At 45.5% G+C, this 53,459-nt stretch overlaps 2 protein-coding genes across 2 annotated transcripts; one reads left to right on the plus strand and one right to left on the minus strand.

The window, feature by feature from the left end:
• The first annotated feature begins 25,873 nt into the window (after positions 1 to 25,873).
• LOC121839708 (dentin sialophosphoprotein-like) lies at positions 25,874 to 27,968 on the plus strand. Its single transcript, XM_042299961.1, has 6 exons — positions 25,874 to 26,400; positions 26,681 to 26,905; positions 27,052 to 27,096; positions 27,219 to 27,498; positions 27,534 to 27,711; positions 27,782 to 27,968. Exons 1-6 carry the CDS (start codon positions 26,311 to 26,313, stop codon positions 27,966 to 27,968), a joined length of 1,005 nt encoding a protein of 334 aa, XP_042155895.1. The 5' UTR covers positions 25,874 to 26,310.
• A 4,273-nt stretch (positions 27,969 to 32,241) lies between these two features.
• On the minus strand, positions 32,242 to 38,336 carry LOC112239905 (rho-related GTP-binding protein RhoA-A-like). Its single transcript, XM_042299853.1, has 5 exons — positions 38,236 to 38,336; positions 36,963 to 37,118; positions 34,110 to 34,230; positions 32,907 to 33,037; positions 32,242 to 32,732 (listed from the first exon to the last, which is right to left on the minus strand). The coding sequence occupies exons 2-5, from the start codon at positions 37,116 to 37,118 to the stop codon at positions 32,559 to 32,561; spliced, it is 582 nt and encodes a 193-aa protein (XP_042155787.1). The 5' UTR covers positions 38,236 to 38,336; the 3' UTR covers positions 32,242 to 32,558.
• Between the last annotated feature and the right edge of the window lie 15,123 nt (positions 38,337 to 53,459).

The raw sequence follows: 53,459 nt of genomic DNA on the forward strand, positions 1-53,459 counted from the left end.
TGTTTTGTCTTGGGGATGTATTGGGATTGTAGCTTAGTGGGTTATCTAGCAAAGTCTATGGCTGTCTGGAGTGGTTCTCAATCAGAGGCAGATGCTTATCGTTGTCTCTGATTGGGAACCATATTTAGGCAGCCATATTCTTGAGTTTGTCGTGGGTGATTGTCCTTAGTGTATTTGGTCCTGTCTCTGTGTTAGTTTACTCAAGTATAGGCTGTTTCGGTTTTCGTTATTTGTTTTATAGTGTTTGTATTTAGATTCGTTTTACGTTTATTGAATAAACATGGATCGCAATCTACACGCTGCATTTTGGTCCGACTCTCCTTCACCACAAGAGAACCGTAACACTATCTGTAATGATGTCTGAGTGTTCCCCTGGCTATCTGTAAATGATGTCTGGAGTGTTCCCTGGCTATCTGTAATGATGTCTGAGTGTTTCCCCTGGCTATCTGTAAATGATGTCTGAGTGTTCCCCTGGCTATCTGTAAATGATGTCAGAGAGTTGTGTTCCCCTGGCTATCTGTAATGATGTCTGAGTGTTCCCCTGGCTATCTGTAAATGATGTCTGAGTGTTCCCCTGGCTATCTGTAAATGATGTCTGAGTGTTCCCCTGGCTATCTGTAAATGATGTCTGAGTGTTCCCCTGGCTATCTGTAATGATGTCTGAGTGTTCCCTGGCTATCTGTAAATGATGTCTGAGTGTTCCCCTGGCTATCTGTAAATGATGTCTGAGTGTTCCCCTGGCTATCTGTAATGATGTCTGAGTGTTCTCCTGGCTATCTGTAATGATGTCTGAGTGTTGGAGTGTTCCCCTGGCTATCTGTAAATGATGTCTGAGTGTTCCCCTGGCTATCTGTAAATGATTAAAACACTAAAATGGTGCCGTCTGGTTTGCTTAATATAAGAAATTAGAATTTATTTATATTTATACTTTTGATACTTAAGTATATTTCAAACCAAATACGTTTAGACTTTTACTCAAGTAGTTTTTTACTGAGTGACTTTCACTTTTACTTGAGTCATTTTTTATTAAGGTACTTGTACTTTTACTCAAATATAACAATCGGGAACCTTTCCCACCACTGCTATTGGTGGCCTGGAGGTTGTTTTTCAACTCTAGAAGGATCCAAGTGGAATTTCTGCTCGATTTCTGGCGACTGACCGCCGATCTAATGTCCAAAAGTTATTTCCTGGCTGTAGGTAATAATACAGGGAATAATGTAAGAAAAACAAATACATAATATTAAAAATAAATAAATACTATAAAGTTGACTAGGAGCTAGAAAACATGGCTGTCGGCGTCATCTTGTCCAATCATAACCTTCTACCCCTGTGATGCCGGGGGCATCAATAAGTCATGACGTTGTCAGGTATCCCGTCTATAGAAAAGGTACAGTAGAAGTGAAGACAGAAGTTTACTCACCTTCTGTCATAGTCCATACTGGTCCTCTGACTGTCTATTCCTCTCTCTCTCTCTCTCTCTCTCGTCTCCTCTCTCTCCTCCTCCTCCTCTCTAGTCCTTTCTCTCCTCCTCGTCTGTTACAGTCGCAGCATTTCTACACCCTGAAAGCACAACAGTCACAGTTGTATATCTTACTTCTGGTATTGGTAGGTCATCATTCTGCACAACGTAACGCTACAGGCAGTGAAGGCCGGCCTGCTACACTCGGAGAGAGACACCGCCAGTCCGCCGTGGGAACTAAATTACTAAAAGCTTGTTGAATAAAGCATGGATCTAAATATAGACCTCTTAGGACAGCAAGTGATAGTTATCAGACACTGACACACACACACACACACACACAGAGGTACAGTACACACACACACAGAGGTACAGGAGACACACACACACACACACACACACACACACACACACACACACACACACACACACACACACACACACACACACACACACACACACACAGTAGACACACACACACACAGTACACACACACACACACACAGGTACAGTAGACACACACTGAGGTACAGGAGACACACACACACACACACAGAGGTACAGTAAACACACACAGAGGTACAGAAGACACACACACACAGAGAGGACAGGAGACACACACACACACACACACACACACACAGAGGTACAGAAGACACACACACACACAGAGGTACAGTAGACACACACACACACAGGGTACAGTAGACACACACACACACACACAGAGGTACAGTAGACACACACGCAGGTACAGTAGACACACACCGAGGTACAGGAGACACACACACACACAGAGGTACAGTAGACGCACACACAGGTACAGTAGACACACACCGAGGTACAGGAGACACACACACACACAGAGGTACAGTAAACACACACAGAGGTACAGAAGACACACACAAACAGAGGTACAGGAGACACACACACACAGAGGTACAGAAGACACACACACACACACAGAGGTACAGTAGACACACACACACACACAGATGTACAGTAGACACACACACACACAGAGGTACAGTAGACACACACACACACACAGAGGTACAGTAGACACACACACACAGAGGTACAGTAGACACACACACAGAGAGGTACAGTAGACACACACACACACAGAGGTACAGTAGACACACACACACACACACAGAGGTACAGTAGACACACACACACACACACACAGAGGTACAGTAGACACACACACACAGAGGTACAGTAGACACACACACAGAGGTACAGTAGACACACACACACACACACACAGAGGTACAGTAGACACACACACAGAGGTACAGTAGACACACACACACAGAGGTACAGTAGACACACACACAGGTACAGTAGACACACACACAGGTACAGTAGACACACACACACACACACACACACAGAGGTACAGTAGACACACACACACAGAGGTACAGTAGACACACACACAGAGGTACAGTAGACACACACACACACACACACACACACACACACACACACACACACACACACACACACACACACAGAGGTACAGTAGACACACACACAGAGGTACAGTAGACACACACACAGAGGTACAGTAGACACACACACACAGAGGTACAGTAGACACACACACAGGTACAGTAGACACACACGCAGGTAAACGGGCTAAGAGGTACACTAGACAGACACAGAGAGACAGACGATAGCTAGGTTGGCTATCTACCTGCGGCTGGCTGCCAGAACATTGTAAGGCAGTCGGTTGGTTCACTGCAGTGTATAACTTGCTTCTACTTAGGTCTGTAGACAGACTGACAGACACATCTAGTCTACTGTAGCTACAGTATTAGACAGGCTGACAGACACATCTAGTCTACTGTAGCTACAGTATTAGACAGGCTGACAGACACATCTAGTCTACTGTAGCTACAGTATTAGACAGACTGACAGACACATCTAGTCTACTGTAGCTACAGTATTAGACAGGCTGACAGACACATCTAGTCTACTGTAGCTACAGTATTAGACAGGCTGACAGACACATCTAGTCTACTGTAGCTACAGTATTAGACAGGCTGACAGACACATCTAGTCTACTGTAGCTACAGTATTAGACAGGCTGACAGACACATCTAGTCTACTGTAGCTACAGTATTAGACAGGCTGACAGACACATCTAGTCTACTGTAGCTACAGTATTAGACAGACTGACAGACACATCTAGTCTACTGTAGCTACAGTATTAGACAGACTGACAGACACATCTAGTCTACTGTAGCTACAGTATTAGACAGGCTGACAGACACATCTAGTCTACTGTAGCTACAGTATTAGACAGGCTGACAGACACATCTAGTCTACTGTAGCTACAGTATTAGACAGGCTGACAGACACATCTTGTCTGTGTAGCACTATGTCATCTGACAGGCTGACAGACACATCTAGTCTACTGTAGCTACAGTATTAGACAGGCTGATAGACACATCTAGTCTACTGTAGCTACAGTATTGACAGGCTGACAGACACATCTAGTCTACTGTAGCTACAGTATTAGACAGACTGACAGACACATCTAGTCTACTGTAGCTACAGTATTAGACAGGCTGATAGACACATCTAGTCTACTGTAAAATGCTACAGTTTTTTATACAGGCTGACAGACACATTTAGTCTACTGTAGCTACAGTATTAGAAAGGCTGACAGACACATCTATCTACTGTAGCTACAGTATTAGACAGGCTGATAGACAGATCTAGTCTACTGTAGCTACAGTATTAGACAGGCTGACAGACACATCTAGTCTACTGTAACTACAGTATTAGACAGACTGACAGACACATCTAGTCTACTGTAGCTACAGTATTAGACAGGCTGACAGACACATTTAGTCTACTGTAGCTACAGTATTAGACAGGCTGATAGACACATCTAGTCTACTGTAGCTACAGTATTAGACAGGCTGACAGACACATCTTGATTTGTGTGCACTATGTCATCTGATTTGTGTGCACTATGTCATCTGATTTGTGTGCACTATGTCATCTGACTTGTGTGCACTATGTCATCTGACTTGTGTGCACTATGTCATCTGACTTGTGTGCACTATGTCATCTGACTTGTGTGCACTATGTCATCTGACTTGTGTGCACTATGTCATCTGACTTGTGTGCACTGTCATTTGCAACAAGTCAGTTCGTTGGAAACAACTCTGGTGGGAAAATGCATATATTTTCTTTATACACAAATCAATAAATATCATATTTTCTCACAATTCTGTAAAGATGGGTGAGGCTGAAAAACATCTATCTCAAGGCCATCAGACTGTCAAACAGCCATCTCTAGCAGAGAGGCGTCTGCCAACATACAGACTTGAAATCATTGGCCACTGTAATACATGGATCACGAGACACTTTATTAAATAATGTGTACATATCTTGCATTACTAATCCCATATGTATATACTGTATTTTATGCCATCTATTGCATCTTGCCAATGCCGCTCTGTCATTGCTCACCCATATATTGACATGTATACATTCTAGAAGAACAAGCATTTCGCTACACTCGGAATAACATCTGCTAACCATGTGTATGTGACCAATAAAATACAAATTGATTTGATTTAAGGGAATTGCTTTTATAAGAAAATGTTCAGAGTATGTAACATCTAGCACTCTGAATCAGGTGGTTCAATCGCTGGTCCTATAACACTTAGAGTACTGTCCAGTTATATGGTCAATCCCTGGTCCTATCACACTTAGAGTAATGTCCAGTTATATGGTCAATCCCTGGTCCTATCACACTTAGAGTACTGTCCAGTTATATGGTAAGTCCCTGGTCCTATCACACTTAGAGTACTGTCCAGTTATATGGTCAATCCCTGGTCCTATCACACTTAGAGTACTGTCCAGTTATATGGTTAATCCCTGGTCCTATCACACTTAGAGTACTGTCCAGTTATATGGTCAATCCCTGGTCCTATCACACTTAGAGTACTGTCCAGTTATATGGTAAATCCCTGGTCCTATCACACTTAGAGTACTGTCCAGTTATATGGTCAATCCCTGGTCCTATCACACTTAGAGTACTGTCCAGTTATATGGTCAAGTCCCTGGTCCTATCACACTTAGAGTACTGTCCAGTTATATGGTCAATCCCTGGTCCTATCACACTTAGAGTACTGTCCAGTTATATGGTCAATCCCTGGTCCTATCACACTTAGAGTACTGTCCAGTTATATGGTCAATCCCTGGTCCTATCACACTTAGAGTACTGTCCAGTTATATGGTCAATCCCTGGTCCTATCACACTTAGAGTACTGTCCAGTTATATGGTCAATCCCTGGTCCTATCACACTTAGAGTACTGTCCATTTATATGGTCAATCCCTGGTCCTATCACACTTAGAGTACTGTCCAGTTATATGGTCAATCCCTGGTCCTATCACACTTAGAGTACTGTCCAGTTACAGTGGGGAGAACAAGTATTTGACACACTGCTGATTTTGCAGGTTTTCCTACTTACAAAACATGTAGAGGTCTGTCATTTTTATCATAGGTACACTTCAATCATGAGAGACAGAATCTAAAACAAAAATCCAGAATCACATTGTATGATTTTTAAGTAATTAATTTGCATTTTATTGCATGACATAAGTATTTGATCACCTACCAATCAGTAAGAATTCCTGCTCTCACAGACCTGTTAATTTTTCTTTAAGAAGCCCTCCTGTTCTCCACTCATTACCTGTATTAACTGCACCTGTTTGAATTTGTTACCTGTATAAAAGGCACCTGTCCACACACTCAATCAAACAGACTCCAACCTCTCCACAATGGCCAAGACCAGAGAGCTGTGTAAGGACATCAGGGATACAATTGTAGACCTGCACAAGGCTGGGATGGGCTACAGGACAATAGGCAAGCAGCTTGGTGAGAAGGCAACAACTGTTGGCGCAATTATTAGAAAATGGAAGAAGTTCAAGATGACGGTCAATCACCCTCGGTCTGGGGCTCCATGCAAGATCTCACCTCGTGGGGCATCAATGATCATGAGGAAGGTGAGGGATTAGCCCAGAACTACACGGCAGGACCTGGTCAATGACCTGAAGAGAGCTGGGACCACAGTCTCAAAGAAAACCATTAGTAACACACTACGCCGTCATGGATTAAAATCCTGCAGCGCGCGCAAGGTCCCCCTGCTCAAGCCAGCGCATGTCCAGGCCCGTCTGAAGTTTTCCAATGACCATTTGGATGATCCAGAGGAGGAATGGGAGAAGGTCATGTGGTCTGATGAGACAAAAATAGAGCTTTTTGGTCTAAACTCCACTCGCCATGTTTGGAGGAAGAAGAAGGATGAGTACAACCCCAAGAACACCATCCCAACCATGAAGCATGGAGGTGGAAACATCATTCTTTGGGGATGGACGACTGCTCCGTATTGAGGGGAGGATGGATGGGGCCATGTATCACGAGATCTTGGCCAACAACCTCCTTCCCTCAGTAAGAGCATTGAAGATGGGTCGTGGCTGGGTCTTCCAGCATGACAATGACCCGAAACACATAACCAGGGCAACTAAGGAGTGGCTCCTTAAGAAGCATCTCAAGGTCCTGGAGTGGCCTAGCCAGTCTCAAGACCTGAACCCAATAGAAAGTCTTTGGAGGGAGCTGAAAGTCCGTATTGCCCAGCGACAGCCCCGAAACCTGAAGGATCTGGTGAAGGTCTGTATGGAGGAGTGGGCCAAAATCCCTGCTGCAGTGTGTGCAAACCTGGTCAAGAACTACAGGAAACGTATGATCTCTGTAATTGTAAACAAATGTTTCTGTACCAAATATTAAGTTCTGCTTTTCTGATGTATCAAATACTTATGTCATGCAATAAATTGCATTTTTAATTACTTAAAAATCATACAATGTGACTTTCTCTCACAGTTGAAGTGTACCTATGATGAAAATTACAGACCTCTACATGCTTTGTAAGTAGGAAAACCTGCGAAATCGGCAGTGTATCAAATACTTGTTCTCCCCACTGTATATGGTCATCTGCAGCAAAGGAATATATAAAAAACCTCCAAATGGGTCAAAACAGGGCTGGTAGATTATCTCTTCTCTGCTCAAAACAGGGCTGGTAGATTATCTCTTCTCTGCTCAAAACAGGGCTGGTAGATTATCTCTTCTCAAAACAGGGCTGGTAGATTATCTCTTCTCTTCTCAAAACAGGGCTGGTAGATTATCTCTTCTCAAAACAGGGCTGGTAGATTATCTCTTCTCTTCTCAAAACAGGGCTGGTAGATTATCTCTTCTCTGCTCAAAACAGGGCTGGTAGATTATATCTTCTCTGCTCAAAACAGGGCTGGTAGATTATCTCTTCTCTTCTCAAAACAGGGCTGGTAGATTATCTCTTCTCTGCTCAAAACAGGGCTGGTAGATTATCTCTTCTCAAAACAGGGCTGGTAGATTATCTCTTCTCTTCTCAAAACAGGGCTGGTAGATTATCTCTTCTCTGCTCAAAACAGGGCTGGTAGATTATATCTGCTCTAAACAGGGCTGGTAGATTATCTCTTCTCTTCTCAAAACAGGGCTGGTAGATTATCTCTTCTCTGCTCAAAACAGGGCTGGTAGATTATCTCTTCTCTGCTCAAAACAGGGCTGGTAGATTATCTCTTCTCTTCTCAAAACAGGGCTGGTAGATTATCTCTTCTCTTCTCAAAACAGGGCTGGTAGATTATCTCTTCTCTGCTCAAAACAGGGCTGGTAGATTATCTCTGCTCTAAACAGGGCTGGTAGATTATCTCTTCTCTTCTCAAAACAGGGCTGGTAGATTATCTCTTCTCAAAACAGGGCTGGTAGATTATCTCTTCTCTTCTCAAACAGGGCTGGTAGATTATCTCTGCTCTAAACAGGGCTGGTAGATTATCTCTGCTCTAAACAGGGCTGGTAGATTATCTCTGCTCTAAACAGGGCTGGTAGATTATCTCTGCTCTAAACAGGGCTGGTAGATTATCTCTGCTCTATCCGTATGAATCTGATCCAAATGCATCAGGATCTCTCATGGCTTCACGTTGAAAACAAATTACTATCCAGTCTTATGATTTTCTTTAGGAATGTTAAATTCCAACAACAAAAAACAGTATTTTTCAGGCCAGTTAGTCCATATTTGGTATTTCATTAGGATCCCCATTAGCTGTTGTAAAAGCAGCAGCTACTCTTCCTGGGGTCCACACAACACATGAATCATGACATAACACAAAACATGAATAAACAAGAACAACTCAAAGACAGAACTAGATACATTTTTAAAATGGCACACTTGGCCTACATATCAATACATACAGACACATTATCTAGGTCACATGAGGGAGAGGCGTTGTGCCGTGAGGTGTTGCTTTATCTGTTTTTTGAAACCAGGTTTGCTGTTTATTTGAACAATATGAGATGGAAGGAAGTTCCATGCAATAAGGGCTCTATATAATACTGTACGCTTTCTTGAATTTGTTCTGGATTTGGGGACTGTGAAAAGACCCCTGGTGGCATGTCTGGTGGGGTAAGTGTGTGTGTCAGAGCTGTGTGTAAGTTGACTGTGCAAACAATTTTGAGCCAAGAGAGACTGGCAGCATAGTAATAATATCAGCCCTCTGATTACAATGAAGAGAAAGAGGTGTCACTCTGATCTGGGCCAGCTGCAGCTTAACTAGGTGTTTCCTTGCAGCACTGGATCACACGACTGGACAATAATCAAGATTAGACAAAACTAGAGCCTGCAGGACTTGCTTTTTGGAGTGTGGTGTCAAAAAAGCAGAGCATCTCTTTATTACAGCTAGACCTCTCCCCATTTTTACAACCATTGAATCTATATGTTTTGACCATGACAGTTTACAATCTAAGGTAACACCAAGTAATTTAGTCTCCTCAACTTGTTCAACAGCCACACCATTCATTACCAGATTCAGGGGAACTTAAGGAATACAACGCTCTTAGTTTTAGAGATGTTCAGGACCAGTTTATTACTGGCCAGCCATTCCAAAACAGACTGCAACTCTTTGTTAAGGGTTTCAGTGACTTCATTAGTTGTGGTTGCTGATGCGTATATGGTTGAATCATCAGCATACATGGACACACAGGCTTTGTTTAATGCCAGTGGCAGGTCATTGGTAAAAAAAAAAAAGAAGTACAAAAAGTACATACTAGCAACACACATAACCACCAAACCAGACAGGCAAATTCAGGGCAGCTAAGACAACCCAAGCCAATGACAAATCGCCTTAAATACACAGTTTTATATTGAGCCATAGTTGAATGGAACTCTTTACCAATCCACCTTCAAGAAAAAACATCTAATGCGACAGACCATATGACTGGACAGGAAATAGACCATGTGACTGGACAGGAAATAGACCATGTAACTGGACAGGAAATAGAAATAACATCTAATGTGATAGACCATATGACTGGACAGGAAATAGACAGAACATCTAATGTGATAGACCATATGACTGGACAGGAAATAGAAATAACATCTAATGTGATAGACCATATGACTGGACAGGAAATAGAACATATGACTGGACAGGAAATAGAAAAAACATCTAATGAGATAGACCATATGACTAGACAGGAAATAGACCATATGACTGGGCAGGAAATAGACAGAACATCTAATGTGATAGACCATATGACTGGACAGGAAATAGACCATATGACTGGACAGGAAATAGAAATAACATCTAATGTGATAGACCATATGACTGGACAGGAAATAGACCATATGACTGGACAGGAAATAGACAGAACATCTAATGTGATAGACCATATGACTGGACAGGAAATAGACCATATGACTGGACAGGAAATAGACAGAACATCTAATGAGATAGATCATATGACTGGACAGGAAATAGACAGAACATCTAATGTGATAGACCATATGACTGGACAGGAAATAGAAATAACATCTAATGTGATAGACCATATGACTGGACAGGAAATAGACAGAACATCTAATGTGATAGACCATATGACTGGACAGGAAATAGACAGAACATCTAATGTGATAGACCATATGACTGGACAGGAAATAGACCATATGACTGGACAGGAAATAGACAGAACATCTAATGTGATAGACCATATGACTGGACAGGAAATAGACCATATGACTGGACAGGAAATAGAAATAACATCTAATGTGATAGATCATATGACTGGACAGGAAATAGAAATAACATCTAACGTGATAGACCATATGACTGGACAGGAAATAGACAGAACATCTAATGAGATAGATCATATGACTGGACAGGAAATAGACAGAACATCTAATGTGATAGACCATATGACTGGACAGGAAATAGACCATATGACTGGACAGGAAATAGAAATAACATCTAATGCGACAGACTATATGACTGGACAGGAAATAGACCATATGACTGGACAGGAAATAGAAATAACATCTAATGAGATAGACCATATGACTGGACAGGAAATAGACCATATGACTGGACAGGAAATAGAAATAACATCTAATGCGACAGACCATATGACTGGACAGGAAATAGACCATATGACTGGACAGGAAATAGAAAAAACATCTAATGAGATAGACCATATGACTAGACAGGAAATAGAAATAACATCTAATGAGATAGACCATATGACTGGACAGGAAATAGACCATATGACTGGACAGGAAATAGACCATATGACTGGACAGGAAATAGACAGAACATCTAATGTGATAGACCATATGACTGGACAGGAAATAGAAATAACATCTAATGTGATAGACCATATGACTGGACAGGAAATAGACAGAACATCTAATGTGATAGACCATATGACTGGACAGGAAATAGAAAGAACATATAATGAGATAGATCATATGACTGGACAGGAAATAGACAGAACATCTAATGTGATAGACCATATGACTGGACAGGAAATAGACCATATGACTGGACAGGAAATAGAAAGAACATCTAATGTGATAGACCATATGACTGGACAGGAAAAATAGAATAACATCTAATGTGATAGACCATATGACTGGACAGGAAATAGACAGAACATCTAATGTGATAGACCATGTGACTGGACAGGAAATAGACAGAACATCTAATGTGATAGACCATGTGACTGGACAGGAAATAGACAGAACATCTAATGTGATAGACCATATGACTGGACAGGAAATAGACAGAACATCTAATGTGATAGACCATATGACTGGACAGGAAATAGAAAGAACATCTAATGAGATAGATCATATGACTGGACAGGAAATAGACAGAACATCTAATGTGATAGACCATATGACTGGACAGGAAATAGACCATATGACTGGACAGGAAATAGAAAGAACATCTAATGTGATAGACCATATGACTGGACAGGAAATAGAAATAACATCTAATGTGATAGACCATATGACTGGACAGGAAATAGACAGAACATCTAATGTGATAGACCATGTGACTGGACAGGAAATAGACAGAACATCTAATGTGATAGACCATGTGACTGGACAGGAAATAGACAGAACATCTAATGTGATAGACCATGTGACTGGACAGGAAATAGAAAGAACATCTAATGTGATAGACCATATGACTGATATGACTGGACAGGAAATAGAAAGCATCAACTGAATGTTAAGTGTTTCCTGTCAGGTATTTTAATTGTCTGTATTGTCTCCTTGTTGAATGTTTGTGAAGTCTTGACTTGTGGTTGTTTGTAATGTCTGGTTAACTGGTGTGTGACCCCAGAAAATTAGCTAGCCTTACGGTGTTAGCTAATCGGGATCCTAATAAAAAATTACAAAATTACACCGGTAGACAGTGTCCTTCGCTCCCACCTGCCAAACACCTGCCCTCACCGCTGTTAATAACTAGGGATGCACGATATATCGGTGAACATATCGGAATCAGCCGATATTAGCTAAAAATGCCAACATCGGCCCAATGTCTAGTGTAACGCTGATGTTAAAAAAACGATGTCAAAGCTGACGTGTACCTTTATAACATGTATACCTCTATAACGTAGGTACGTGACGTAATGACGCCACGTAAAAGTTTGCGCTTCACGTGAAAAACAGCATTCCTAACCTAGCCCACAATGTCTGCTGTGTGGATCGAGCAGTCAACAAGTCCAGCTGTCATTTGAGAGTAAGAACATTTCAGCGAGACAACTCAAAGGTGAAATACATTAAAGCCAAGATAATGGAATTCATTGCCCTTGACAATCAACTGTTCACTGTCGTGGGTGATGTTGGCTTTCGCCGACTGGTCGAGCACAGGTACACACTACCAAGTGAGCTATTTTTCAGATGTTGCCCTACCGGAGTTACACAGTAATAGCGTCACTGCTATTAGCTTCACGACTGACATTGGGACCAGCGATATCAGCCCCATGAGCATGCTGAGTTGTCAAGGATTCCGCACTGAGGAAAGTCGTATTGCATGCTCATGAATGTGCTGGTTCTCATACCACTGCTGCCATTTCAACGGCATTTGAGAACATGTTTGCAACGTGGAAACATGAACACACTCCCAGCTCCATTTGAACAACTGACTGGAGAAAGAAGCTCATCAACTGCACCTGCAGCAGACGTGACACCCTCTGTCATGGCATTGAAACGCCTGCTCAACAAAACTGCCGACAGGCTGTGAACAAGAGATTTGGTGGTATTCTTTAGTATACTACTGGCCAATGTCCAGTCTCCTGACAACAGGGTAGATGAAATTTGAGCACGGGTTGCCTTCCAGAGATACATCAGAGATTGTAACATTCTCTGTTTCAAGGAAACATGGCTCTCTCTGGATATGTTGTCGGAATCAGTTCAGCCACTGGGCTTCTCCATGCATCGCGCCGACAGAGATAAACATCTCTCTGGGAAGAAGAAGAAGGGTGGGGGTGTATGCTTCATGATTAACGACTCATGGTGTAATCATAACAACATACAGGAACTCAAGTCCTTCTGCTGACCCAATCTAGAATTCCTTACAATCAAGGGCCTGCCATTTTATCTACTAAGAGAATTCTTGTCAGTTACAGTCACAGCTGTATAGATTCCACCTCAAGCAGACACCACGACGGCCATCAAGGAACTTCACTGGACTACATGCAAACTGGAAACTATACATTCTGAGGCTGTCTTTATTGTAGCTGGGGATTTTACCAAAGCAAATTTGAGAACTAGTCTACCTAAATTCTTCCAGCATATTAATTGCACTACACGCATGCACAATACCCTCGACCACTGCTACTCTTCCCGCGCCCTCCTAGGGCAAATCCGACCACGACGCCATCTTGCTCCTTCTGTCTTACAGGCAGAAACTCAAACAGGATGTACCAGTGACGAGTACCATTCAACGCTTTTCCGACCAACCGGAAGCAACGCTTCAAGATTGTTTTGATCACGCCGACTGGAATAATAATAGTGTTCAACGTTCTCCACAGTTTTTTCCCATCATCCTTTACTTCATCAATGTTGTGCTGATAGAATCCCTCCTTCTTTCCTTTGTTGAGCATGGTCACAAGATTTCTTAATTTACAATAACTTTGCTTATCAAACAGAGTACCAGATTTACTTTTTTTTGGCATCATGACATTTCTCAGCTCATCATCAATCCACCGTTTGACCTCACAGTGCATTTTCTTAAAGGGGCGTGTTTATCAGCGAAATAGTTTCATAAACAAACTTAGTGCCATTTCAGGATCATCGTCACTACACACTTCTAACCATTGGCCCATTCTAAATCTCATCCACAAATTAGTCCTGATTGAACCCTCTGTAGGAACTGTGGTAGATTACCTTAGGGCCTTTGGTATTGTAGTGTTCCTAGTGAGTGAGTCCTGATTGAACCCTCTATAGGACCTGTGGTAGATTACCTTAGGGCCAGCCTTTGGTATTGTATTGTTCCTTGTGAGCGAGTCCTGATTGAACCCTCTATAGGACCTGTGGTAGATTACCTTAGGGCCTTTGGTATTGTAGTGTTCCTAGTGAGTGAGTCCTGATTGAACCCTCTGTAGGACCTGTGGTAGATTACCTTAGGGCCTTTGGTATTGTAGTGTTCCTAGTGAGTGAGTCCTGATTGAACCCTCTATAGGACCTGTGGTAGATTACCTTAGGGCCTTTGGTATTTTAGTGTTCCTAGTGAGTGAGTCCTGATTGAACCCTCTATAGGACCTGTGGTAGATTACCTTAGGGCCTTTGGTATTTTAGTGTTCCTAGTGAGTGAGTCCTGATTGAACCCTCTATAGGACCTGTGGTAGATTACCTTAGGGCCTTTGGTATTTTAGTTTTCCTAGTGAGTGAGTCCTGATTGAACCCTCTGTAGGACCTGTGGTAGATTACCTTAGGGCCTTTGGTATTTTAGTTTTCCTAGTGAGTGAGTCCTGATTGAACCCTCTGTAGGACCTGTGGTAGATTACCTTAGGGCCTTTGGTATTTTAGTTTTCCTAGTGAGTGAGTCCTGATTGAATCCTCTGTAGGACCTGTGGTAGATTATTTTAGGGCCATTCTTTGGTAATTTAGTTTTCCTAGTGAGTTCAACCAGGTTATGATTATTGTAACCTAGTGCCTCTGATACAGCTTGTGATCGATGCAAGTTGATGTGTCACGTTCGTTGTATGAATCTGACCAAGGCGCATTGTGGTATCCGTACATTCTTTATTTATAAGAATGAAACACTGAACAAACTAACAAAATTAAACGTGAAGCTATACAAACGAGTGCTGACAGGCAACTACACATAGACAAGAACCCACAACAGAAAGTGGGAAACAGGGCTGCCTAAATATGATCCCCAATCAGAGACAACGATAAACAGCTGCCTCTGATTGGGAACCATATCAGTCCACCATAAACATACAAATACCTAGACCTACAAAACCCTAGACATGCAAAAAACCCTAGACAATACAAAAACTAGCGTATCCACCCAAGTCACACACTGACCTAACCTAAATATAAAGAAAACAGACATATCTCAGGTCAGGGCGTGACATGATGATGTAATACCGGACCTATGAGTAAACATTCTGGTTGGTAATATCATAACATGGGTTAGGTTACAGTCGTGGCCAAAAGTTTTGAGAATGACACAAATATTAATTTCCACAAAGTTTGCTGCTTCAGTGTCTTTAGATATTTTTGTCAGATGTTACTATGGAATACTGAAGTATAATTACAAGCATTTCATAAGTGTCAAAGGCTTGTATTGACAATTACATGAAGTTGATGCAAAGAGTCAATATTTGCAGTGTTGACCCTTCTTTTTCAAGACCTCTGCAATCTGCCCTGGCATGCTGTTAATTAACTTCTGGACCACATCCTGACTGATGGCAGCCCATTCTTGCATAATCAATGCTTGGAGTTTGTCAGAATTTGTGGGTTTTTGTGTGGCCATCCGCCTCTTGAGGATTGACCACAAGTTCCCAATGGGATTAAGGTCTGGCGATTTTCCTGGCCATGGACCCAAAATATCGATGTTTTGTTCCCCGAGCCACTTAGTTATTCCTTTTGCCTTATGGCAAAGTGCTCCATCATGCTGGAAAAGGCATTGTTCATCACCAAACTGTTCCTGGATGGTTGGGAGAAGTTGCTCTCGGGGGATGTGTTGGTACCATTCTTTATTCATGGCTGTGTTCTTTGGCAAAATTGTGAGTGAGCCCACTCCCTTGGCTGAGAAGCAACCCCACACATGAATGGTCTCAGGATGCTTTACTGTTGGCATGACACAGGACTGATGATAGCGCTCACCTCGTCTTCTCCGGATAAGCTTTTTTCCGGATGCCCCAAACAATGGGAAAGGGGATTCATCAGAGAAAATGACTTTACCCCAGTCCTCAGCAGTCCAATCCCTGTACCTTTTGCAGAGTATCAGTCTGTCCCTGATGTTTTTGCTGGAGAGAAGTGGCTTCTTTGCTGCCCTTCTTGACACCAGGCCATCCTCCAAAAGTCTTCACCTCACTGTGTGTGCAGATGCACTCACACCTGCCTGCTGCCATTCCTGAGCAAGCTCTGTACTGGTGGTGCCCCGATCCCGCAGCTGAATCAACTTTAGGAGACGGTCCTGGCGCTTGCTGGGCTTTCTTGAGCGCCCTGAAGCCTTCTTCACAACAACTGAACCGCTCTCCTTGAAGTTCTTGATGATCTGATAAATGGTTGATTTAGATGCAATCTTACTGGCAGCAATATCCTTGCCTGTGAAGCCCTTTTTGTGCAAAGCAATGATGATGGCACGTGTTTCCTTGCAGGTAACCATGGTTGACAGAGGAAGAACAATGATTCCAAGCACCACCCTCCTTTTGAAGCTTCCAGTCTGTTATTCGAACTCAATCAGCATGACAGAGTGATCTCCAGCCTTGTCCTCGTCAACACTCACACCTGTGTTAACGAGAGAATCACTGACATGATGTCAGCTGGTCCTTTTGTGGCAGGGCTGAAATGCAGTGGAAATGTTTTTGGGGGATTCAGTTCATTTGCATGGCAAAGAGGGACTTTGCAATTAACTGCAATTCATCTGATCACTCTTCATAACATTCTGGAGTACATGCAAATTACCATCATACAAACTGAGGCAGCAGACTTTGTGAAAATTAAGATTTGTGTCATTCTCAAATCTTTTGGCCACAACTGTACAGGTTCAAGTATCACACAACAGAAATACGACTGTACATTGGCAACAGAAATATGTTTCTTTCTCATTGGACAGTTGGTGTTAAATCTATATTCATATCTCCCCAAAAAATATATTTCCTTATTTTCATCAGATACCTTTTCCAAAATTTAGCAAATTCCATCAAGATATTTGACATCAGCACTAGGTGGCCTATAGCAGCTGTACCCACAGAGCCTATAGCAGCTGTACCCATAGAGACTATAGCAGCTGTACCCATAGAGACTATAGCAGCTGTACCCATAGAGACTATAGCAGCTGTACCCATAGAGCCTATAGCAGCTGTACCCATAGAGTCTATAGCAGCTGTACCCACAGAGTCTATAGCAGCTGTACCCACAGAGTCTATAGCAGCTGTACCCATAGAGCCTATAGCAGCTGTACCCATAAAGCCTATAGCAGCTGTACCCATAGAGCCTATAGCAGCTGTACCCATAGAGTCTATAGCAGCTGTACCCATAGAGACTATAGCAGCTGTACCCATAGAGACTATAGCAGCTGTACCCACAGAGTCTATAGCAGCTGTACCCATAGAGCCTATTGCAGCTGTACCCACAGAGCCTATAGCAGCTGTACCCATAGAGCCTATAGCAGCTGTACCCATAGAGTCTATAGCAGCTGTACCCATAGAGACTATAGCAGCTGTACCCATAGAGCCTATAGCAGCTGTACCCACAGAGTCTATAGCAGCTGTACCCATAGAGCCTATAGCAGCTGTACCCACAGAGCCTATAGCAGCTGTACCCACAGAGTCTATAGCAGCTGTACCCATAGAGCCTATAGCAGCTGTACCCATAAAGCCTATAGCAGCTGTACCCATAGAGCCTATAGCAGCTGTACCCATAGAGTCTATAGCAGCTGTACCCATAGAGACTATAGCAGCTGTACCCATAGAGACTATAGCAGCTGTACCCATAGAGACTATAGCAGCTGTACCCATAGAGCCTATAGCAGCTGTACCCATAGAGACTATAGCAGCTGTACCCATAGAGACTATAGCAGCTGTACCCATAGAGACTATAGCAGCTGTACCCATAGAGACTATAGCAGCTGTACCCATAGAGCCCATAGCAGCTGTACCCATAGAGCCTATAGCAGCTGTACCCATAGAGCCTATAGCAGCTGTACCCATAGAGCCTATAGCAGCTGTACCCATAGAGAATATAGCAGCTGTACCAACAGAGCCTATAGCAGCTGTACCCATAGAGCCTATAGCAGCTGTACCCATAGAGCCTATAGCAGCTGTACCCATAGAGCCTATAGCAGCTGTACCCATAGGGCCTATAGCAGCTGTACCCATAGAGCCTATAGCAGCTGTACCCATAGAGCCTATAGCAGCTGTACCCATAGAGTCTATAGCAGCTGTACCCATAGAGCCTATAGCAGCTGTACCCATAGAGACTATAGCAGCTGTACCCATAGAGCCTATAGCAGCTGTACCCATAGAGCCTATAGCAGCTGTACCCATAGAGAATATAGCAGCTGTACCAACAGAGCCTATAGCAGCTGTACCCATAGAGCCTATAGCAGCTGTACCCATAGAGCCTATAGCAGCTGTACCCATAGAGCCTATAGCAGCTGTACCCACAGAGCCTATAGCAGCTGTACCCACAGAGTCTATAGCAGCTGTACCCACAGAGCCCATAGCAGCTGTACCCACAGAGTCTATAGCAGCTGTACCCATAGAGCCTATAGCAGCTGTACCCATAGAGCCTATAGCAGCTGTACCCATAGAGACTATAGCAGCTCTACCCATAGAGACTATAGCAGCTGTACCCATAGAGCCTATAGCAGCTGTACCCACAGAGCCCATAGCAGCTGTACCCACAGAGTCTATAGCAGCTGTACCCATAGAGCCTATAGCAGCTGTACCCACAGAGCCTATAGCAGCTGTACCCACAGAGTCTATAGCAGCTGTACCCACAGAGCCCATAGCAGCTGTACCCACAGTCTATAGCAGCTGTACCCACAGAGCCTATAGCAGCTGTACCCATAGAGCCTATAGCAGCTGTACCCATAGGGCCTATAGCAGCTGTACCCATAGAGCCTATAGCAGCTGTACCCATAGAGCCTATAGCAGCTGTACCCATAGAGTCTATAGCAGCTGTACCCATAGAGCCTATAGCAGCTGTACCCACAGAGCCTATAGCAGCTGTACCCACAGAGCCTATAGCAGCTGTACCCACAGAGCCTATAGCAGCTGTACCCATAGAGCCTATAGCAGCTGTACCCATAGAGCCTATAGCAGCTGTACCCATAGAGCCTATAGCAGCTGTACCCATAGAGTCTATAGCAGCTGTACCCATAGAGCCTATAGCAGCTGTACCCATAGAGACTATAGCAGCTGTACCCATAGAGCCTATAGCAGCTGTACCCATAGAGCCTATAGCAGCTGTACCCACAGAGCCCATAGCAGCTGTACCCACAGAGTCTATAGCAGCTGTACCCATAGAGCCTATAGCAGCTGTACCTATAGGGCCTATAGCAGCTGTACCTATAGGGCCTATAGCAGCTGTACCCATAGAGCCTATAGCAGCTGTACCCATAGAGCCTATAGCAGCTGTACCCATAGAGCCTATAGCAGCTGTACCCATAAAGCCTATAGCAGCTGTACCCATAGAGCCTATAGCAGCTGTACCCACAGAGCCTATAGCAGCTGTACCCATAGAGACTATAGCAGCTCTACCCATAGAGTCTATAGCAGCTGTACCCATAGAGCCTATAGCAGCTGTACCCATAGAGCCTATAGCAGCTGTACCCACAGAGTCTATAGCAGCTGTACCCATAGAACCTATAGCAGCTGTACCCATAGAGCCTATAGCAGCTGTACCCACAGAGCCTATAGCAGCTGTACCCACAGAGCCTATAGCAGCTGTACCCATAGAGACTATAGCAGCTGTACCCACAGAGCCTATAGCAGCTGTACCCACAGAGCCTATAGCAGCTGTACCCACAGAGCCTATAGCAGCTGTACCCACAGAGCCTATAGCAGCTGTACCCACAGAGTCTATAGCAGCTGTACCCACAGAGCCTATAGCAGCTGTACCCACAGAGTCTATAGCAGCTGTACCCACAGAGTCTATGGCAGCTGTACCCATAGAGCCTATAGCAGCTGTACCCACAGTCTATAGCAGCTGTACCCACAGAGTCTATAGCAGCTGTACCCATAGAGCCTATAGGAGCTGTACCCACAGAGCCTATAGCAGCTGTACCCACAGAGCCTATAGCAGCTGTACCCACAGAGTCTATAGCAGCTGTACCCATAGAGCCTGTAGCAGCTGTACCCACAGAGTCTATAGCAGCTGTACCCACAGTATCTCTAATCCATTTAACATTAGGTCCTGACGTTGTTAAGCTGGAGTATGATCCTGGATGTAAACTGCAACTCCAACCCCCAGATCTATTTCTGTCCCTCCTGAACATATTGTATCCATGTATAGAGATCTCAGCTTCCTCAATAGAAGAGCCCAAGTGAGTCTCTGATATTGCCAATCATTTAATATTGTTTGACTGCACAAGACAGCTTATTTAATTAATTTTGTTCCTTAAACTATATATATGCCAGTGACAAATTAACAGACCTTTCTTTGGTATATTGTTATATATACAATATGGTATATTGTTTATTGGTCCAAACATGAATCAGCAGCTGGAATCTGAGAGAGAGACACTCAGTTAGTGTGTGTGTGTGTGTGTGTGTGTGTGTGTGTGTGTGTGTGTGTGTGTGTGTGTGTGTGTGTGTGTGTGTGTGTGTGTGTGTGTGTGTGTGTAATTACTTGTCTGTCGCTCCTCCTAACTCCTAGGGAGGGAGGGTGAACAACAGTTTGTCGTACCTCAGATATGCTATGTCGCCTCGTTCTTCTGCAGCATTCATATCTGATAATGTCACCTCGTTCTCTTGCAGCCTTCATATCTGATAATGTCACCTCGTTGTCTTGCAGCCTTCATATCTGATAATGTCACCTCGTTGTCTTGCAGCCTTCATATCTGATCATGTCACCTCGTTCTCTTGCAGCCTTTATATCTGATCATGTCACCTCGTTCTCTTGCAGCCTTCATATCTGATAATGTCACCTCGTTCTCTTGGGGGCGGTCATGCAGGAACCAATGAGGTTGCTGGGGGGCGTTCATGCAGGAACCAATGAGGTTGCTGGGGGCGTTCATGTAGGAACCAATGAGGTTGCTGGGGGGGGGCGTTCATGCAGGAACCAATGAGGTTGCTGGGGGGGCACATGCAGGAACCAATGAGGTTGCTGGGGGGCGTTCATGCAGGAACCAATGAGGTTGCTGGGGGGCGTTCATGCAGGAACCAATGAGGTTGCTGGTGGGGGTGGCATTCATGCAGGAACCAATGAGGGTGCTGGGGGTGGGGGCATTCATACAGGAACCAATGAGGTTGCTGGGGGGTTCATGTAGGAACCAATGAGGTTGCTGGGGGGGGGGTTCATGCAGGAACCAATGAGGTTGCTGGGGGGCGTTCATGCAGGAACCAATGAGGTTGCTGGGGGGTCATGCAGAAACCAATGAGGTTGCTGGGGGTTCATGCAGGAACCAATGAGGTTGCTGGGGGCGGGGCGTTCATGCAGGAACCAATGAGGTTGCTGGGGGGTCATGCAGAAACCAATGAGGTTGCTGGGGGGTTCATGCAGAAACCAATGAGGTTGCTGGGGGCGTTCATGCAGAAACCAATGAGGTTGCTGGGGGGTCATGCAGAAACCAATGAGGTTGCTGGGGGGTTCATGCAGGAACCAATGAGGTTGCTGGGGGGGCGGGGCGTTCATGCAGGAACCAATGAGGTTGCTGGGGGGTCATGCAGGAACCAATGAGGTTGCTGGGGGGCGTTCATGCAGGAACCAATGAGGTTGCTGGGGGGTCATGCAGAAACCAATGAGGTTGCTGGGGGGTTCATGCAGGAACCAATGAGGTTGCTGGGGGCGGGGCGTTCATGCAGGAACCAATGAGGTTGCTGGGGGGCGGGGCGTTCATGCAGGAACCAATGAGGTTGCTGGGGGGTTCATGCAGAAACCAATGAGGTTGCTGGGGGGCGTTCATGCAGAAACCAATGAGGTTGCTGGGGGGGGTCATGCAGAAACCAATGAGGTTGCTGGGGGGTTCATGCAGGAACCAATGAGGTTGCTGGGGGGCGGGGCGTTCATGCAGGAACCAATGAGGTTGCTGGGGGGTCATGCAGAAACCAATGAGGTTGCTGGGGGGCGTTCATGCAGGAACCAATGAGGTTGCTGGGGGGGTCATGCAGAAACCAATGAGGTTGCTGGGGGGTTCATGCAGGAACCAATGAGGTTGCTGGGGGGCGGGGCGTTCATGCAGGAACCAATGAGGTTGCTGGGGGGTCATGCAGAAACCAATGAGGTTGCTGGGGGGTTCATGCAGAAACCAATGAGGTTGCTGGGGGCGTTCATGCAGAAACCAATGAGGTTGCTGGGGGCGTTCATGCAGAAACCAATGAGGTTGCTGGGGGCGTTCATGCAGAAACCAATGAGGTTGCTGGGGGGCGTTCATGCAGAAACCAATGAGGTTGATGGTGGGGGGGGGCATTCCGTGCAGATGCAGGAATGCTCTGAATTGCAAGCTGCAGTTGAACACTATTGACAAAAGGGGGGCGCTAAGGTTTGACATTAGAGATTTGCATTTTTTTTCATGGATTTTGCAAATCTCTAATGTCAAAGCCTACAAAGTTGCCTGCCATTATGTCAGATTGTGACAAGCCAGGTCAAATACATTTTTACCTGACCAAATTATTATATGGCCTGCAAAAAAAAATGTGCAAACGGGTCTTTCTGTTTTTGTCTGTCATAATATTTGACAGCTCCACTGAGAGACGGGCAGTGAATCGACCAGCCGGCACCGATGTAAATAAAGGACGTCATTGTACCCACTGACCCTCGATGACCGACAGTCAGACACACGAAACCAACACAGACTGACAGGGACACCGCGAACTGCCTGCATGCACTGATGCACTGAATAATAATTTGTAATTGCAGATAAATATCCCGGACCGCTTGCAAACATAACACAGAGAATATATCCGAAAGAGTAATATTTAGTTAGTGCCAGCTGATAGTGGTGTTGGTGAAGGTGGTTAGCAAATGTAAACACGATTAGCTTTGGGACCAGCCTCAATGAACAGTTTAGACAGCATATGGACGATTGCAATAAAACCCTCGTTATTGTGCAAATCATAAACATCTTACCTTCCTCACGTTCAAGTTAAGTTTTCTGGTGTAATGTGTTCCCTAGCTACTGAGTGAAGGAGGGTGTGTTAGTTCAGCTCCAAAAATTATATTTGCAAAATGGCTTCATTTTGTGTAGTTGGGCGGTGCATGATAGTTGTTTCGACTATATGATTGGTGTATACAACGCACACACTCTTTCTCCGGGAATATGATTGGACGACAGTTAATCATTAAAGTTAATTTACGCAGGACAGGACATCCAAACGAATGGTTACGTTATTCTTCTTTCTCTGTCGACGAAGGTGGACTACAACACGTTACTATTACACTGTTATTACATGTTTATACACTGTACTTTGTATTAGAATACCAAATATTACATATTACAATGTATGGTATTAACATTCCTACTCGCCAATCCAATCAGTAGGGCTCTGGTGTGAATATACCACGACATGATATTGGACCGGTAACTGCAACCATTCCTCTGTATAGAAACATGCAGACAACACAACTCGCATTCAAGACAGATAAATCAAATTACAAAATCAAGCCTGAATACCCTAAAAATAACTTTATTTTGAAAAGCCTTAAGAAAAAAAAATACTAAGATGTCATATTGTACAAAAATAATAATAACAGATCACCACCCCCAGGTAAAAACAGAGTACAATACTGAAGTTTCTTTTCTCAGGTATAATTTACTTTTAGTAGCAGATCTTAAAATCAAACGTTTTTAGCTATTCAAAAGTAGTAAAAGCAGAGGACAGAACAGTAACGATACAGTATTAAAGGAAACACAATAGTGATCAATATTCCTTCGGCAATTGAGCAAATTTCAGGTCTTTTGAGCACAAACTTGAACATTGTGAAAATTCTGTGCAACTTCTGGCACGCGTTTACTGTGAACACTGAGGCTGTACCTGCTTTAAGTTACAGGTTTACTGTGAACACTGAGGCTGTACCTGCTTTAAGTTACAGGTTTACTGTGAACACTGAGGCTGTACCTGCTTTAAGTTACAGGTTTACTGTGAACACTGAGGCTGTACCTGCTTTAAGTTACAGTTTTACTGTGAACACTGAGGCTGTACCTGCTTTAAGTTACAGGTTTACTGTGAACACTGAGGCTGTACCTGCTTTAAGTTACAGTTTTACTGTGAACACTGAGGCTGTACCTGCTTTAAGTTACAGTTTTACTGTGAACACTGAGGCTGTACCTGCTTTAAGTTACAGTTTTACTGTGAACACTGAGGCTGTACCTGCTTTAAGTTACAGTTTTACTGTGAACACTGAGGCTGTACCCTCTTGAAGTTACAGTTTTACTGTGAACACTGAGGCTGTACCCACTTTAAGTTACAGTTTTAAGTGGTCAAGTAGGCTGCTCTGGATATTTGATCATAATATAGGCCTACCAGAGTAGCCTACCATCAAAAACAATGGAGAAAATGCATCCCATAATATGTTAAGATGGAAATAGCCGTTCTATCGTTCAACCTACAGTAGCAGTCAATGTGTGGTGTTCAATGCAGGCCTACATTCCATGACACTGTTGAAACAAACATGCCGGGATTGACAACCTGTTCATCCACTTGTCCTTTAGACAAGGAGGTGAATGAACATGTTTTTGTGTTGTTTGATGCAAGAAACCGCTTGACAAAATTAAATGCATTATTATTCCCATACCATTATTACAGAGAATCAGACAAATTATTGCTACCTTCCACTTATTTGCTACTTAGCTTATTCAAGCATGTCTCAAAATTCAACACTGCCCCTTTAAGACCGAATATAGGGATACCGCAGCTCTGATTGGTTATGGCGCACCGGTCGGTGTAGAGTATGGGCCTGTTTCGTGCCTGATGTCGTGCCTGTCAATACAATAGATTCCTACTCCAATTCTCTCTGCCTACAAGAAAATCTCTTGCATAGTTTGTTTTCTTTCAGTGTGGTTGCATTGAAAATGGCTAATATTGCGTTGATTCAATCCTAATTCGCACAGTAAAGGGAAACGCTGATAGTGTTAACTAAAAGGGAAAACTAGACAGTTCAATCTCGTACATCTCTGCGCGGGCTGAGGTCCCGGGAAGCCGTGCGCCCACGCAGCTTATAGGGAACATTGATAATAATAACATAATATTTACAGTAACGGAGTAAATAGGAAATGGAAATCAACTTTAATGTCAGGTTTCCCAGACACAGATTAAAGTTAGGCTTAGTTTAGTACTAAAAAAAATCTGCTTAAATGGAAAATCTCCATTGAAATACCGCTTTAGTCCAGGATTAATCTATGTCTTGGGAAATTATCTCTAAATATCAAATCGCTTTTAAATAAACCCACTGTAGACTATTGATTACTTCTACTGTCATCTCTGTAGATCAAGTATCAATCTCTCAAAAGTCCTCTCTCCTCATCTCACTCTCTTCATCACCCCCTCCACACAAAAAAAAGGACTAAAACATGAAAATGAAATCTTCATCTATGTATATTAAAATGCAAAAATATAAAATAGTTTGTAGATCTTTATTTCATTCTGAACAGCTGTTGGGTCTAATGACCACAGAGATCTGAGAACTACAGCTATGTTCTAATGGATTGGCACACTTGAAATAATTCACAATTTCTTCTAAAAAATAAGTTGATATTGAAAAAAAAAAAACTGCGCGTTCATAACTGCGCGTTCATACGTATATTAGTTTGATTAACAACTGCACAGGACCAAGAAAATAAAAGTCACTTCAAAGTCAGAAAATGGCCTGGACTAAAGTATTCCAAATCCATTTGGTTGGAGGCAGGTGATTATCTTTATAAGGTGTAATTTTATCTCCCCAACCAGTCTCAACCAGTCCCAACCAGTCTCAACATGCTTATAGTACTGACAACACAACCAGTCTCAACCAGTCTCAACATGCTTATAGTACTGACAACACAACCAGTCTCAACATGCTTATAGTACTGACAACACAACCAGTCTCAACCAGTCTCTACCAGTCTCAACATGCTTATAGTACTGACAACACAACCAGTCTCTACCAGTCTCAACATGCTTATAGTACTGACAACACAACCAGTCTCAACCAGTCTCAACATGCTTATAGTACTGACAACACAACCAGTCTCAACATGCTTATAGTACTGACAACACAACCAGTCTCAACCAGTCTCTACCAGTCTCAACATGCTTATAGTACTGACAACACAACCAGTCTCTACCAGTCTCAACATGCTTATAGTACTGACAACACAACCAGTCTCAACCAGTCTCAACATGCTTATAGTGCTGACAACACAACCAGTCTCAACCAGTCTCAACATGCTTATAGTACTGACAACACAACCAGTCTCAACCAGTCTCAACCAGTCTCAACATGCTCACAGTACTGACAACACAACCAGTCTCAACCAGTCTCAACATGCTTATAGTGCTGACAACACAACCAGTCTCAACCAGTCTCAACATGCTCACAGTACTGACAACACAACCAGTCTCAACCAGTCTCAACCAGTCTCAACATGCTCACAGTACTGACAACACAACCAGTCTCAACCAGTCTCAACATGCTCACAGTACTGACAACACAACCAGTCTCAACATACAGTACTGACAACACAACCAGTCTCAACATACTCACAGTACTGACAACACAACCAGTCTCAACCAGTCTCAACATACTCACAGTACTGACAACACAACCAGTCTCAACCAGTCTCAACATACTCACAGTACTGACAACACAACCAGTCTCAACATACTCACAGTACTGACAACACAACCAGTCTCAACATACTCACAGTACTGACAACACAACCAGTCTCAACCAGTCTCAACATACTCACAGTACTGACAACACAATCAGTCTCACAGTACTGACAACACAATCAGTCTCACAGTACTGACAACACAACCAGTCTCAACATGCTTATAGTGCTGACAACACAACCAGTCTCAACCAGTCTCAACATGCTCACAGTGCTGACAACACAACCAGTCTCAACCAGTCTCAACATGCTCACAGTACTGACAACACAACCAGTCTCAACCAGTCTCAACATGCTTATAGTACTGACAACACAACCAGTCTCAACCAGTCTCAACATGCTCACAGTACTGACAACACAACCAGTCTCAACCAGTCTCAACATGCTTATAGTACTGACAACACAACCAGTCTCAACCAGTCTCAACATGCTTATAGTACTGACAACACAACCAGTCTCAACATGCTCACAGTACTGACAACACAACCAGTCTCAACCAGTCTCAACATACTCACAGTACTGACAACACAACCAGTCTCAACCAGTCTCAACATGCTTATAGTGCTGACAACACAACCAGTCTCAACAGTACTGACAACACAATCAGTCTCACAGTACTGACAACACAACCAGTCTCAACATGCTTATAGTGCTGACAACACAACCAGTCTCAACCAGTCTCAACATGCTCACAGTGCTGACAACACAACCAGTCTCAACCAGTCTCAACATACTCACAGTACTGACAACACAACCAGTCTCAACCAGTCTCAACATGCTCACAGTACTGACAACACAACCAGTGTCAACAGTACTGACAACACAACCAGTCTCACAGTACTGACAACACAACCAGTCTCAACAGTACTGACAACACAATCAGTCTCACAGTACTGACAACACAACCAGTCTCAACCACTCTCAACAGTACTGACGATAACAACCAGTCTCTACCAGTCTTACAATACATGTATTGGACACATGGAAACTGTATATAGACAAACGCGCACACACACACAAACAAACCTGTCTTACACACAGCTCTAACACACACCTGTCTTACACGCTCACAACACACACCTGTGTTACAAGCTCACACACACACCTGTGTTACACGCTCACACACACACACCTGTCTTACACGCTCACACACCTGTCTTACACGCTCACACACACACACCTGTGTTACAAGCTCACACACACACACCTGTGTTACAAGCTCACACACACACACCTGTGTTACAAGCTCACACACACACACCTGTGTTACAAGCTCACACACACACACCAGTGTTACAAGCTCACACACACACACCTGTGTTACAAGCTCACACACACACCTGTGTTACAAGCTCACACACACACACCTGTGTTTCACCTGTGTTACACGCTCACACACACACCTGTGTTTCACGCTCACACACCTGTGTTACACGCTCACAACACACACACCTGTGTTACACGCTCACACACACACCTGTGTTACACGCTCACACACACACACCTGTGTTACACGCTCACACACACACACCTGTGTTACTCCTTCCACACGCTTCGATTCGGCTGAACCAAACGAGAGTACTCGCATGCTCCCTTAAAAGACCTTCTCTTGAAAAACAAGAAAAAAAAGTAGCGATGGTACTGTTTGTCCAACTTGAGACGCCGTAGCCAATATACACTTCCTCAAAATAATCAGAATTAATCTAAAGATAACTCAAGAAATCTGTCCAAAATGTACGTTTTTGTCAAGGAGATGCTAGTCGAACGGTTTTACACACAGCTATCTCACACACACCTGTCTCACACACACCTGTCTCACACACACCTGTCTCACACACACCTGTCTCACACACAGCTGTCTCACACACACCTGTCTCACACACACCTGTCTCACACACACCTGTCTCACACACAGCTGTCTCACACACAGCTGTCTCACACACACCTGTCTCACACACAGCTGTCTCACACACACCTGTCTCACACACAGCTGTCTCACACACACCTATCTCACACACACCTGTCTCACACACAGCTCTCACACACACCTGTCTCACACAGCTATCTCACACACAGCTATCTCACACGCACCTATCTCACACACACCTGTCTCACACACACCTATCTCACACACAGCTATCTCACACACAGCTCTCACACACACCTGTCTCACACACAGCTATCTCACACACACACCTCTCACACACACCTGTCTCACACACAGCTCTCACACACACAGCTGTCTCACACACAGCTATCTCACACACACCTGTCTCACACACACCTGTCTCACACACACCTGTCTTACACACAGCTATCTCACACACACCTGTCTTACACACAGCTCTCACACACACCTGTCTTACACACAGCTCTCACACACACCTGTCTTACACACAGCTCTCACACACACCTGTCTTACACACAGCTATCTCACACACACCTGTCTTACACACAGCTATCTCACACACACCTGTCTTACACACAGCTCTCACACACACCTGTCTTACACACAGCTATCTCACACACACCTGTCTTACACACAGCTATCTCACAAACACCTGTCTTACACACAGCTCACACACACCTGTCTCTCACACACACCTGTCTCTCACACACACCTGTCTCTCACACACACCTGTCTCACACACACCTGTCTCACACACACCTGCGGACTGTAGGGCCTGAGTTAGAGCATGGACCAGAAGAAGCTCATAAAAATATAATTCTTAATAAAGTAGGGCTGAGGGGGACGCAACTAAAGGGTTAAATAAGATTCTCTCTCTTAGCTTCCTCTATATAGTAACCTGAAGGTAGTGGACAGGACAGCAGCTTCCTCTATATAGTAACCTGAAGGTAGTGGACAGGACAGCAGCTTCCTCTATATAGTATCCTGAAGACAGTGGACAGGACAGCAGCTTCCTCTATATAGTAACCTGAAGGTAGTGGACAGGACAGCAGCTTCCTCTATATAGTAACCTGAAGGTAGTGGACAGGAGAGCAACTTCCTCTATATAGTAACCGGAAGGTAGTGGACAGGACAGGAGCTTCATCTATATAGTAACCTGAAGGTAGTGGACAGGACAGGAGCTTCCTCTATATAGTAACCTGAAGGTAGTGGACAGGACAGGAGCTTCCTCTATATAGTAACCTGAAGGTAGTGGACAGGACTGCAGCTTCCTCTATATAGTAACCTGAAGGCAGTGGACAGGTGAAACTAACAGCTTCCTGTCTATAGTAACCTGAAGGCAGTGGACAGGTGAAACTAACTGCTCCCTGTATATAGTAACCTGAAGGCAGAGGACAGGTGAAACTAACAGCTTCCTGTCTATAGTTACCTGAGGGCAGAGGACAGGTGAAACTAACAGCTTCCTGTCTATAGTTACCTGAAGGCAGAGGACAGGTGAAACTAACAGCTTCCTGTCTATAGTTACCTGAAGGCAGAGGACAGGTGAAACTAACAGCTTCCTGTCTATAGTTACCTGAAGGCAGAGGACAGGTGAAACTAACAGCTTCCTGTCTATAGTTACCTGAAGGCAGAGGACAGGTGAAACTAACAGCTTCCTGTCTATAGTTACCTGAAGGCAGAGGACAGGTGAAACTAACAGCTTCCTGTCTATAGTTACCTGAAGGCAGAGGACAGGTAAAACTAACTCCTTCCTGTCTATAGTTACCTGAAGGCAGAGGACAGGTGAAACTAACAGCTTCCTGTCTATAGTTACCTGAAGGCAGAGGACAGGTGAAACTAACTGCTCCCTGTATATAGTTACCTGAAGGTAGAGGACAGGTGAAACTAACAGCTTCCTGTCTATAGTTACCTGAAGGCAGAGGACAGGTGAAACTTTAAATTAAGGCCAGCTGGGTTGACCAGGAGAGGAAGCCACAGTCGACGCTACTTTCTCAATTCCTCCTCTAGGCCTCATGGCACAGCTCCACATCAAAACAACACTGTCCACAGTATCTTTCCCAGCCCCCTTGGCTCCTTCACCCTAAGGCATTAGTGTAGTTCTGACAGGATTGGATACATGTAAAAACATAGCCACATTTCCACCTCGCCCATCAGGGTTGTATTCATTAATAAACACCGTAACAAAATGTACTGCAGTAGAAGATTGGAGAAAAAAAAAGTGTTTCTTATTGTAAAAGTTCAGGTAGATCCCTCCCGGTTTCAGTCTGTTTTGTTCCGTTCGGTGACTAATGAACATGACCTACTTTCACACAGTAGTTCCATATAGAACCGCTTCTGTATCCTGTGAATATGACGAATAAAGTTTGATTTCCTTTTTGATACCTACGCAATTTTTTCAGATCGAGGGCATTTAACCCTTTCTATCCCCTCACCTCCCCAGTCCCAAATGGAACCCTATATAGTGCACCACATAGGGAATAGGGTGCCGAGATGGGACGTTACCCACAGGCACAGATCTGAGACCAGTTTTAAACCTACCCCTCAAAAGGGGCGTTACCCACAGGCACAGATCTGAGACCAGTTTTAAGCAGACCCCTCAAAAGGGGCGTTACCCACAGGCACAAATCTGAGACCAGTTTTATGCAGACCCCTCAAAAGGGGCACAGATCTGACCCAGACCCCTCAGGCACAGATCTGAGACCAGTTTTAAGCAGACCCCTCAAAAGGGGCGTTACCCACAGGCACAAATCTGAGACCAGTTTTATGCAGACCCCTCAAAAGGGGCGTTACCCACAGGCACAGATCTGAGACCAGTTTTAAGCATACCCCTCAAAAGAGGCGTTACACACAGGCACAGATCTGAGACCACTTTTAAACCTACCCCTCAAAAGGGGCGTTACCCACAGGCACAGATCTGAGACCAGTTTTAAACCTACCCCTCAAAAGGGATGGTGCACCATTTTGGCAATTAAGCCCTTTAACTACTGACCCAGATAAACTCATGGATACAAATGTGTCTCTGAGTGTAGTTTAAAGGAAGTTGAAGTTTTGTGAGCTTTTGATAAACCAGTGTTAGCATAATGACTGGAAGTCTATGGTATCAGTTAGCGGATTGCGCTAACACCAGCATCACCTAGAGATTCAGCCACAGAAATATTTTTTTCTTGAGCGAATGGTAAGGAACATAATTATAAATAATTTGTTGACTGCAAATTGACCGCAAGAAGCCCAGACAAATAAATATACACACTAAAACAATCATACAATTACATATGTCTCTCTATTATGACTGAGAATACTTTGGTACAGATTTACAAAATCAAAATCACTTGGAACTGATTTTCAGGGGTTTTTACAGTCTTTATGTCCAACAATAAAATAACGTAAACTTGTATTTATTTTTTGCTCAGAAAACTTGGGCGAGGGGGTAAATAAAATCGGGGCACCAGTTGGGGAACCCTGTCAGACTTTCAGTCATTGCCAAAATGTGACACTATCCCTTTAAATGATTACAACTATATTTTGGGAGGGTAAAACTGGTCCAAGATCAGTATCCAGGGGCAACTTCTCCCTGGGGCCTATAACAGCATGCAGGCGTTCTTCTTTCCACGTCTCTTGGCCTGTAGCGCCGCCCTGGTGGCCATCTCAAACACCTCCCTGACTCCGTCCTTGGTCTTAGCTGAGCACTCCTGACAGCCGTAGGCACCGATCCGGTTAGCCATGTCTCTGCCCTCCTCCGACTTCACTGGCTCCTAGAGACGAAGAGAGAGAGAAAGAGAAAAAATGATTTTGTTTAGCGAGAGACGGAGAAGAGGTGACCTGTTCATCACACACGTACCGGTTTCATCTTGGAGAGAGAGAGAAGTTAACAGATACACACACACTGTTAGCCATGTCTCCGCTACAGGGAGAAGGGTGTCACATACCTGTTTCATCTTGGCCAGCTCCCTGCGTGTGTGTTCGTCGTTCCTCAGGTCCTTCTTGTTGCCCACGAGGATGATGGGAACATTAGGACAAAAGTGTTTCACCTCCGGAGTCCACTTCTCTGGAATGTTCTCTGGAGGGAGAGATGTTAGTGGGTGTGTCATTAGTCGTATGTACCGGATACACACAGTATACACCAGGGGTAATGAACTCTGACCCTACGAGGTCCGGAGTCTGCTGCTTTTCTGTTCTACCTGATAATTAATTACACCCACCTGGTGTCTCCGGTCTAAATCAGTCCCTGATTAGAGGGGAATCGCCCACCTGGTGTCTCCGCCCACCTGGTGTCTCCGGTGTCTCCGGTCTAATCAGTCCCTGATTAGAGGGGAATCACCCACCTGGTGTCTGGTGTCCGGTCTAAATCAGTCCCTGATTAGAGGGGAATCACCCACCTGGTGTCCCAGGTCTAAATCAGTCCCTGATTAGAGGGGAATCGCCCACCTGGTGTCCCAGGTCTAAATCAGTCCCTGATTAGAGGGGAATCCCCACCTGGTGTCCCAGGTCTAAATCAGTCCCTGATTAGAGGGGAATCCCCACCTGGTTCCCAGGTCTAAATCAGTCCCTGAGAGGGGAATCGCCCACCTGGTGTCTCCCACCTGGTGTCTCCGGTCCCTAAATCAGTCCCTGATTAGAGGGGAATCGCCCACCTGGTGTCTCCGGTCTAAATCAGTCCCTGATTAGAGGGGAATCGCCCACCTGGTGTCTCCGGTCTAAATCAGTCCCTGATTAGAGGGGAATCGCCCACCTGGTGTCTCCGGTCTAAATCAGTCCCTGATTAGAGGGGAATCGCCCACCTGGTGTCCCAGGTCTAAATCAGTCCCTGATTAGAGGGGAATCGCCCACCTGGTGTCCCAGGTCTAAATCAGTCCCTGATTAGAGGGGAATCGGGTGTCCCAATCGCCCACCTGGTGTCCCAGGTCTGGTGTCCCAAATCAGTCCCTGATTAGAGGGGAATCACCCACCTGGTGTCCCAGGTCTAAATCAGTCCCTGATTCGAGGGGAATCGCCCACCTGGTGTCCCAGGTCTAAATCAGTCCCTGATTCGAGGGGAATCGCCCACCTGGTGTCCCAGGTCTAAATCAGTCCCCGATTATAGAGGGGGTATATACAAAACACTTCCTTGCTGTGTGTGTGTTGTATGTTACCTAAACTATCTGGGCTGTCTACAGAGAAGCACATGAGTATAACGTCAGTGTCGGGATAGGAGAGAGGTCTCAGTCTGTCATAGTCCTCCTGTCCTGCTGTGTCCCATAACGCTAACTCCACCTGGGAGAGAGGGAGAAGAGAGAGAGAGAGAGAAGAGGGAGGAGGGAGGAGAGAGAAGAGAGAGGGAGGGAGGAGAGAGAAGAGAGAGGAGAGAAGAGAGAAGAGAGAGGAGAGAAGAGAGAAGAGGAGAAGAGAGAGAGGGAGAGAAGGGAGAGAGAGGGAGAGAGGGAGGAGAGAGAGGGAGAGAGAGAGAGAGAGAGAGAGAGGAGAGAGAGGGAGAGAGAGAGGAGGAGAGAGAGAGGAGAGAGAGAGATAGAGAGAGAGAGAGAGAGAGAGAAGAGAGAGAGAGAGAGAGAGGGAGGAGAGAGAGGGAGGAGAGAGAGAGAGAGAGAAGAGGAGAGAGGGAGAAGGAGGAGAGAGAGAGGAGGGGAGGAGAGGGAGGAGGGAGAGGAGGGAGGAGAGAGGGGGAAGGAGAGAGAGAGGGAAGGAGAGAGAGAGAGGGAGGGAGAGAGAGGGAGGAGAGAGAGGGAGGAGAGAGAGGGAGGAGAGAGAGGAGGGAGGAGAGAGAGGAAGGAGAGAGAGGAAGGAGATAGAGAGAGGAGAGAGAGAGAGGAGAGAGAAGGAGGAGAGAGAAGGAGGAGAGAGAAGGAGGAGAGAGAAGGAGGAGAGAGAAGGAGGAGAGAGAAGGAGGAGGAGAAGGAGGAGGAGAGGAGAGAGAGAGGAGGAGAGAGAAGGAGGAGGAGAGAGAAGAAGGGAGGGGGAGGAGAGAGAGAAGGAGAGAGAGGAAAGGGGAGGAGAGAGAAGAGAGGAGAGAGGTGGAGGAGAGAGAAGAGAGGAGGGAGGAGAGAGAAGAGAGAGGGGAGGAGAGAGAAGAGAGAGGGAGGGGGAGAGAGAGAAGAGAGGAGGAGGGGGAGGAGAGAGAAGAGAGGGGGAGAGAGAGAAGAGAGGGAGGAGAGAGAGAGAGAGAGAGAGGGAAGAGAGGGAGAGAGAGAGGAGGAGAGAGAGAGGAGAGAGGGAGGAGAAAGAGAGGAGAAAGAGGGAGGAGAGAGAGGGAGGAGAAAGAGGGAGGAGAAAGAGGGAGGAGAAGAGGGAGGGAGGAGAGAGAAGAGAGAGGGAGGGAGGAGAGAGAGGGAGGAGAGAGAAGAGAGAGTCATTTGGCACAGTGGTTAAGGAAGTCAATCCAGCTTTCAACTTATTCTTTAAAGTTGTAATAGTAGAACGTACAAGGTGACATTTCTAAATCGGGAATTGCGTCATCAGTTCCTCTTGTCCTGTCAGTCATTGCAGACCTTAGTTAGCTATTTATAACTTTTCAGAAACATCCAGATCAACTATGCCCATGTCAGCTAACGTTTTTTAGCCCATAGATTTTGTAGTAATGTTTGAGTCACTGAAATAACACATGAATAAACATTAAACAGGGCAAAATTAGCTTTAAACCTGAAAAATGTCCCGCCAACAAGAAGGGTGTGAGCAGTGCTTCTGCCCACAGAAATAGACATACTGCATGATGGGATGATTTAGCAGACACTACTACCCAGGGCAGTTTGTGCATTCATCTTCAGATAGCTAGGTGGGACAACCACATATCACAGTCAGGACATTCATCTTCAGATAGCTAGGTGGACCAGTCATAGTCAGTACATTCATCTTCAGATAGCTAGGTGGACCAGTCATAGTCAGTACATTCATCTTCAGATAGCTAGGTGGACCAGTCATAGTCAGTACAGTCATCTTCAGATAGCTAGGTGGACCAGTCATAGTCAGTACATTCATCTTCAGATAGCTAGGTGGACCAGTCATAGTCAGCACAGTCATCTTCAGATAGCTAGGTGAGACAACCACATATCACAGTCAGTACATTCATATGCAGATAGCTAGGTGAGACAACCACATATCACAGTCATAGTCAGGACATTCATCTTCAGATAGCTAGGTGGACCAGTCATAGTCAGTACATTCATCTTCAGATAGCTAGGTGGACCAGTCATAGTCAGTACATTCATCTCCAGGTAGCTAGGTGGACCAGTCATAGTCAGTACATTCATCTTCAGATAGCTAGGTGGACCAGTCATCGTCAGTACATTCATCAGATAGCTAGGTGGACCAGTCATAGTCAGGACATTCATCTTCAGATAGCTAGGTGGACCAGTCATAGTCAGGACATTCATCTTCAGATAGCTAGGTGGACCAGTCATAGTCAGTACATTCATCTCCAGGTAGCTAGGTGGACCAGTCATAGTCAGTACATTCATCTTCAGATAGCTAGGTGGACCAGTCATAGTCAGTACATTCATCTTCAGATAGCTAGGTGAGACAACCACATATCTCAGTCATAGTCAGGACATTCATCTGCAGATAGTTAGGTGAGACAACCACATATCACAGTCAGAACATTCATCTGCAGATAGCTAGGTGGACCAGTCATAGTCAGTACATTCATCTCCAGGTAGCTAGGTGGACCAGTCATAGTCAGGACATTCATCTTCAGATAGCTAGGTGGACCAGTCACAGTCAGGACATTCATCTTCAGATAGCTAGGTGGACCAGTCACAGTCAGGACATTCCTCTTCAGATAGCTAGATGAAACAACCACATATCACAGTCGTAGGAAGTACCTTTTCAGCAAAGGCAGTGCTAGTTGGGAAGTCAAGGGGGTGGAACCATTTTGTCATTATATCCATCACTTTCAGGTGGAAACCAGGTCCAACGGTCTGGTTTGGAATTGGGCCCAAGAGAAAATGAGGACACGGTCAGTTTGGTTTGGAACTAGGACCCTGGCTGAGGCTCACCTGTTTGCCGTCGACCTCGATGTCAGCCACATAGTTCTCGAACACAGTGGGCACATAGACCTCTGGGAACTGGTCTTTACTGAAGACGATCAGCAGGCAGGTCTTCCCACACGCTCCGTCTCCCACTATCACCAGCTTCTTCCTGATTGCAGCCATCTATAGGAGGGGGATCGAGAAAGAGGGGAGAAGGAGATGTGAAACAGGGGAGGTGGAAGAGAGACAGGGGGAGAGATGGAGAGAGGGACGATAGAGATGAACACTCATATTGTACCACTGCATCCATCTTTGTTTCCGTTTAGCCTGCATAGTGATACCCTGATTTTAGCCTACTTCACAAAGGTAGCTCAGGGTTTCTTGTTCCTGGAGTAATTTTGTTTCTAGCCCTTAACTATTACACCTGATACAGATGATGTGTGATTTCATATTGACCTAGATCAATTTTGTTCATGGGCGGATGGTAGCCAAGCGTTTAAGAACATAAAGGCCAGTAACTGAACGTTTGCTGGTTCGAATCATCAAGTCAACCATGTAAAAAAATCTCTATGTGCCCATGAGCAAGGCACTTAAACCATTAGTCGCTCTGGATAACAGCGACTAAAATTACTAAAATGTAAATGTTCATATGAATGAAATACAGTGTTCTTTCATATGACCAAGGAATGATAACTTAAATGTCATAAGGGAAACATATTTTTGAGATAATTACTTTATCTAGCTAGCTAACATTGCCTTGGCCAGCTAATGTTATTAGCTAGCTGGCGTTAGCTAACTAATTAGCTAATAAACTAGACAGCAAATACAAGAGTAACCACGAACAATCAAGTAAACACATTGTTAGTGAGAAATCTTGTGTTTTTGTTTATAATTATTTTAAATAGTTAACGGTTTAGTTTGGTAATTCGCTAGTTACCTAGAAAAAGGCAGTACGTATTGTAAGGATACGCCTGACGCCCAAAACCGGTAATTCATGTCAGAATTTATACACATTTGGTTAAGGGTTTAATTAAAGTTAGGAGTTTGTGGTTGGTTTAAGCGTCAGCTGTGTCCTTATATTCTTTCCCAGTTAGATAGCCAGCTAGCTTATGCGACAACAAGTTAGCTAGCTAATGTTTGGTTGTCAATACTTTGAGCTCCATTTGCGGTTTTAAAAAGTCATGGCTATAGATTTCATAAGTGTTTTAGTTATATATAATCATCAATATTACGGTTGTTACGCAACTGTATTAGATAAAGATAGTTAAAAGAAGGAATAGCTAGATTAAAGTGATGCTACCGTTTGTTAGCTCTGTTTCGGGTTGTCGCCGCTTCTCTTCCGGTCCGAGCTGAAATCCCCGCCCACTTTGGACTGCCACGCACTGGCTGCATATAGAGACCTAGACAGGACTAGATCTAGCTTAAAATTGTCTACAAGTCTCAACAACAAAAATCTTATTGGAAAGAAACAGTGAAAAGATTACATCATACGAACCCACCGGTTTTGTTTTGTTTTGATTTGCACTTTACAAGAAATAGCAAGAAATAGCACAACACAAATAATATCCACAGGAATCAAATAAAGGAAAGCTGTCAAAGAGTAAAAACAAAAAACAAGTGATAAAGAAAATATATAAATATATTTAGAAAAATAGACTAATTTCAGAGGTTGATCCTCCAAGAAAATGGTTGATCCTCCGCAACAGCCTTTTCTAAAATTTTTGAGAGGAATGGAAGATTCGATATAGGCCTATAGTTTTTTATATTTTCTGGGTCAAGGTTTGGCTTTTTCAAGAGAGGCTTTATTACTGCCACTTTTAGTGAGTTTGGTACACATCCGGTGGATAGAGAGCCGTTTATTATGTTCAACATAGGAGGGCCAAGCACAGGAAGCAGCTCTTTCAGTAGTTTAGTTGGAATAGGGTCCAGTATGCAGCTTGAAGGTTTAGAGGCCATGACCTCAGAGCTCCCCAGGTCACCCCTCTCTCCCCAGGTTACCCCACACTCCCCAGGTCACCCCTCTCTCTCCAGGTTACCCCACACTCCCCAGGTCACCCCACACTCCCCAGGTCACCCTACACTCCCCAGGTCACCCCCTCTCCCCAGGTAATCCCCCAGGTCACCCCTCTCCCCAGGTAATCCCCAGGTCACCCCCCTCTCCCCAGGTCACCCTGCGGAGCCGTCTCCCCAGGTCATCCCCCTTTCCCCAGGTCACCCCCTCTCCCCTGATCACCCCCTCTCCCCGGGTCACCCCCAGGTCACCCCCCCCCTCTCCCGGGTCACCCCCAGGTCACCCCCTCTCCCCAGTTCACCCCCTCTCCCCGGGTCACCCCCAGGTCACCCCCCCAGGTCTCCCCAGGGTCACCCCCCTCTCCCCAGGTCACCCCCCCCCTCTCCCCGGGTCACCCCCAGGTCAGCCCCCTCTCCCCAGGTCATCCACCCTCTCCCCAGGTCACCCCCAGGTCACCCCCAGGTCACCCCCTCTCCCCAGGTCATCCACCCTCTCAAGCTCACTTTTTGTTCCGGCACCTCCCGATTTACAAATGAAGCACTGGACTCTTTATATAATACTAAATAATATGTTCTGATTTAGACTGAGCCATTATCCTGCTCCTGTCGAACAGGGGCAGGGGGAAAATACGTTTTCCATATTTAAATAGCAAATGGGGGATGCTTTCCTGTGGTTCCTCTTCATGCCAGCCATGTAGCCTACTCTGGTTGTAAAGCGAAGCACTGTGCTTGATATATGGAAAGCTGATAAATAAATATAGTAAGCCTAGCCTATAGAAAACGGATAAATACATATAGTAAGCCTAGCATGTAGAAAGCTGATAAATATAGTAGACCTAGCCTGTAGAAAGCTGATAAATATAGTAGACCTAGCCTGTAGAAAGCTGATAAATATAGTAGACCTAGCCTGTAGAAAGCTGATAAATATAGTAGACCTAGCCTATAGAAAGCTGACAGGATCCTCCTATTTTTAGTAGAGGCCATCAAAACACTGTTTTCTCAGACAATAGCATAGCATAGCCTATAGAAATGCAGCTCAACAGGAACACTAATTTCATTCCATGCACCAACCAGCTACGAGAAGCTGGCTCTCACTGTGCAATGGGTTCTGCTATTATGCTGAATGCCAGGGCTCTAATGAAGTCTATGGTTTGATTTTTGGTTGCATTTGCATCGATGTCAGAGTGATTGAAAGGGACAATAGATCACTGTGTACCTGCCATTGGCAACTGGCTGTTAGCAAGTAGTTAAGGGCTTGTAAGTAAGCATTTCACTGTAAGGTGTTACAGTTGTATTTGGCACATGTGACAAATAAAATGAGATTTCATTTGGGAGGCTACTAATGACCATCAGCGGCATCAGAGGACAGTTTTGGAGAAGCCTGGAGGGTAGACCAGCAGAAGTACTGTAGTCCTAGTGGAGGGTAGACTACCAGCAGTACTGTAGTGGAGGGTAGACTACCAGCAGTACTGTAGTCCTAGTGGAGGGTAGACTACCATCAGTACTGTAGTCCTAGTGGAGGGTAGACTACCAGCAGTACTGTAGTCCTCGTGGAGGGTAGACTACCAGCAGTACTGTAGTGGAGGGTAGACTACCAGCAGTACTGTAGTGCTAGTGGAGGGTAGACTACCAGCAGTACTGTAGTCCTAGTGGAGGGTAGACTACCAGCAGTACTGTAGTCCTAGTGGAGGGTAGACTACCAGCAGTACTGTAGTGGAGGGTAGACTACCAGCAGTAGTGGAGGGTAGACTACCAGCAGTACTGTAGTCCTAGTGGAGGGTAGACTACCAGCAGTACTGTAGTCCTAGTGGAGGGTAGACTCCCAGCAGTACTGTAGTCCTAGTGGAGGGTAGACTACCAGCAGTACTGTAGTCCTAGTGGAGGGTAGACTACCAGCAGTACTGTAGTCCTAGTGGAGGGTAGACTACCAGCAGTACTGTAGTGGAGGGTAGACTACCAGCAGCGGCATCAGAGGACAGTTTTGGAGAAGCCTCGTTACTGTGACTAAACTGCCACATGTAATTTGACTGAGGTCATGTGTCTCCTGATTGCCGTGTGGCGGCAACATGGTCACCGTGGAGGGTAGACTACCAGCATTACTGTAGTGGAGGGTAGACTACCAGCAGTACTGTAGTGGAGGGTAGACTACCAGCAGTACTGTAGTGCTAGTGGAGGGTAGACTACCAGCATTACTGTAGTGGAGGGTAGACTACCAGCAGTACTGTAGTGGAGGGTAGACTACCAGCAGTACTGTAGTGGAGGGTAGACTACCAGCAATACTGTAGTGGAGGGTAGACTACCAGCAGTAGTGGAGGGTAGACTACCAGCAGTACTGTAGTCCTAGTGGAGGGTAGACTACCAGCAGTACTGTAGTCCTAGTGGAGGGTAGACTCCCAGCAGTACTGTAGTCCTAGTGGAGGGTAGACTACCAGCAGTACTGTAGTCCTAGTGGAGGGTAGACTACCAGCAGTACTGTAGTCCTAGTGGAGGGTAGACTACCAGCAGTACTGTAGTGGAGGGTAGACTACCAGCAGTAGTGGAGGGTAGACTACCAGCAGTACTGTAGTCCTAGTGGAGGGTAGACTACCAGCAGTACTGTAGTCCTAGTGGAGGGTAGACTCCCAGCAGTACTGTAGTCCTAGTGGAGGGTAGACTACCAGCAGTACTGTAGTCCTAGTGGAGGGTAGACTACCAGCAGTACTGTAGTCCTAGTGGTGGGTAGACTACCAGCAGTACTGTAGTCCTAGTGGAGGGTAGACTACCAGCAGTACTGTAGTCCTAATGGAGGGTAGACTACCAGCAATACTGTAGTCCTAGTGGAGGGTAGACTACCAGCAATACTGTAGTGGAGGGTAGACTACCAGCAGTACTGTAGTCCTAGTGGAGGGTAGACTGCCAGCAATACTGTAGTCCTAGTGGAGGGTAGACTACCAGCAGTACTGTAGTGGAGGGTAGACTACCAGCAGCGGCATCAGAGGACAGTTTTGGAGAAGCCTCGTTACTGTGACTAAACTGCCACATGTAATTTGACTGAGGTCATGTGTCTCCTGATTGCCGTGTGGCGGCAACATGGTCACCGTGGAGGGTAGACTACCAGCATTACTGTAGTGGAGGGTAGACTACCAGCAGTACTGTAGTGGAGGGTAGACTACCAGCAGTACTGTAGTGGAGGGTAGACTACCAGCAATACTGTAGTGGAGGGTAGACTACCAGCAGTACTGTAGTGGAGGGTAGACTACCAGCAATACTGTAGTGGAGGGTAGACTACCAGCAGTACTGTAATCACTCTTAGGACACTTATCCAGAAAGACTCACAGCTGTAATCACTCTGAGAGACTTACCCAGAAATACTCACAGCTATAATCGTTGCCAAAGGTGCTTCTACAAGGTATTGACTCAGGGGTGTAAAAACGCATGTAAAATGAGATATTTCTGTATTTCACTTCCAATACATTTGCCAACATGTATAAAAACTTGTTTTCACATTACACTATGAGGTATTGTGTGTAGTGGATGAGAAACAAAAACTATTTAATCCATTTTGAATTCCGGCTGTAACAACAAAATATGGAATAAGTCAAGGAGTGTGAAAACTTTCTGAACGCACTGTAGATAATATCCCCAAAGTCTGAAATAGACATAAAAGTGGCCTGGACAAATGTCCTTCCTATCATCAAAAGGCAGACATGCTTAGTTTCTGTAAAAGAAACCAACCTTAAACTTCCATTTCTTCACCAGCTCAGTGACATTATTTTTATGACAGTTTGTCATCGAGCCAGATACAATGATATTTGTAAGGAAGGAACTTGCTCAATTTGTGTACTGTTCAAACATGTCATTACAAGTTATTTTAAATCTGGGTTGTGTGGACAAAGAAAAAAGAATGCATTTTGTTTTGTTTGCATTCAGCACTAACTTAGATCCAATAGTGACCTCATTTTGTTTTGTTTGCATTCAGCACTAACTTAGATCCAATAGTGACCTCATTTTGTTTTGTTTGCATTCAGCACTAACTTAGATCCAATAGTGACCTAATTTTGTTTTGTTTGCATTCAGCACTAACTTAGATCCAATAGTGACCTCATTTTGTTTTGTTTGCATTCAGCACTAACTTAGATCCAATAGTGACCTCATTTTGTTTTGTTTGTATTCAGCATTAACTTAGATCCAATAGTGACCTCATTTTGTTTTGTTTGCATTCAGCACTAACTTAGATCCAATAGTGACCTCATTTTGTTTTGTTTGTATTCAGCATTAACTTAGATCCAGTAGTGACCTCATTTTGTTTTGTTTGCATTCAGCACCAACTTAGATCCAATAGTGACCTCATTTTGTTTTGTTTGCATTCAGCACTAACGTAGATCCAATAGTGACCTCATTTTGTTTTGTTTGCATTCAGCACCAACTTAGATCCAATAGTGACCTCATTTTGTTTTGTTTGCATTCAGCACTAACTTAGATCCAATAGTGACCTCATTTTGTTTTGTTTGCATTCAGCACTAACTTAGATCCAATAGTGACCTCATTTTGTTTTGTTTGCATTCAGCACTAACGTAGATCCAATAGTGACCTCATTTTGTTTTGTTTGCATTCAGCACCAACTTAGATCAATAGTGACCTCATTTTGTTTTGTTTGCATTCAGCACTAACTTAGATCCAATAGTGACCTCATTTTGTTTTGTTTGCATTCAGCACTAACTTAGATCCAATAGTGACCTCATTTTGTTTTGTTTGCATTCAGCACTAACTTAGATCCAATAGTGACCTCATTTTGTTTTGTTTGCATTCAGCACTAACTTAGATCCAATAGTGACCTCATTTTGTTTTGTTTGCATTCAGCATTAACTTAGATCAATAGTGACCTCATTTGGTTTAGTTTGCATTCAGCATTAACTTGGATCCAATAGTGACCTAATTTTGTTTTGTTTGCATTCAGCACTAACTTAGATCCAATAGTGATCTCGTTTTGTTTGCATTCAGCCCTAACTTAGATCCAGTAGTGACCTCATTTGGTTTTGTTTGAATTCAGCACTAACTTAGATCCAATAGTGACCTCATTTTGTTTTGTTTGCATTCAGCACTAACGTAGATCAATAGTGACCTCGTTTTGTTTGCATTCAGCCCTAACTTAGATCCAGTAGTGACCTCATTTGGTTTTGTTTGAATTCAGTACTAACTTAGATCCAATAGTGACCTCATTTTGTTTTGGTTGCATTCAGCACGAACTTAGATCCAATAGTGACCTCTGCAGTGGTTGAAAATCAGACTTTAAATGTGAAACGGCTTGGTCCAGCAATGGAATACAACACTATCATCAACATACAAATGAATATATACATATATATTTTTACAACATCACCAATGTTATTTACATAGATTGTAAACACTAGTGGGCCGAGTATCGAACCTTGGGGAACCCCTTTATGTAACTCAAGGAACTCAGATTTCACCCTAGCTACCTTGATGGCCTGAGTTCTGTCATTGAGATAATTATGAAACCATTGGCAAGCATCAGTACCCAACCCTGTGCAGGACAGCTTATCCAACCCTATGGAGGACAGCTTATCCAACCCTATGGAGGACAGCTTATCCAACCCCATAGAGGACAACTTATCCAACCCTATGGAGGACAGCTTATCCAACCCCATAGAGGACAGCTTATCCAACCCTATGGAGGACAGCTTATCCAACCCTATGGAGGACAGCTTATCCAACCCCATAGAGGACAGCTTATCCAACCCTGTGGAGGACAGCTTATCCAACCATGTGGAGGACAGCTTATCCAACCCCATAGAGGACAGCTCATCCAAACCTATGGAGGACAGCTTATCCAACCCCATGGAGGACAGCTTATCCAACCCTGTGGAGAACAGCTTATCCAACCCTATGGAGGACAGCTTATCCAAACCTGTGGAGGACAGCTTATCCAACCCTGTGGAGGACAGCTTATCCAACCCCGTGGAGGACAGCTTATCCAACCCTGCAGAGGACAGCTTATCCAACCCCATAGAGGACAGCTTATCCAACCCCATAGAGGGCAGCTTATCCAACCCCATAGAGGACACCTTATCCAACCCTATGGAGGACAGCTTATCCAACCCTATGGAGGACAGCTTATCCAACCCTATGGAGGACAGCTTATCCAACCCCGTAGAGGACAGCTTATCCAACCTGTGGAGGACAGCTTATCCAACCCTGTGGAGGACAGCTTATCCAACCCTGTGGAGGACAGCTTATCCAACCATGTGGAGGACAGCTTATCCAACCCCATAGAGGACAGCTTATCCAACCCCGTAGAGGACACCTTATCCAACCCTGTAGAGGACACCTTATTAAACCCGTGGAGGACAGCTTATCCAACCCCATAGAGGACACCTTATCCAATCCTATGGAGGACAGCTTGTCCAACCCTGTGGAGGACAGCTTATCCAACCCCATAGAGGACAGCTTATCCAACCCCATAGAGGACAGCTTATCCAACCCTATGGAGGACACCTTATCCAACCCTGTGGAGGACAGCCTATCGAACCCTATGGAGGACAGCTTATCCAAACCTGTGGAGGACAGCTTATCCAACCCTGTGGAGGACAGCTTATCCAGCCCCGTGGAGGACAGCTTATCCAACCCTGTAGAGGACAGCTTATCCAACCCCATAGAGGACAGCTTATCCAACCCTATAGAGGACAGCTTATCCAACCCCATAGAGGACAGCTTATCCAACCCCATAGAGGACAGCTTATCCAACCCCATAGAGGACACCTTATCCAACCCTGTAGAGGACACCTTATTCAACCCCATGGAGGACAGCTTATCCAACCCCATAGAGGACACCTTATCCAACCCTGTGGAGGACAGCTTATCCAACCCTATGGAGGACAGCTTATCCAACCCTGTGGAGGACAGCTTATCCAACCCTGTGGAGGACAGCTTATCCAACCATGTGGAGGACAGCTTATCCAACCATGTGGAGGACAGCTTATCCAACCCCATAGAGGACAGCTTATCCAACCCCGTAGAGGACACCTTATCCAACCCTGTAGAGGACACCTTATTAAACCCTGTGGAGGACAGCTTATCCAACCCCATAGAGGACACCTTATCCAATCCTATGGAGGACAGCTTGTCCAACCCTGTGGAGGACAGCTTATCCAACCCCATAGAGGACAGCTTATCCAACCCCATAGAGGACAGCTTATCCAACCCTATGGAGGACACCTTATCCAACCCTGTGGAGGACAGCTTATCCAACCCTATGGAGGACAGCTTATCCAAACCTGTGGAGGACAGCTTATCCAACCCTGTGGAGGACAGCTTATCCAGCCCCGTGGAGGACAGCTTATCCAACCCTGTAGAGGACAGCTTATCCAACCCCATAGAGGACAGCTTATCCAACCCTATAGAGGACAGCTTATCCAACCCCATAGAGGACAGCTTATTCAACCCCATAGAGGACAGCTTATCCAACCCCATAGAGGACACCTTATCCAACCCCATAGAGGACACCTTATCCAACCCCATAGAGGACACCTTATCCAACCCCATAGAGGACACCTTATCCAACCCTATGGAGGACAGCTTATCCAACCCTATGGAGGACAGCTTATCCAACCCGTAGAGGACAGCTTATCCAACCCTGTGGAGGACAGCTTATCCAACCCTGTGGAGGACAGCTTATCCAACCATGTGGAGGACAGCTTATCAACCCCATAGAGGACAGCTTATCCAACCCCATAGAGGACAGCTTATCCAACCCTATGGAGGACAGCTTATCCAACCCCGTAGAGGACAGCTTATCCAACCTGTGGAGGACAGCTTATCCAACCCTGTGGAGGACAGCTTATCCAACCCTGTGGAGGACAGCTTATCCAACCATGTGGAGGACAGCTTATCCAACCCCATAGAGGACAGCTTATCCAACCCCGTAGAGGACACCTTATCCAACCCTGTAGAGGACACCTTATTAAACCCCGTGGAGGACAGCTTATCCAACCCCATAGAGTACACCTTATCCAATCCTGGAGGACAGCTTGTCCAACCCTGTGGAGGACAGCTTATCCAACCCCATAGAGGACAGCTTATCCAACCCCATAGAGGACAGCTTATCCAACCCTATGGAGGACACCTTATCCAACCCTGTGGAGGACAGCCTATCCAACCCTATGGAGGACAGCTTATCCAAACCTGTGGAGGACAGCTTATCCAACCCTGTGGAGGACAGCTTATCCAGCCCCGTGGAGGACAGCTTATCCAACCCTGTAGAGGACAGCTTATCCAACCCCATAGAGGACAGCTTATCCAACCCTATAGAGGACAGCTTATCCAACCCCATAGAGGACAGCTTATCCAACCCCATAGAGGACAGCTTATCCAACCCCATAGAGGACACCTTATCCAACCCCATAGAGGACACCTTATCCAACCCCATAGAGGACACCTTATCCAACCCCATAGAGGACACCTTATCCAACCCTATGGAGGACAGCTTATCCAACCCTATGGAGGACAGCTTATCCAACCCCGTAGAGGACAGCTTATCCAACCCTGTGGAGGACAGCTTATCCAACCCTGTGGAGGACAGCTTATCCAACCATGTGGAGGACAGCTTATCCAACCCCATAGAGGACAGCTTATCCAACCCGTAGAGGACACCCTATCCAACCCTGTAGAGGACACCTTATTAAACCCTGTGGAGGACAGCTTATCCAACCCTGTGGAGGACAGCTTATCCAACCATGTGGAGGACAGCTTATCCAACCCCATAGAGGACAGCTTATCCAACCCCATAGAGGACAGCTTATCCAACCCTATAGAGGACACCTTATCCAACCCTGTGGAGGACAGCTTATCCAACCCTATGGAGGACAGCTTATCCAACCCCGTAGAGGACAGCTTATCCAACCCTGTGGAGGACAGCTTATCCAACCCTGTGGAGGACAGCTTATCCAACCATGTGGAGGACAGCTTATCCAACCCCATAGAGGACAGCTTATCCAACCCCATAGAGGACAGCTTATCCAACCCTATAGAGGACACCTTATCCAACCCTGTGGAGGATAGCTTATCCAACCCTATGGAGGACAGCTTATCCAAACCTGTGGAGGACAGCTTATCCAACCCTGTGGAGGACAGCTTATCCAGCCCCGTGGAGGACAGCTTATCCAACCCTGTAGAGGACAGCTTATCCAACCCCATAGAGGACAGCTTATCCAACCCTATAGAGGACAGCTTATCCAACCCCATAGAGGACAGCTTATCCAACCCCATAGAGGACAGCTTATCCAACCCCATAGAGGACACCTTATCCAACCCCATAGAGGACACCTTATCCAACCCCATAGAGGACACCTTATCCAACCCCATAGAGGACACCTTATCCAACCCTATGGAGGACAGCTTATCCAACCCTATGGAGGACAGCTTATCCAACCCCGTAGAGGACAGCATATCCAACCCTGTGGAGGACAGCTTATCCAACCCTGTGGAGGACAGCTTATCCAACCATGTGGAGGACAGCTTATCCAACCCCGTAGAGGACAGCTTATCCAACCCCGTAGAGGACACCTTATCCAACCCTGTAGAGGACACCTTATTAAACCCTGTGGAGGACAGCTTATCCAACCCCATAGAGGACACCTTATCCAATCCTATGGAGGACAGCTTGTCCAACCCTGTGGAGGACAGCTTATCCAACCCCATAGAGGACAGTTTATCCAACCCCATAGAGGACAGCTTATCCAACCCTATGGAGGACACCTTATCAACCCTGTGGAGGACAGCTTATCCAACCCTATGGAGGACAGCTTATCCAAACCTGTGGAGGACAGCTTATCCAACCCTGTGGAGGACAGCTTATCAACCCCGTGGAGGACAGCTTATCAACCCTGTAGAGGACAGCTTATCCAACCCCATAGAGGACAGCGTATCCAACCCTATAGAGGACAGCTTATCCAACCCCATAGAGGACAGCTTATCCAACCCCATAGAGGACAGCTTATCCAACCCCATAGAGGACAGCTTATCCAACCCCATAGAGGACAGCTTATCCAATCCCATAGAGGACACCTTATCCAACCCCATAGAGGACACCTTATCCAACCCCATAGAGGACACCTTATCCAACCCCATAGAGGACACCTTATCCAACCCTATGGAGGACAGCTTATCCAACCCTATGGAGGACAGCTTATCCAACCCCGTAGAGGACAGCTTATCCAACCCTGTGGAGGACAGCTTATCCAACCCTGTGGAGGACAGCTTATCCAACCCTGTGGAGGACAGCTTATCCAACCATGTGGAGGACAGCTTATCCAACCCCATAGAGGACAGCTTATCCAACCCCATAGAGGACACCTTATCCAACCCTATGGAGGACACCTTATCCAACCCTGTGGAGGACAGCTTATCCAACCCCATAGAGGACAGCTTATCCAACCCCATAGAGGACAGCTTATCCAACCCCATAGAGGATACCTTATCCAACCCCATAGAGGACAGCTTATCCAACCCCATAGAGGACACCTTATCCAACCCTATGGAGGACACCTTATCCAACCCTGTGGAGGACAGCTTATCCAACCCCATAGAGGACAGCTTATCCAACCCCATAGAGGACAGCTTATCCAACCCCATAGAGGATACCTTATCCAACCCCATAGAGGACAGCTTATCCAACCTCATAGAGGACAGCTTATCAACCCCATAGAGGACAGTGTATCCAACCCCATAGGGACACCTTATCCAATCCCATAGAGGACACCTTATCCAACCCTATGGAGGACAGCTTATCCAACCCTATGGAGGACAGCTTATCCAACCCCGTAGAGGACAGCTTATCCAACCCTGTGGAGGACAGCGTATCCAACCCTGTGGAGGACAGCTTATCCAACCATGTGGAGGACAGCTTATCAACCTCATAGAGGACAGCTTATCCAACCCCATAGGGACACCTTATCCAACCCTGTGGAGGACACCTTATCCAACCCCATAGAGGACACCTTATCCAACCCCATAGAGGACAGCTTATCCAACCCTATGGAGGACACCTTATCCAACCCTGTGGAGGACAGCTTATCCAACCCTATGGAGGACAGCTTATCCAAACCTGTGGAGGACAGCTTATCCAACCCTGTGGAGGACAGCTTATCAGCCCGTGGAGGACAGCTTATCCAACCCTGTAGAGGACAGCTTATCAACCCCATAGAGGACAGCTTATCCAACCCCATAGAGGACAGCCTATCCAACCCCATAGAGGACAGCTTATCCAACCCCATAGAGGACAGCTTATCCAACCCCATAGAGGACACCTTATCCAACCCCATAGAGGACACCTTATCCAACCCCATAGAGGACACCTTATCCAACCCCATAGAGGACACCTTATCCAACCCTATGGAGGACAGCTTATCCAACCCTATGGAGGACAGCTTATCAACCCCGTAGAGGACAGCATATCAACCCTGTGGAGGACAGCTTATCCAACCCTGTGGAGGACAGCTTATCCAACCATGTGGAGGACAGCTTATCCAACCCCATAGAGGACAGCTTATCCAACCCCGTAGAGGACACCTTATCCAACCCTGTAGAGGACACCTTATTAAACCCTGTGGAGGACAGCTTATCCAACCCCATAGAGGACACCTTATCCAATCCTGGAGGACAGCTTGTCCAACCCTGTGGAGGACAGCTTATCCAACCCCATAGAGGACAGTTTATCCAACCCCATAGAGGACAGCTTATCCAACCCTATGGAGGACACCTTATCCAACCCTGTGGAGGACAGCTTATCCAACCCTATGGAGGACAGCTTATCCAAACCTGTCGAGGACAGCTTATCCAACCCTGTGGAGGACAGCTTATCCAACCCCGTGGAGGACAGCTTATCCAACCCTGTAGAGGACAGCTTATCCAACCCCATAGAGGACAGCGTATCCAACCCTATAGAGGACAGCTTATCCAACCCCATAGAGGACAGCTTATCCAACCCCATAGAGGACAGCTTATCCAACCCCATAGAGGACAGCTTATCCAATCCCATAGAGGACACCTTATCCAACCCCATAGAGGACACCTTATCCAACCCCATAGAGGACACCTTATCCAACCCTATGGAGGACAGCTTATCCAACCCTATGGAGGACAGCTTATCCAACCCCGTAGAGGACAGCTTATCCAACCCCATAGAGGACAGCTTATCCAACCCTATGGAGGACAGCTTATCCAACCCTGTGGAGGACAGCTTATCCAACCCTGTGGAGGACAGCTTATCCAACCATGTGGAGGACAGCTTATCCAACCCCATAGAGGACAGCTTATCCAACCCCATAGAGGACACCTTATCCAACCCTATGGAGGACACCTTATCCAACCCTGTGGAGGACAGCTTATCCAACCCCATAGAGGACAGCTTATCCAACCCCATAGAGGACAGCTTATCAACCCCATAGAGGATACCTTATCCAACCCCATAGAGGACAGCTTATCCAACCCCATAGAGGACACCTTATCCAACCCTATGGAGGACACCTTATCCAACCCTGTGGAGGACAGCTTATCCAACCCCATAGAGGACAGCTTATCCAACCCCATAGAGGACAGCTTATCCAACCCCATAGAGGATACCTTATCCAACCCCATAGAGGACAGCTTATCCAACCTCATAGAGGACAGCTTATCCAACCCCATAGAGGACAGTGTATCCAACCCCATAGAGGACACCTTATCCAATCCCATAGAGGACACCTTATCCAACCCTATGGAGGACAGCTTATCCAACCCTATGGAGGACAGCTTATCCAACCCCGTAGAGGACAGCTTATCCAACCCTGTGGAGGACAGCGTATCCAACCCTGTGGAGGACAGCTTATCCAACCATGTGGAGGACAGCTTATCAACCTCATAGAGGACAGCTTATCCAACCCCATAGAGGACACCTTATCCAACCCTGTGGAGGACAGCTTATCCAACCCTGTGGAGACAGCTTATCCAACCCTGTGGAGACAGCTTATCCAACCCTATGGAGGACACCTTATTAAACCCCGTGGAGGACAGCTTATCCAACCCCATAGAGGACACCTTATCCAACCCTATGGAGGACAGCTTGTCCAACCCTGTGAAGGACAGCTTATCAACCCCATAGAGGACAGCTTATCCAACCCCATAGAGGACAGCTTATCCAACCCCATAGAGGATAGCTTATCCAACCCCATGGAGGATAGCTGTATCCAACCCCATAGAGGACAGCTTATCCAACCCTATGGAGGACAGCTTATCCAACCCTATGGAGGACAGCGTATCAACCCCATAGAGGACAGTTTATCCAACCCCATAGAGGACAGCTTATCCAACCCTATGGAGGACAGCTTATCAACCCTATGGAGGACAGCTTATCCAACCCTGTGGAGGACAGCTTATCCAACCCCATAGAGGACAGCTTATCCAACCCTGGAGGACAGCTTATCCAACCCCATAGAGGACAGCTTATCCAACCCTATGGAGGACAGCTTATCCAACCCTGTGGAGGACAGCTTATCCAACCTGTGGAGGACAGCTTATCCAACCCTGTGGAGGACACCTTATCCAACCCCATAGAGGACAGCTTATCCAACCCCATAGAGGACACCTTATCCAACCCCATAGAGGACAGCTTATCCAACAGAATAACATTCTGTCATCCAAGGCATTTACAACAAGCACGGTTGCCATAGTGGTGCTGTTAATAACGTCTAAATCCAGATTGATTAACATTAAGAATACCATTTACATACAGAAAATAATGTAGCCGATAATTATCAAGATCACTACAATCCCAGACCTTACGTAGTGGCAGCATAAAACCTGCTTTTTACACACTTTGGGGATATTTCCTGATACTAAAGTTCAATATAAAATGTAATGTTACTGAGCCAACAATGAGAGGCGCTGCGTACTTAATTAAAGACAGGTCCGAATTGTCAGCCCCTAGTGACTTCTGGGTTGTCAATACCTAATAAGGGAGCAGCTACTTCAGTTTCTGTGAGTTGCCAAAAAGAAAAAGCTGGAGGCTACCGGGGAGGAAATCACTTGAGGCTGTATGGGGAGGAACCAGTCAGCTGGAGGCTGTATGGGGAGGAACAGACAGCTGGAGGCTGTATGGGGGAGGAACAGACAACTGGAGGCTGTATGTGGGAGGAACAGACAACTGGAGGCTGTATGGGGGAAGGAACAGTCAGCTGGAGGCTGTGAACAGTCAGCTGGAGGAACAGACAGCTGGAGGCTGTATGGGGGAGGAACAGTCAGCTGGAGGAACAGTCAGGGAGAACAGACAACTGGAGGCTGTATGGGGAGGAACAGTCAGCTGGAGGCTGTAACAGTCAGCTGGAGGAACAGACAACTGGAGGCTGTATGGGGGAGGAACAGTCAGCTGGAGGCTGTATGGGGAGGAACAGTCAACTGGAGGCTGTATGGGGGAGGAACAGTCAGCTGGAGGCCAGACAACTTGAGGCTGTATGGGGGAGGAACAACTGGAGGCTGTATGGG

Source organism: Oncorhynchus tshawytscha, linkage group LG16 (genome assembly GCF_018296145.1).
Source record: "Oncorhynchus tshawytscha isolate Ot180627B linkage group LG16, Otsh_v2.0, whole genome shotgun sequence".
In the NCBI taxonomy this organism is placed as follows: domain Eukaryota; kingdom Metazoa; phylum Chordata; class Actinopteri; order Salmoniformes; family Salmonidae; genus Oncorhynchus; species Oncorhynchus tshawytscha.

Bases quoted from the DNA above. Each gene is read 5' to 3' on its own strand.
- LOC121839708 (XM_042299961.1), top strand. From the start codon at position 26,311: ATGCTTATAGTACTGACAACACAACCAGTCTCTACCAGTCTCAACATG. The intron at 26,401-26,680 runs ATGCTTATAGTA...ACCAGTCTCAAC, and splicing joins CAGTCTCAACCAGTCTCAAC to ATGCTCACAGTACTGACAAC. The intron at 27,097-27,218 runs ATACTCACAGTA...TGACAACACAAC, and splicing joins ACAACACAACCAGTCTCAAC to CAGTCTCAACATGCTTATAG.
- LOC112239905 (XM_042299853.1), bottom strand. From the start codon at position 37,118: ATGGCTGCAATCAGGAAGAAGCTGGTGATAGTGGGAGACGGAGCGTGT. The intron at 33,038-34,109 runs GTAACATACAAC...CTCTCCCTCCAG, and splicing joins AGACAGCCCAGATAGTTTAG to AGAACATTCCAGAGAAGTGG. The intron at 32,733-32,906 runs GTATGTGACACC...CTTCGTCTCTAG, and splicing joins AGCTGGCCAAGATGAAACAG to GAGCCAGTGAAGTCGGAGGA.